This window comes from Anastrepha ludens, chromosome 4 (genome assembly GCF_028408465.1).
Source record: "Anastrepha ludens isolate Willacy chromosome 4, idAnaLude1.1, whole genome shotgun sequence".
Taxonomy (NCBI): domain Eukaryota; kingdom Metazoa; phylum Arthropoda; class Insecta; order Diptera; family Tephritidae; genus Anastrepha; species Anastrepha ludens.
In genome coordinates, this window is record NC_071500.1 from 49042202 (window position 1) to 49103149 (window position 60948).

General features: G+C 36.6%; 2 protein-coding genes across 2 annotated transcripts; one reads left to right on the plus strand and one right to left on the minus strand.

Annotated features, from left to right (window-relative positions):
• Positions 1-19461: 19461 nt before the first annotated feature.
• Positions 19462-43628, minus strand: LOC128861822 (connectin-like). Its single transcript, XM_054100197.1, has 2 exons — positions 43475-43628; positions 19462-20426 (listed from the first exon to the last, which is right to left on the minus strand). Exons 1-2 carry the CDS (start codon positions 43626-43628, stop codon positions 19462-19464), a joined length of 1119 nt encoding a protein of 372 aa, XP_053956172.1.
• LOC128861823 (uncharacterized) lies at positions 43627-48765 on the plus strand. Its single transcript, XM_054100198.1, has one exon. The coding sequence runs from the start codon at positions 43627-43629 to the stop codon at positions 48763-48765; it is 5139 nt and encodes a 1712-aa protein (XP_053956173.1).
• Positions 48766-60948: the final 12183 nt, after the last annotated feature.

A 60948-nucleotide genomic window follows, 5' to 3' on the forward strand; every position in this document is an offset into this window, starting at 1 on the left:
TTAACGCATTGGAAGACAACATTAAAGCATTTATATGTGAGATACCGGCCGAAACATTGGAAAGAGTATGCCAAATTTGACTAAGCAGATGGACCATTTGAACCGCAGTCGCGGCCAACATTTGCATGAGATAATTTTCAAACATTAAATTATATGGACTGTCTTATCGATTTGAATAAAAATTGCATGCATTTTTCTGAATTTTACGTGTGTTTTTTTGAAAAGGAAAGTTTAGCTCTTAAAAAATCACCCTTTACTTGTAAAAAAGCGGTCAGACTCAAAAGTATGGCGCTATGGAAAGACAGGTGGTTTGGTCATGCTTTTATTTTGCACTCTCTGAATAGTCACAAACAAGAAATAGACTACTCTATCCCTAGACTCATCTTTGAAAGGCTCTTCAAGACGAGTATACCGACAAAAAGGGAGTGGCAGAGACCAAGGCCATGGAGAGGGGGGAATTAAAATTTTATACAGATGGATCCAAGCTAGACGATAAGGTTGGTTTTTTTCTCGAAGAAATTAGGACTGGAACTATCCGTGGGACTACCAGACTACTGCAGCGTCTATCAGGCAGAGGTTCTAGCTATAAACGAATTGGCTACATATCTAAATACGCACGCCGTCACAAAAACGACTATACATATATTCTCGGATAACCAGGCGGCCATTAAATCAATGAATGCGGCTATACTAAGACCGAAGGTTGCCCAGGAATGCCAGACGGCCCTAAATGATATTGGTGACGTATTTAAGGTCAGCCTAATAATAAAGAACCACATTATCCAAGAGGCCAATAGGTCATGGAGAAATTGTGTCTAGGAGCTAGGCTACTATGGCCACAAATAAACAAGAAAAGAACAAAGGAATTGCTTAGTCTTGCTTGCTTTAACCGGTCACTGCTAGCTAAAATCAGAGCAGGTGGTCTAGGTAAGTACTTTTTTAATTCTCTTACAGAGTTGTCTGGCGTGGGGTTGGAATCAATACTACGTTTCATAAAAGCCACAAACTGGTTCCATGAAGGAAGATAAATGAGGTTTCCGTGTAGCACAGTGGTATCACAACGGACCTGTAAGGTCTAAGTGAGTTGGTCGTGTGGACCGACTACCACCATAACCTAACCTAACCTAATAAACTTTGTTACAATGAAAAACCCAATAGAAGCTTTTAATTATTTGAAAAAAAAAACTTACAAATTGGCTTGACATATCTGACGCATGGTACCTACTAATGACAGCATTTTTGCTCCAGTTCCTTAGAAACGTGTACGCTTATTGTAAAGTAGCGATGAATAGTTACAAAATTGATTTTTTTTTTCTAATTTCGAATTGAATTTTTATATATTTTGTAACTATGGATTGAAATTTTACTGTACACTAGTTTACAGTTTTTATACAGGGTGCGTCATCTTATATGTATGTATGTAAACGCTGAATAACTTTGTCATTTACCAACCGATCACCTTCAACATACATGTTTTCGATACGCCAATTTCCACAATGGTACGCTTTACACCAAAACAACGCGCTGAAATAGTGACGCTATACATCGAAAATAGTCGTTTTATTGTTCTAATTCAAAGCGCATATCGCAAAAAGTATCGCGGCAAAAAGCACCGTCTGACAACACTATTCGTCGTTTGGTCTCGAATTTGTTGAGCACGGGACAGTAGGAGATCGTCTACATGCCGTTCATCAACGACCAAGACGTTCCAGTGAACTTGTTAAAGCAGTGAGGGAGAGCGTTGCCCAGGAGCCAACAATGTCGTATCGTCGGCCAACAATGTCGTAGTGCGGCTCATTTTAAAGGATGATTTAAATTTGTTTCCGTATAAAGTGCAATTGACACAAAGAATATTGCCAACAGACCATTCACGACGCTTCGAATACGGCCAAACAGTCGCTCGAATGGTTGACACTGAACCCAATATTTCGAAGCAAATTTTAATGTCTGATGAGACACATTTTAACCCCTCTGGCAGCGTGAATAAACAAAATTGCCGCATTTGGGAAACTGATAATCCACACCAGATCCATGAAACGTCATTGCATGACCGGAAAGTAACTGCTTGCGCCGGCATTTGCGCTAAAACCATCATTGGGCCATATTTTTATCGAGAAAATGAAACGGCCGATGGAAACCGATATCGATGAATGTTGGCTCATTATGTCTGCCCGCAAATGCGTGAGAAAGGTTTAGACGATTACTGGTTTCAACGAGATGGTGTGCCTTGCGAATGCAACAATTGAATTTCTGCAACGAAAATTCCCGGAACGTCTAGTGTCAAAAAGAGGCGACATCGACTGGCCCCCCAGATCACCTGACTTAACCCCCCTGACTTCTTTTTGTGGGGTTGAAAAATAAGGTTTACGCCAACAAGCCGCAAACTATTGACCAGCTTAAGGCAAACATTCGTGCCGAAATCGACGCTATAAAACCCGAAATGCTTGACAAGGTGATGACAGAAAAAAGATCTCAGTTTGTGATTGCTAATAAAGGTGGCCACTTGATTGATATTGTATTCAAAATATTGTTTTAATAAATTATAAATAACCAAACTAAATAAAAATACCTCACTTATGCAAATCAGTTGTTTTTTTTTTAAGTTATTCAAGGTTTTCATACCGACATAAAAGATGGCGTACCCTGTTCATTTTATAAATTAATTAATTTAGAGGTATTGGGTTTTAAATTGAAATAAAACAACGAAAATTCAAATTGATTGGAGAATCTTTATTATTTTTGTATACAACCATTCATAGCATTTATTTTTTTAAGATAATCCGTTTTAAATGATGGCCGCAACTGCGCCGTAAATCCAACATCCGTAAATACCAATTCTGAATGACTTGCTTGAGGACTTCGGTCGGTATCTCGTGAATAACTTTAGTAACGTTGGCTTCCAATCCCATAATCGAAGCTGGCTTATCCTAAAAGCATTTACATTTCACATACCCCACAAATAAAAGTTCAAGGATGCTATATCACGCAATCTTCGTGGCCAATTCACTGGTCGGAGACGAGAGACAAATTACTCACCGAAAAGACGAACAGTAAATTCATTGCTTCACGGGCTCTATGGCTCGTAGTGCCATCTTGTTGGAACCAAATTTTGTAGAGATCATTGGCTTCGATTGCGGGCAGCAAAAAGTCGTTTATTATGGGAGGATAGTGTGCGGCATTCACTGCTACATTGGCGCCAGTCTCGCCTTTGAAGAAATATTGGCCAATAATTCCTCTAGCCCATAGGCCGCACCAAATGGTTGTTTACTGTTCTTTAATGGCTTCGGATTGTCCAATTGTGCGATATGTAAATGTTATTGGGGCGTAAGTCTTTTCATAATGAAATGTCAATGAATACTGAAAAAAATTATGTACTTAGTTTGGCAATAGTCAATCGTCATATGTCAAAAAAAAAACTCTTTTGGATCAGATGATCAGGTGATTACCCTTTAGTTATGTATTATGAATTTCGTAATTACTTGTTTTGTCCGGTGTTTTGCAAAATGGTTAGAGTTCCTTCATCTTACACGATTTTTTAAAGTTGTGAGATGGGTCATATGTCGCATGCATTGTTTTACACGATTTTGCTTGCACCCATTTCTATGGAACGTAACCAGCGTGTAAAAAAGCAGTTGGCTGTATTATCAAGGACTAAGCAAAAAATAGGTAAATAATAAAAATTATAAATAAAATAGTAAATAAATAAAAAAATTAGTTATATTACAATACAAGCCCTTAATAAAAAAAGAAAAAAATAGAAAATCCATTTGATGAAAAAAAAATTTGGTAGGAAACAAATAATTAAATAGCTTTTTTATATGCCTTCATGGGAGTACAGGTAATGTAGGTTATGGTTGAGTGCCTACACTGCAGAGTCGCAAATTAACCGCACTCGTATAATCGGCGCCGCTGTGCTAACTGGGTTCTCACGAATAAAATATATAAATGCACGTGAATGTGTAGGCATGAATACACGTGTTCTATTTGAAATAACCAAATACATATATCCGATTTTATTCGATGTAAATCTACAGATCGAAATACATACTTACCAAATTTTCCCATTTTATGGTTGTTATTAGCACACATACATATTTATACGGATATGTAAATGTAGAAGAAAAACGAAATTTTTTACATTAAATATATTCACGTGTATATTGTTTATTTATTTTCGACATTTCATTTCCATCAAATACAATCCGGTACAATTAATTCATATATTGTTTGCATTGTGGTTACCAATACACCCATACTCATGTACTCATGTATGTACGTATTCACGTATTGTTATCCGCATTGAATGGATTTTTCTGTTTTTATTCTTCATTACTCAAAAATTAGAGTATTACTTACTCAATGCCTGAATTCAAATGTGTGAGCAGGCTAAAATTATGTTGTTCTCCTTGTTTAGGTTAAAATAGTTGCAAGTTATAACATCCACACACATTTACGGGAAAATATCTTTTTTATGCTGCTACAAAACTATTGGTAATTCGATTGTGTGGTATATATTTGTTATGGGGATGCTGAATATTTGAAATTATTTCATGTAGTTTGTTTAAAATACATTTTTAGGTATGCACGAGTAGTTCTTGTGTAGGAACAAAATCAATGGTATTCGCGCATGAACAACTGTATCGTGCATTTAATATTATTTCCTATGATTTTTCAGCTTACATAAAGACAGCACGATTTTCTTATGTAAGTATATATGCATGTATATGTATAAATAGGCAAACATGTTTTCTTTACATTCCTTTTATGGCTAAACTATATTTCTAAGGTGTAAGTAATCATACATCATACGAGAGGTATTTAGATGCTGAAGGGAAAATAGTTAATCATATTTGAAATTAGTTTAATTAAAGCGAAAAATTCTACTCTAAATTGACACTAAAACAAATGCCAAAGAAGTGTATATGCCTCCTAAATGCTTTATTATTCTTCGTTTGATAACTCAAATTAAATCATACATAATAAATATTTTATTAAACACCAGCTGCGGTGGCTAGAGGCTTTAAAATTGATAGTGAATCCAAGAAGCATAGCAGTGGTTCAAGAATAAGATTTAAATCCAGATTAAGACAAGGATGATAAGGGTGATAAGGAAGGCAAAGCGAATAGGTAGATGAGTAAAAGGATTAACATAAAAATGAAGATAGTTAAAAATAAAGACAAAATATTTAGAAGGTCCGTTTAAATACTTAATAGAAAGACATAGGCGCAAGTGAGTACGTAGATAAGGGAAATAATAGAAATAAATGACAAAGCATAGGCAAAGAGCGGGATAAAGCGGTAGAGAGGGATAAAGGTAAAACTGCAAAGAATAAAATGCAACACTAGTACGCACATAAGGAGTTTTTTTGCAATTGTGATTTTTACATAAAAAGTAGGATTTTGGAAGTAAATCTTTTAAACATCATTTTGTTTTTATTTACTTTTATATATGTATATTTAAGGCATACAAATGAATGGCTGAATTTTTAAAAAATTTTACTCAAAAGCTATTAACCGAGGTATAAAACAATTATTGCGAAATTGCACGTACCCTATAAGGGGCTTAATATGAAAACATAAACCTTTCTTTTTTGTGAAATTCTTTATTGTTTTTTATTTATTTATTTTTTTTTTTAGTTTTGGAAAGCTTTGCTGCTTTGCATTAAATAGAATTGGGAAGTGAATATTAAGCTGCATTTCGTTTCAATGCTTTTTGCTTTTCTTTTAATAATTTCAAGTTTTTTATAATAAATATCAAAGTTTTCCTTCCTAATTTAATTTGAATACATTTGCTACTTCTGCTAGAAAGCCATATTATCCCCTTACTAAATATTTACTTAAATTAAATTAATTTTCTGCAAATTTTTTTTAAGTCTGTAAATAAATATTTAAAAAAATGTACGAATGCCTATATTTGTAAACAACATTCTTGTTTCTAGCCTTAATACATATCTCAGTAAGATTAATAATAAAAATAAAATTTGAACGCTTCTTAGCTTATAATTTAAGTTCTTGCATCACCCCTATATGGCTGCTCAAGTACGCGCACTTAAACTTAACTTAAATTCTATGTACTATGTATGTGTATATTTATCTCATCATCCATTTTACATTTTTTTTGAAATCAATTTAATTGTAATTGATTTGGTTTTATAGGGAAATGCGGCACAAATCGCAAGATTTTTTCTCCCTATATTTTCTGTTTACCTTTTGTTTTATTTTGGCTTGAATCCATTGAACGTAAATTCGCATACACGACATGCTTATACCTACATATATATGTACGCAAAATATACAAATAGATGTATGCATATATATGTGTATGTGTGTAGATATATATATGTATATATATATATTTTACTCATAACCACTTAAATATACAAAATTTACTTATTTTGTATACCTCAAATGTTTTATTTGACAAGTTTTTATTGATTTTTTGTTTGTTTTATTTTGTTTGCAACACTGCATTGAATTTTGAATGTTTTTTGTGTATGCAAATATTTTGTTAATACATCCATTTATACTCGTATATGTGCATTAAATCAGATTAGTCGATCACCTCCAATGGCGCCCAGTTTGTTGACTTTTAAATATGGTTTATCGATTTATTATTGTACATATAATAAGTGTAAGCATGCAAGGAAGTTTTCGCTGAAGTCACAATACATTCACACTCATCCCCACACTAAACCAGGTTGAAATCCTACCCGCCTTACTATGGCACAATTACGCGTCGGATACTTTAGTAGGTTAACCTCGTACTTATTCAAAATTTGACATATCCCGTATGACACTAACCACCTGTTTACGAGCTGCCTTCAAGGCGCCCATCTAACGCCCCTCTCCTTCTGGGCTCACTCCGTCGAAACAACATTTTTCCTGGGGCTATCGTTAAATAAGATAGACTACAATGACCGATGGCTTCACTGCACTTAACAGGATTTTATAAATGCTACAATAACAACATCTCCTATGCCATGCCTAGTTGTGTATGGTGTTTGTAGGTGGTTAAGCTTCTGTGTGCCTAACTAGCAATTCGTTTTATTTATTTTGTGTAAATTACAATTTTATTAATGCTATCAATCAATTAATGGTTTTCAAATTGGTTGGGAATTTAATTTTTGAGAAGATATTGCCGTGTGCAAAAATGTAATTAAATTTTAAGCTTGTTTTGCAAAGCAAAAATACTAATAAATGCAAAGCAAAAATACTAATATAAATAAATTAAATTTTACGATTTCAAGAAAAAACGCATAAATTTGCATTTGAACGAATATTACATTACATGCACATTAGGCTGGGTCAATTTGTAGTGAATGATTTATCTCGACATCATTCCTAGTCATTTCGAGCTCACCAAAGTTTAAAAGAAGTTAATTTTACGAAATTTCGAAAATTAAAAATTGATTCATTGGCGCCTACACCATTATTTGGAAGTTTGGTCGAGCGTCTTCTCCAATTTGTGGTGTGCGTCTCGATATTTTTCCAGAAATGGAGGGGCCTATAGTTTTAAGCCGACTCCGAATGTCAATTGGATTTTAATCAGAAGATTTTCATAGCAGAAATACTCTCGGAGGTTTGCCATGCCTGCCGAGTAGCGACCGCTATTACAAAAATCTGTTTCTATCCTTTAGTATTTCGTGCCCGGGATTTCGTAGCCGTGCACTTCCGAATGGTAGTCACGCACCAATCTCATCGGCTACGATTGAAAGTAGGAAGAGCACACCTTGTGGAAAGTAAAAAGGAAGCAAAAATTAAATAATTTCAAAAGCGTTGCTAATTTTAAAATTAAAAAAAAATTGTGATTAGAAAAAACTGTTATAAATGAATTAATAAAATAATGTACCTTTTAATGTGTTTTGGTTTTTTTTTGCCAGTTTTATTTGGATTTACATTTAAAAACAAACGTATCTACAGTCACTTGTCCTGCTTCCTTAATAAAAAATTACATATAATTATTTGGGGTTCTGTAAATGACAAATAGGTATCAAAAATAAGTTCTGCGCTCAGAGATAAAAAATAAAATAAATAACAAAAAGATTACCTCTCGCTTTTGTCTCTTTTTTAAACATACTTTCATAGGCTTTGCTTCGGGTAGGCATGAGTAATCGATTTTTCTTTGTTTTTCTAATTATAATCATCATTGATGTTTTCAATAGATTCATTTATCGGCATTGAAGCTCTATCGATGGAAAAAAGTTACTTGGAGTTTTAAATGGAATTGGTTGGGCTTTTATTATTTTACTCGAAATATCTATGCAAACTTAATTTTCGCTTGGTTGTTGTTGTTTAACACAGCTCGATAAGCATTTTAGTTGCACAAAATTAATCACCCTATCGAAAGATTTAGAATTTTTGCAAATGGCGTCATACGTCAACCACATTTGACAATGGTGAACTAGACAGCTGTAGTATAAAACTAGACAAGCAGTGGAGCGTTTAAAGGTCAAAATAAAAATTTCCGTAAGACACATTTTTTTTTAGTAAAAAGGTTATTCGAAACTGTGCTTCACATAAACCTGGCAATTGCGTTGGAACTATTCAGACTAGACAAATTGAAGTTTTGAAATTGAATACCTCTAGTGTAACTGCCACTCTAAGTGGAGCATCTGCTCCGTAGAAAGCTCTTAAATGCAAAGCAAATTTCCTGGTAAAAAAACGTAAAACAGGTAACCAGGTGGTCAAGTGCTCAAGCAAAATAAAGTTCAGGAAACCAGACAATGATACTGAAAGATACATTTTTAAACAAAAACTCTCTTTTGCTTGCTGTTTTGCTTCTACATTCACTTTTTCTTCTGACTGGTTCTTTGATTGTCAACTAAAATTAGCTTATTTTTTAAGATTTTGTTTTTAAAGCGTTTTTTTGTTTTCATCTGCTTTTTATCTGCACTAAGATTTCCCTTATTAAAACATATATATTTATACATATAAAAGAAATATGAATTATCTTTTTCAGCTGCTTGATTTTGTGTTACGTTTACAAATGGTTGCATATTTCGAAAAACCCTCCCTTTGCATTTCACTTACAACGCCATGAAATGATCAATAGATACTTCCTAGTACACACATTTTAATTCTACTTCATTATCATCATCATCATTGTTGGCTGGACAACCTTGGTCGGGTCTTCGCCTACTTTATTATGGCAGGCAACAATTATACAATATCACGAAGAACGCTCATAAAGCACTGCAAATCCTTCGCAAGTTATCTGTATTCATAATCCATAGCTTCTAAATTATTGTACGGCATAAGTGATGATGTGTCCCGCGTAATTTTTTATGCTTTGTCATTCGGTTACTTAAATTACGTAATTCTATACTGAGAACTTATGTAAGTAGCTGCTGCTTGTAGCTTCTCTATTTGTCATACTAGAATTTGTCGCAAATTTTCAATCATTTTATTTTTATTTTTTATTTATAAATAACGTATTGAAATCGTTATCATTGATAGTCCTTTCTCTACTTGAAACATTTTTTGCATAATTTTTCACTCCATGCCTGTGTATTTTGAAAAACCCAAATTCAGCATGTTTTCTGCATAAGTTTTCCCATTACTACATACTATTAAATAGTAATGTTTTTATTTTACATTATCGCTTTATCAGTCTTAGTCTAGAGTTCCTAATCGCTAATGAAATCTAATACAATCAAATATAGTGAAATTATTTGGAAGGGAGAGGGTTTAGAAGTAAGAATTACAGTACACCAATTCAAAAAATAAAGGGTGTCTAAAAATGCAAGCCAGTTTTAATAGAAGTACATAGAAAAACACAGTTGCTGTAGGTAGCAATTCCGCTTCTATTCGGCCCTTCTCTGCTCCACTAACTTGACGAAACATTTGCGTGTGAAAGCAACAACAAAAATATCGAGTAAGATTAGCCGTTAGCGAGTTATTAGTCCATTAGACAGGTATAATTCACATCTTACAAACACTAATTTAGGGCAGTGCTATTCCAGCTTCTTTCTAACACTTGGCGAAAAGAAGAGGCCGACGCATGGAATACACATAATTTTGCCGACGTTTTTCATTACCAACTTGTCTAAATCTCGTTGGTAAAGCGTTGAATTCACTACTTCTGTGCGCATAGACTTTAAATATGTTGAAGCCCCAACAAGAAATCCAGTTAAATCATATGATTTAGAGCGTCAATTCCGTCCGACGAAACACTGTAGTAATTGAATTATTCCACAGGCTGTATGGTCAGTGTGGCATGTTGAGTGGTCTTGTCGACATCGTCATTCTACATCAATTTTATTCAATTTAAGCACAAAGAACTCGATTATAATATCGCTATATCAGACACAACACAGAAACTGTGACTTTTTGACCAGCTCCATCCTCAACGAGGTATGACCCAGTCATGTCTGCAACCTTAAACCCTAACCCTAATACGGCGATTTGATGATTACCGGAGCCCTCAAGGAGCCTAATGGCTTGGAGTAATTTTACTTGATTCTTCTCGAATCAGCCTTTTATTGTTGTTTAATGAACTAGAGTTTGAGTTTGTTACTCTTTTCGCTGTACATGAAAAGAAGTGTCAATTGTTTATTGTACATTATTGCAGTATACTCGCCTCTCTCTTGAGAGAATCAGCTGTTGAACTGACGTATTTGAAAGTTTGGTTTAATTTCTGTTTTCCTGATTACAAACAACTTTTTCTTTCTAACTATTACGCGGTGCTACGAAGTAAAAAGAGCACTAACTTTTTAAGTGATTTAAGTGATGGGAGGTCCTATATCTAGCTGAGTAACGCACGCAAACGTGTTTGAAAATTTTCCAAAACACTGACTTCCTCACTGACAACTTATTCATAAAAAAAAAATTAGCATGACCTCACCTACGAAACACGGTCTAGGTCCATGACTTTTAGCAATTTTGGTTCTTTAGAAAGAAAATAACTATTGCACTATTGAAATTTATACAATTTTATACAAACAATTTTATACTATGCAAATAAAGAATATAAAATATGCATACAAATTCTGGGCTTCGTTGAACCTTGAACAGTCGTTCACCTGTTCTTTGCTGAACTTGAAATATTATATATTTGTATTTTCAGGAAAATGATTAAAATGAGAATAAGTATATGCAATAAATAATTTTCTATTGACATTTTGCACATCATTATTGCAAGAAATTAGCTTAACTTTTCACAAAACTCTTCACCACGTATAATTTGTGGTACGAAGAAAACTCCTAGTAATTAAGAAAATATGCTAAGAATTATGCAATTAGTACTTCCTCATTAGTGCTGCATGCGGTAATATAATATATGTTACCCACTACATTCGAGATTTTGTACAATATTAGAGACTATTTTTGCGAATTACGACGTAACTTGCACGCAAAACATGTTCATGAAATTTCGTGGTGGAAACCAATAGTCATCTAGTACTGTGTTCCAATAAGAGATGGTATATAAGGACTGCAAACAAAATTATTCCTTTGAATCCTTGAAATCTTTTGTTTTTAAGAATCCATTTCAGTAGCATATTTGTTGCTAGAGGTAGAGCTCGATGACCTAACAGAAGTGCACGCGCCAATTATTTTTAATATATTTTGTTTTATAATGATTTAAAAGGGAATTTAAAAAGGTGCTGAAAATATTTTCTTCCTGCAAAAATGGGACTTCATTGCACTGTAAATTTGTTAATTAGAAGATAAACATTTTTTTTATTCTTAATAAATATTGTATTCAAGAAGAAATTACTTCGCTGCATTTTCGCGATTGTTTTTTCAGTTAATGAAATAAAATTCAGCTATCCTTTTCTCCATATTTTTCTTTTTGTGATCTACTAACAGTTAGCTGACAAAATAGGCACTGTTTGTTGAACCTAAAAACTAAAGACTGCTTTCAAAATAGCAGCTAGTCTGAAAATGAGATTTCACCGCTGAAAGTCTACAGATTATTCAGCAGGCAGCAGGGGGCATAAGTCTGGGAAATATTGATTTCGATTATAAAAATATCACACTTTATTTGTGTAGATGTTTGAAGAAATGCATTATATAGGTTTGCAACCTTTGATGACTTTTAAATTTGCCTAATGTTTTCAGACTACACTATTGGTGCGTTGTTAACATTTTTTGGGCATTTGTCTTATTAAATTCACTTATCAGATCAATGGCGCTTATCCACGAATAATACAGAGACAAAACATTGCCGGTTACGTTTATCTCACATTAAGTATTTGTTCTTAACGAAAACTTAATTTTAACTGAAATTATGTGCGATAAATCTTTCATATTTTTTTCAAAGTTTTCAACGAAACACAGAATTTTTATTGCAGTTAAGAATTGTTTTATTTTCTTTATTTGTGTAGAATATCTTAATTTCATAACCATTTGGTTAATTTTACTCAGAAAAAACCGTTACTTACAGAAAATAACTTATATGTAAATGTGAAAATTCTAGAAAAAAACGTACCAAATTTGAGCATATAAAAAAAATTGTATAAATTTCAGACTGATTGCAAATTTGTTCCATTAAAATTATTTTACCAAAAGAAATTATTCTTTTAAGAAATGCTATTATTCTCCTTTGCTACGATTTATTAAGGCCTTATATTGCTACAAAAGTAAAGCAGGCCATGCTAAATTGTTTTTTTTTTGAATAAGTTGAGAAATTCAGTCTGTTGGAAAATTGCCAAACATGTTTTTGTGAACTTTTCGACCAGATCTACGACCTCTACAAGGCCACTTAAAAAGTTCACTTTTACTGTAGTTCCGTGTTATCTTTCTTCCTTGTAATTTTCGTGCATAAAAGCTGTCCATTGTGGCATTATCATTTTAGTTCGGATAGTTACGTCACGCTGAGTTAATTTTTCCACTTCAATCTGGGCAATCCTGAATATGATGTAGAGAGTTTCTTGAAAAGCGAGGTTCTGGTTTAGCACGACGAACAGATTTAATGCATTTTCACTTATTTACAAGTATAACCTCACATTGTGCTCCGATAACAAAAATTGATCGCTTTGTTGTTGGACGGCCAGTATTGTTAGCATTATCTTAGTGGTTCAGTCTTTCAGAATATTTCAATTACTCTCTTTGCAGTTGACGAAATTAAAGCAATATTCCGCTCATGGTTTGTACGAAATTTTTGAAATGTGCCAGTCAAATATTCATTATTAACAAATATTCATTGAATCATTCATAAATATTCATTAAACAATAAAAATTCGTTATTCTTTAGTGCTGCTACTACTCCGTTTTTACCAATCAAAAAACGCTCCAGCTGTAAAAGCATTCGATGTGATACCTGCTGGTGCTAGTAGAAAAAGAGAAAGGCGCCCTTTGATTAGGAAAGATCAGGTAGATATGGGCTTGGGTGTGTCCAACTAGCGACGTTTAGCGCGAGGACGAAACGTCTGCCGCGCTTTGTTAAGCTCAGTGTAAATCGCTTAAGCGGCTATCACGCCAATCAAAAAGCAAGTGAAGCTTGCCAGCCCATTGTCGCAGAAGTGGCGTAAAATTCAAATCTTGCTTGAATTTTTAGTACATTTTTTATAACGGCGGAATTACAGCAATGTACAATTAAGTTAAAAAAACTTATTTACAAGTTTTACCTATTGGCATATTTTAAATGCAATTTTTAATTTTTACAGGTATATTTTTTAAATGAAGATATTTAATATAATTTTTTGTATATAAAATTTTTGCCAATTCACATCAGTATATTAATCAAAGTGTTTCTATATAAAGCATGTTAAAAAGATTTTGTAAACCAGCATGCGCACTTATATTATTATTTTTTTCTCTTTTACAAGTTTCAGGGTCAAGTATTTGATGAGCAAAATTGAGGCAGTTAAGCTAAATTTGGAAATATTTGCAAAGCAATTAAACTAAGATATTCAATAAAAATTCGAAATTTTTTAATTATCCGGAAATTCGGGTCAATTATTTCGAATGCGCTATAAATATTTATTGCAATTAAGCACGGCAAGCTGTATACGTCGAACTCCAAAAATAGATTTTTAAAAATTGAAGCAAAAAAAAAAGACAAAGTTTCTTAATACACTTGGCTAAGCAACTTGCTTACGCGTGCTAAAAACCGTTTTTTATTTATTTAATGTGTTTATAATTTTATTAGTATCCTTTTATAAATTATTGTTTTTTTTTTCCTATACTCGTATGCATTATGGTTGTCCACTAGTTTTAGTAGAGTTGCGTGATTAGAGTATTCCCCTTTCTGCTGCTAATTTCCTACTGAGCTACCACTAACCCTACGAGTCTCTAACTATGTATATCTCTTGGTTGTACTTACTTAAAATTTTTATGTATGTATGTTTGTATATATACTTTACAAGCGCGCCGGTTGTGTGCATATATCTTATGCGTCTACCATAGTTGATTTCGTTAAAGTCAAGGCATAGAGGTTTTGGTTAAGTAAACAATATTTAGAAAAGTTAGATGTTAAAAAAAAACAATCAACAAAAATTATTTCGAAAACATTTTAGGTACTTCCTCATCTACTTCTTGAGTGGTCTTAATACAATACAAAAGAGATTCTTAAAAAGGTCCTTTGTATTAGTGAAAATCTTGTAAACATTTTTTGTCTGAATTTTATTCTTTATCGTACATTGAACAACCTATTTGACGCCTGTAAGGGGTGCAATGTTCATCAATAAGAATAAAATCATGGTTTTTCACTTTTGTTTAGCTTTTGTTTAGAGTATTTAATATATTCCTCTTCTTCTTACACAGTGAATTTATGCTTTTGTGCTTACTTTTATTTGTAGATTTTTCATATTTCATTATTCATTTTATTGTATTTCGTAAATTAAAATGAAACGCCAGTACATCGGAGGTTCTTTGCATTGAATACACCTAAATACATATACATATACGGACATGTGTTTGAAATTTTGCTTTTGTATTCTTTAGTAGTTTTTATACAGATTTAATATAATTTACTTAATTATTTCAATCAAATTGTTTTATTTGTATACTTATACGTGTGCACACTCATATGAACATACAACTACGTACATGTTTAATTTTCTTCAAATCTGGCGGTGAAATTCGCTCATCAGAGCTGAATAAAGTACATATATACATAAATATTTTTAATTAATTTTTTTTTATTTTATTGTGTAAAGAATTTCCTCTTAAATTATTAGTATGCATCCTACATATGATTGTGTGTCTGTACACCCCGAGACAAGGTATAGCACATCAATAAAATGAACAGTCTTGACTGCCCATTTTTTCATTGCCCATTATTCCTTTATGAGAATATAGCACTTTGTCCTACAAAAACCATAAAAATGAAATTTTTGATTTTTTATATAACTGTTAGAAAAATTCTACGACTTTTTCACCCCAATTGCATGGCTTTTAATTGAAATTTTTAGAAAAGGTTTTGGTTCTGAAGCTTTTGTATGAGTTTAAAGTTGCTAAAACGTCCCCTTGAGTTTTATAATTGTTTACTATCAGTCGATTTTTTTTTTTTTCAATTTTTATTAAAATTTTGCAAATTGCGTCTAGACGGTTTTTGTTAGACAACGAGCTACACTCTCAGAAAAAATGTTGTTAACATTATACACAAAAAAAAAAAAACAAAATAAATAAATCAAATGAAATAGTCAAGACAAATAGTCAAAAAGAATCAAAATGTTGATGTTCTTTCGCTTTATTGCGAAGTGTATGAATGCAGTATAGTTTTTATAATGTTTATAAAAAATCTAATTAAATTATGAAAAAAAAGTTTGTATTTGTTTTCTTGATATTGGTTTTTTCTGTTGGCATAAATAATTTTTTCAAGCGCATAGCATACAAAATTCTGATTAAAATAAATTAAAATTGTACGAGACAGAAATTAAAATGAAATCAAATAAATTAAATTAAAATATTGAAATTCTTTTTCACTTAAACTAAAAATAACCATATAATTGTGTCATAATGCCTTTGCGAAGCGTTTATCCGAGCTTCTACTTCAATTTGCGTTGTCCGGTTTTATGCAGCCTCCGAACGGCAAATGGTTCCTATGAAAGGCTCATTGACTTTCACAAAGAAAAAAGTGAACATTTTTATTTATCTTCCTTACATATGTATTTATTTATTTTTTTGGGGCATACCTCGGTTAACAAATAGACAGCATTACGAAATAAGATTCAAACGAAGTCGCATTTATTGCTTATTTGGAGTGTTTTGCTTCGTAAATTTCAAAAAATGTATATTTGAATGAAGGCTATTGGTAGTTGGGCTATTGAGCGTCATTACTCATCTATGAGCGCATTTCAGATCATTTTTCAAGTATTCATATCATATAATGGTACTTCAAATAATTTTGCTGCAGTGGCTTGGTAAGTAAATTTTATATGAAAAGTTTAAAGTCAATTCGAGAGCTGATCACATCATTTTGTGCTAGGGAGTTTGGTTTTCTTAATGTAATGGAATTAAATGAAATGGAAGGAGTTGCGAGCCTAGTTGAGTTCATGGGTACAACAGATGAGCAGCACTAGCTTAATGTGATCTATCGCTCTAAAGATTTCTAACCTTTATTAAAAACTCAGATTTTATGCCTATATTTATGTTTCTTAGCCGAAGATGCAGTAAAAGCCAACATTTGAAAGCATGGAGCAACGATCTCGCCTTCCCAGCATTGCACCTATATAGTCTGATTTTCACTATGTAAGGAGATTTTTTTTTGTCGAAAACAAATGAATCGTCTCAGAAATGAAGAGGAATGGAAGAATTGAAAAAAAAATTAAATGTAATTATGAAGTGCTTAGCCCATCGCACACGGCTCGTATCGTCATCGGCAGGATATATTCTTTGAAGCAGCGACGATGCCGATACGCTTATGCTGCAAACAGTCACCGACGTAAACGCAGTCACCTGTCAGCTGTTACAATCAAACTAATGAGAGCCCCATGTAAATGAAAATTTACTTCCTCTCCGTATCGTAGTATCGTAGATTTTATCGCAGGATTTTTGAAAATTCCCGTAGAACCGTGTCAGCTGATTGCTCTCTCACCACATTGCCAAGCAATATATTTTGAAATCATTTGCGAAATAAACTTGGAAAAATTTTAATTTTTGTTAAAATAACTTAACGACAATGTTGAATAATGTTAATTATACTTAGACTATTTGCATTTGCTGGTTTTTTATTTTGCTTTGGTTTATTAAACAATGAAAAATTGTAACTGATAACGCGGATGTGTGAAAAAGTGTGTAAGCAAAAATATCAATGGCAACATTGTGGCGATACAACCAAACACATACACACACAAACCGATGTATTGTGTAAATATGTAACTACTCTACGGGATGAGTTTTGCTCAATTTTGTGCTCTTTAGGGACTGCAGTAAGGGACTACGATACGTCGGTCACTGTTGGCAGCATAAATGTCCGCACACAATACGACTAGCTACGTCAAAGTACGAATTGTCAATATGTCGAACATTGAAGAAGAATTTATTTTATTTTTTCCATTCAGAGGATAAATAAAAGAAAAAGGAGGGACCGGGTGCATCCGTACATTTGAAATAACCCAAACAACAGATTATCCATTACTGTGAGGGAGCTACAGGAGGATGATTACAAATTTCAGAGATTTTACAGGATGTCTAAAAGTGCTGGTAGAAATTGTGAAGCCGGATATTCAAAAACAAAAAACTAACAAGCTCGAATATTTTAGCACGGAGGAAAGGATTAGGTTTACGTTGAGATGAGTAACATTTAAGATTTTGGTGTAGGGGACGAAGTAGAAGGAGGTGAGGACTTCTCAACTCTATTCCGTAGGAAAATTAATGTCTAAACTGCTGTATAGAACACCGAGGAAACTTTTGTCTGAAAACATTTTTATCTGTAGATAATTATTAGCAGGAAGGTCAACATTTTTGTAAATTGCAAACTTTTTTAGGAATCTAAATAGGAAAAATTTTTTATTGAAGATTTGTAGGCTTTTTAAATAAGATTATTCCACCTTTCCAAAAACAAATTTTCCTTTTGAAAGCAAAATACATGAAAATCAATAACTGAGTACAAGCGTACTATTATTGAACGTGAAATGCTGATGAAAACACTTTTGTCATCAATCTGCTCGAAAACGATTTAAAGTTTTACCAAAACAGATCCGCAAAACAAAACGCAAGAGAATGAGAAGCAGCAGAATTTCGATCGCAGGCGATTTCGTCAGAATACGAATCATTTTTGTAATTATTTCTTCGCAATACAGAATGGAGCTGTTAAGGGCGCATTCGCACTAAAAAAATGAAATTAATACTTGATTTAAAAAATAAATTTACCCACTAGCAAATATAAATGAACGTAGGTTTGTATGGAATTATTTGAAATTAGTAGGTATCGCTTGGTTGGTTTTACATTTATACAGGTTTACTTGTTTTTATTATAACTGTAATTTGAGTGCTTATGCATATTCCTAAAATTACATAAAAAGTTCTGCCAAAAAGGTTTGAGAATATATGTAGTGAAGTTCTTTCCAGGTTTTCGGGTTGCCAGAAAATACTCACACACTTCCACAGAAGTAAGTTTAGTAAGTATGTATTTTATTGTTACACTTAATTACTTCTTGTACAAATACATCTTCCATAAATTTCACCTTATATCTAATTTCTTTATTACACTTTATTATTCGCTGCTATACTACCTCTCAAATGTCTACTGCCAAACAGGCAGGTAAATATTATTTGAGCTTATTAAAGCTGAGTGCTTTACCGTTTGCAGTCCTTTCGGCTTAAATTCTTAATGTATTATAGTAATAATTTTGTTTATATTTTTCAGTAAAATTTCAATAAAAAATAAGCATGCAATTAATTGAAGCTCGTCTTCAAATATTTTTTTTTATAAAATTATTTATAATTTCACAAAGCATTTTAATAGGTTCAATATATTTTTATGTTTCCATGAATTTTACGGATTATTAAAATTTAATTTTTGCTTCTCTCCATTAAATTCTGAATTGTTATATACAATTGTAAGCTATCTACGAATTATATTGGCCTGTTTTAAAATTATTCAGATTCCTTAAGCTTGCCTACATAAGCACCAGGCATTTAATTATAATATTTTCAATTAGATTCAAAGTGTTTATGTACTATTTACAGTGTTGCTGAATGTTTTGAGATTTCAAATTAATTAAAAATGGCAAACATCTTTGAAAAAAAAAATTGCTAATAGTTATGTTTATTTAAAGTATTTGTAAATATAAAAACGTCTAAGAATCGTTGCTTGAATTATCATTACCTTTTTTGTTTTGCTATTTTTACTTTGCCTTAATCTCAAATGTTCAAAAAAAAAAAAAAAAAATTAAAATAAATAATTTTAAACACTAAAATTATTTTAATTATTAATTATTGTAGTTAAATATACACAGCTGCTTACCACGATCTGTAGTGTTAGCCGCCTTTTGAATATCTTGGCAATATCCCCAAATGTACCCATGTTTAAAAATATCTGATACTTACTGTACCCCGCGCTTTTACATCCCCTTAACCGATTCGCCGTCTGCTGCTGAACCGTAAAATTAACGCCACCACACCCCCAAATGTCCGTGTAGCCATTGTCAGGCCATATCCGCCGGATGACATATTGCTCTGCGCCTGATTGCTACGTACATCCATAAGATCGCGCGACAGTGGCAATTCTGTGGGATCGCTTAGCTCATCGTGACACGGCAAATACTCCGGTTTGAGTGTGAAGAGGCGTACCTTAATGCCCAAAGGCTGTGGCTTAATACTGGCTGTATGTTCGGTGTTTGAGCTGGTCATGCCGATGACATCATTGGTTTGCTGATTGTACAAGGCGTTTTGTTTAAATGCATCCAAACCGTCGCCTAGTTCTACTTGCTGCGCAGGATTACCACCAACGCCGGTGGTTTCGTCATAGTAATCATCTCGTAGATTGACCGATGATATTGATTTCTTTTTCTTTTCACCAATTATATTGGCGGTAGCGACGATTGGTATGTCGGATGCGGCTAAGATTGCATCGTTATACATTTCCGACTGGCTACTGGCAGCTGCAACTACTTCTTCTTTGGCGGCAATCGACCGTTTGCTTAGCGTCAAAATGTGAGCGCTATTTTCGGGTATGCTGGCAATAGCAGCCGCATTGCTTTCACCAGCCTCCACATTATCGGCTGTTAGTTGCATTTGTTCGAAATGTTGTCCATTGCTGCCACTACCGCTCACTTTTCGCTGGGTGCCACTTTGACGGGACTTGGAGAATCGCTTGCGCCCGATGTTGCTGCCACCTAAGTTTTCACCATTGTAGCTAGAACCGATATTCAATAAATCTAAAATGTGGTTTGGTATGGGCTCAATAAAGTTGGAAATTTTTGGATCATGCAATGTGCAAACGAAATCCTCGAGCATGTCACGCAGCTGCATGAACCGTGTGCGATTTTTCAATTCAAATATCCATCGGAGACGGCAATCACAAACGAAATTATTTTCTGTAATAAAGAAGAAAGCGGTGCGGTGTAAGTTATATGCGTGCTACAAAAATGTATGTAAATATCTTATGAAACTAGCCATTTATGTGAGAGAAATAAGAAAGTCTATTAATAGATTTACAGCTAAGAATTACCGATTGGTGGGCTTGCTTCAAAGCGCTGTATGTGCACTTACATATCCTTATACACATGAACATGTTAACAAGTATATGAGAAAAGTACAAAATTCAACAATTCTTAAGAAATTTTAGCCCTTAATGAACCAAGACCGCGATATAAGCGACATGACTATGTTACTTACTAGACCCAATACCGCCCATATGGCGGGAAAAATAATTTTATTATTTTTATAACTCTTATATTGTCACACTATATTTGCAAATATGCCTCAAGTATTATTCTCCATCTGTCTCTGCCATTTCTTGGAGTTTTGTGTACCTCAAGAAAGCGCAAATGCTGAACAAAGTATGCAACGACGAGACAGGCCCTATGCGAGGCGATCAGGTAGGTATGTAAATATGTAAGTAAGATATAAACTTCCACATCATTCGCAGTGGAACTTAAAAATACTCTAATAGAAGGGTTTCGCGGGGAATACGTCCCACAAATTTTTATTGCGCTATTTCCCATTGAAAACTAAGGTTAGGGAAGTGCTTCGGAGGGTAACACATCCTAAAATAATGTAAAATTTAAATGATCTCTTTACTCTATTACCATAAATATATGTATGTAAAAGTATTTTAAATAATATTAATTTAATAAGGTATAAATATTTTATTTTCCAATTTTCAAAAATAGTTTGGATCAGGTGGTAAGTAAGCTAATAATACTTCCGGATTGTTAAAGCAATAATTTTCAGGTACAAACAACATTTCTTACAATTTTAGTTATCAAAAGCCTAGAAATAAAAAAAAAATAATATGTACGAATATATTTTAGTTCACAATCCTTAAACTCAGTTAACCTCGGTGAGGACTGATTACATCGACCTGACGGTAACATGCCATAGGCATTTTGCCACTCTCTTCCCATCTAAGGAAGAATGGAATAAGGGATTATCTCTAAACAACTTCGACACAATAGTCTATACAGATGGCAGTAAAATGGATTGTGGTACTGGAGCTGGTATATATTCTCACAGACGTAAAGAGAAATCTGTGCATCTCCCTAATACCGGACCATTTATTTATCAGATTATGTACTACATCACAGTTATATTATGTAAATTGCAATCACTCAAGCTAAAGGGTGATTTTTTAAGAGCTATAGGAAAGCTTTTCAAAAAAACACATACAGAAATCAGAAAAATGCATGTAATTTTTAAATCGATAGTACAGTACATATAATTTAATGTTTGAAGATTATTTCATGCAAATGTTGACCGCGACTGCGCTTCAAATGGTCCATCCGCTTAGTCCAATTTTGGCATACTCTTTCCAATGTTTCGGCCGGTATCTCACATATAAATGCTTTAATGTTGTCTTCCAATGCGTTAATTGAAGCAGGCTTGTCTGAATAGACATGAGCTTTAACATAGCCCCACAAAAAATAATCTAAAGGCGTTATATCGCACGAACTGGGTGGCCAATTGACAGATTGACAGGTCCCGAACGTGAAATAAAATGTTCACCGAACTCGCCTCTCAACAAGTTCATTGTTACGTGTGCTGTGTGGAATGTGGCACCGTCTTGCTGAAACCACATGTCATGCAAGTCAAGCTCTTGCATTTTGGGCAAAAAAATTTGGATATCATTTCACCCTAGCGCTCACCATTCACAGTTACGTTACGATTCGCAGCATCTTTGAAGAAGTACAGTCCAATGATACCTCCAGCCCATAAACCGCACCAAACTGTGACCTTTTCTGGATACATTGGTAGCGCTTGCAATTCTTCTGGCTGATCTTCACTCCAAAATCGACAATTCCGTTTATTTACGTACCCATTGGTCCAAAAATGAGCATCGTCGCTGAACACAATTTTTCGATAAAAAAGTGGATCGTGGATCGTCAACTTTCCAAGAGCCCATTCACCAAAAAATCTGCGTTGCCGTAGGTCGTTCGGCTTCACTTCTTGCACCAGCTGTATTTTAAAGGTTGCACACCTAAGTCCTTTCGCAAAATGTTCTACGGCCCAATTGCTGCGAACAGTGACTAATCGATAATTGATGGTCATCATTAACACTGGCCGATACAGCTGCGATATTTTCTTCAGTTCGCACTCTTTGTAAGCGTGTTGGTGGTTTGATGCCCAATAATGTAAATTTGGTTCTAAATTTAGTCACAATAGTTCGAATAGCCGCTTCAGTGGGTCGATTAAACTGACCATAAAATGGAAGAAGCGCGCGATAAACTTTCTTAAAAGAACACGCATTTTTATAATAAAATTAAACGCTTTGCAAGCGTTGTTCGTTTGTAAGTCGACTCGTAATAAAGTATAGACCAAACTAAAGATATTTGACAGTGAAACATAATAAGAAACGTGCGTCAGCTGTTTAAACCAACTGTTTAAAAAGATAATAGCTAAAAAATCACCCTTTATATATTAAGGGCATCTATCTACAAGTACATTGCTTATAGGTACCACTATATTTAGCTAAATCCATGTACAAATACATCACTTAGAGTTCAATGCGTTCAACCTGTAGGCTTTACAATTCCACACATAGTGCCCCATTATGTTCTTGTTCAACTTCTTGTTCGTCAACGTCTACTGACCGATGACTTTGCTCCTGTTTTACTTTTCTTTAGTGCGTTCCAGTGCTGTCAAGCGTTTCGGTTACGTGATCAATTATTAGCCTTCACGCCCCGGCGGAGAACGAGTGGCCAATTTGCACACTTCTGAACAAGTTAGTACAATGGTTCCTTTCCTCATCGAATCTAGTTACACAGTTGCATGTATTGCTCGCTTCCTCAATCGCTCGTAAAATGTTTGGCTTAGCCTTACCGTCTACCTTCCAATTTAGTATATGAGCACAGATACATGAGTAGAAATGTATGTACATTCAATGTCCATACAAGAGGACAATTGTCTTTTCCGTTACCAGAAGCCGGTCGTCCATTTATTCAGCAATCTGTCATCCACACAATCTTCGTAAGGCTTGCCATATCCTGTTTTGAATAGAAATTCGTAGTCTGACTAGCTCCATGCACATTTTTTCTGCTCTGTATCATATTGTCTTCTTTTTTTCTTGCTCTGTTGGCTCTTGATGTCACTATTCCGTTTCGTTCGAATTGGCATCCAATTGAGATGTCGCTGTCATTTTATTTTGCTGCTACCGTCAAAATCTTGGCTATATTGTGATTTGATGTTAAATTTCCAAATTCCTGTGTTGCTTTTGTTACACCATCAGCTCAGTCACCTTTCGTGCTGCATTTAATTTTAGTGCGATATGCATACAGGCATATAAATATATACTCGTATGTGTCCATCTGTCCGTGCGCTGATACCTCAATGAAATTCGGGGAAAAGTAGAAAAATAGGCGGCACGACGCGCACTTTTTGGTAAATGCGTATATCTCGATAATGACATTATGAAACTCGTGCGTATTTGGTACACATATTGCTCCCCACCCCATTTAGATCTGACATAATTATTACTGAGATTAACTTAGAAAAAGCACTTCTACTTTTTTATGTTAAGATTAATTTTCATTCGTCCGCCTGATGTAATAAACAATAGCTCTCATTGTCTATGACTTTGGATGCTTCTAACAGCCAGCCCAAGCAAAATTTTACTAAAATGAGCACTGATATAAGAAGTTCAGTTCGGTCTGAATTTAACTTTTTTTACTTTTTATATGCTTGCGCCATAAAGTCTGTGTACACCTTACAAATAATTTTAAACTGATTAATTATTTATATATATTTTTTATTTATTTATTCTTCCATTACATTCTTAAGTTACAAAACTAGAAGGAAAACACGAGATTCCTCATTATTTACATAAAGATAGGTAATTGCCGCATCATTTAAAAATTTCAAGCAGAAAGTCCGTGTACAGTTATAAAACATATGGAGAAGCTTTATAAATAATAAACAAAACCGGACTTCACTCAATCTATCAGGTCAGTCCATAAGTTCGTGCGTTTTTTAAAGGCGGTTTTAAAATTAATAAAAAAGATGTTTAAAGCATTTATTAATCAATAATATATTTTCCTTCATTATTTACAATGTCTTCCCAACGTTTAGGCAAATTTTTAATTCCCTACTCAAAAAATTTTTTGCCCTTGGAGCCAAAATACGCTTCGATATCCCTTTTTTAGTTCTTGTTACTCATATGGAATTGAAGTCCAGGGAAAAGGTGATAATCAGAAGGTGCAATATCCGGAGAGTATGGTGGATGCGGCATTAGCTCCCATCCGAGCTCGTTCAGCTTGCCTAATGTTTCCCTTGCGGTATGAGGTCTTGCGTTGTCGTGGTGAAACAAAACTTTGCGTCTATTCACTAAAGACGATCGATTATTGTTAAGTGCCTCATTCGGGTTTGATAGCTGATGGAAATAATAATCAACAGTTATCGTCTGGTTTGGTTCCAGAAGTTCATAATAAACAATACCGGCCATATCCCACCAAATAGACAGGAGATTCTTCTTGGGGTGGAGGCCATCTCTAGGATTCAAGCCGTTGCAGCAGCTGAGAACACACATTCACTCCCTGCTGAAGGTTGGCGACGGAAAGTCTAAGCGGAACCCATTTTTCCAGCTTTGAAACCTTTGTTTAAAAAGATAATATGTGAACTGTTCCTGTGAACTGTTCCATGCGATGAATTTAACTTCTGAGCTATAATATCGACTGTCAAATTTGGATCAGCTTTCATCAGTTCGAGCAAGGTGTCGGAGTTAAAGGACGACCAGCACGCGGGGCATCCTCCACGTCGCAGTTACCGCTTCGGAATTTTGAAAACCACTTTTGCGCAGTCCCTACACTCACGGTATCCTCTCCGTGAACAGTGTTTGTTTCTGCAGCAGCAGTTGTTGCATTTTTACCACTTTTATAAAAAAAATTCAAAATATGCCTCTTATACGCGTTCGAAGATTCCATTTTATTTTTCAACAACACGTGCTTCTATCCGCGATTAAAATCACTTGTTGAATGCACAATATATCACAGAAAATATAAGAGTCAAACCACGTCAAGTGGGCCCGGAATTTTCCATCAAATTCCCGATTTTAAAATCAAATGCATTTTTGGATAGGGAATTTGTCACATAATAATTGCTGTGAATAGTTTTTTTTTTATTTCGCTTTTTGTTTATGTTATTAACAATTGAATTTTTTTGCATGATATTCTTGTAAAATCAATATCTCAGAAACTACAATTGATAATTTGATGAAATTTATTTCGGTTACCGAAAAATGTTTACTCTACCGATTTAACGTCCAAAGACTGTGTATTTGTTGAAACAATAATTTTTAACAATAATTTTTATGAAAAATCGCAATTATTTTTGCGTTCTTCATGCTCTAAATGGACAATATTACAGTCAGATTAAGCGCATAATGCTCACCTTTAATAATCTGTAAAAAAAACTTTGTTCATCCAATCCGTTCTGAAGATATCGAATTTTTTGTCAGTCGAGGCACTACGTACGAAAACGAACTTACATGAACATGGCTTTGCAGAGTCGTACAGTCGCCGCAACTTCTAGTGTCAGTGTGCTGTGATTCCTAGTATGCTGTCTATGCTTTGAGGTTAGAAAAAAATTATTATGTATTGTTATGAAAATGGTTCGACCTGATGAGTGTTGCAGTCCGTTGGGTAGAAAAGGTCATAATTGCGTACGTCATTATTTATTCCAAATAACCGCTCACTGGGATGTAAAATTCAAACAATATATCGGTAAATACGTTTGCAAATCATGTCGTATGAAGATATATAGAGATGGAAGTGTTACTGAAAGTGCAGCGTATATACGTCCAAGTCCACAGTGGGTATAATCTTCATATTTATATACATATATTGTGCATTGAATAGTTATTATTTAGGCAAATAAAGTCAATTAGTTCTCAAAATTTGTGACAGAAAATTTTGATTAATTTATTCTAGTGCTGACCAAGGAGCAGAAAACGATGAGTCTGAAGTTTCTTCTGATGCAGAAGAATGTTCGGATAGTGAAGCTAATTTTGAAAACCAGGAAATTCAGAATGACCTAAAATTAGAAAAGGTGAACAATATTTTACAGGAACTTGGTGAGCCGCCAATCAAAAAACGATATCAAAATTAAGTGATATGAATGTCAAAGAGATAATAGCAGAAATCATCAACGAAAAAACAGGTGCGTTTAAATCGATAGATGTTGTTTTTTCTTTGCAAAAAGATCATGATGCACATGAAAAAAAAAAATTCCAAACGCTTCAATGAGGCAATAGCTATAAAAAAAAACGCGGCAATTTCATCACTTCGAACCTGCAAGTAACAAAAAGATTCGAAGTAAAATCTTCTCCGAGGACACATCTTGTTTCGAGATTATTATTACTAATTAAATTTTGTATGTTTTCATGTAGATATGGATGTATGTAATAGGACTATGAATAAGTTCGTGCGGTTTTTTTTCGAAATTTGAAACTTTATTGACGTAAAATGGTTACAAATTTAATATTCAAAATATTGTCCATCGCTTACTACTACTTTTTCCCATCTTTCTGGCAATTCACGGATTCCCTTTGTGAAAAATTCGGTCGGTTTTGCCGCAATCCACGAATCGATCCATTTTTTGACTTCATCGTAATTACGGAAGTGCCGGTCAGCCAGGCCATGTTGCATCGATCGGAAGAGATAGTAATCGGATGGCGCAAGGTCTGGACTATACGGCGGGTGGGGTAGGACATCCCATTTGAGCGTTTCTAAGTATGTTTTGACCACTTGTGCAACATGTGGCCGAGCATTGTCATGTTGCAAAATAACTTTGTCGTGTCTATCGGCGTATTGCGGCCGTTTTTCTCGCAGTGCTCGGCTCAAACGCATCAATTGTCGTCGGTAGACATCCCCCGTAATCGTTTCATTCGGTTTCAGTAGCTCATAATACACAACACCCAGCTGGTCCCACCAGATACACAGCATAACCTTCAGGCCATGAATATTCTGCGCCGACGTCGATGTTGAAGCATGGCCAGGGTATCCATACGTTGCCCGACGTTTTGGATTGTCGTAATGGACCCACTTTTCATCGCCAGTCACAATTCGATGCAAAAAACCCTTTCTTTTGTGCCGTTGAAGCAGTTGTTCGCATGCCATAAAACGGCGTTCAACGTCTCTTGGCTTCAATTCATACGGCACCCAATGGCCTACCTTTCGGATCATTCCCATGGCTTTTAAACGTTTGGAAATGGTTGATTGATCAACTCCCAAAGTTTTTGCAACCTCTTCTTGCGTTTGAGCCGGATCTTGATCGAGCAATTCCTCCAATTCGGTATCCATGAACTTTGGCGGCGCACCCTCGCGTTCTTCGTCTTCCAAGCCAAAATCACCACTTTTAAAGCGTGCAAACCACTTCTGGCACGTTCGCTCAGATAGAGCATGCTCACCATAAACTTCCACCAAGATACGATGACTTTCGGCTGCTTTTTTCTTCATATTAAAATAATGAAGAAGAATTCCCCGCAAAAACACATTATTTGGCACGAAATTCGACATTTTCAAGTGTGGTAAAAATATTGTTGTTTACGCTTCAAATAAAAAACTTATACTGACGTTTGTGCCTTACGACAGTAGCTCTCCAATGAATGTTTGGAAATGTGGATCGATGGAATAATAATCAAGTTACGCCATCTGTTGTAAAACCGCACGAACTTATAAATAGACCTATTAATAAAAATTCTAGTAATGAAACACCTCATTTTTGAATCCTTAATCTTTTTGTATGTCTTTTTTTAATTGCTACACGTTTAACGTATGATCCCATGGGACAATGCAAGGCCAACTGCGAAGCTCGTCGCGTTACACCAAACTATACTGCGCATCAAAACTTTACACAGTTTGACAAAAAATTCGATATCTCCAGAACGGATTGGATGAACAAAGTTTTTTTTACAGATTATTAAAGGTGAGCATTATGCGCTTAATCTGACTGTAATATTGTCCATTTAGAGCGTGAAGAACGCAAAAATAATTGCGATTTTTCATAAAAATTATTGTTAAAAATTATTGTTTCAACAAATACACAGTCTTTGGACGTTAAATCGGTAGAGTAAACATTTTTCGGTAACCGAAATAAATTTCATCAAATTATCAATTGTAGTTTCTGAGATATTGATTTTACAAGAATATCATGCAAAAAAATTCAATTGTTAATAACATAAACAAAAAGCGAAATAAAAAAAAACTATTCACAGCAATTATTATGTGACAAATTCCCTATCCAAAAATGCATTTGATTTTAAAATCGGCAATTTGATGGAAAATTCGGGGCCCACTTGACGTGTTTTGACTCATAAATAGTTCCGTTATATTCCGCGAATAATTTTTTGTATGCAAAAATCGTACAAAAGTGAAATTATGGGTAAAATACGCACGAACTTATGGACTGACCTGATATTTGACATTGAGTTTACTAATTTCTCTGTTTCCTCAGTTGTAATTTTCGCCCATTCCTATTCCTACGCATAACCCTTCGCAAAGCCTACTTGCTTGTTATTACACGCTGTCGACTTCGTTTTTCTCACAAATTCCCCACATACTCAATAGGATTGAGATCGAGCGACTCTGTAGGTGTTTTGAGCTGTTTTGGAGGGTTATACAAGGCTAATCACCCACCCTGCCAGAAAGCAAAATATATTTACGCAACCAACGCACGACTGAGTCTTGTCGAGGCCCTATGCTCCGGAGTGGAGTGAACAAGGACAAAAAACAAAAAAAAACTTGACGTTTAGGTGTGGTTCACATTCAACATCGGTCCTTAAAATTTAACCACCCTTTACAATTACAATTTACTTTAGCCTAAAAAATAGTTGTTTCCAAAACTCGGGAGGCTTATTTATATAAATATAAGCAAATTCAATGCGCTCTCTTTTGTTCACAAGTGAAATAAATACTAGCTTACTTCGAGCGACTCTACCTTGATATCCAGCTTTTTTGCTTTTCTAGCAGTCTCCGCACAAATACTTTGTTAAATGTTTGGTTTACGTTTTCAACAATGTGCAATTCGATTATGCTGCGTCCTCCTAGGACCGATAGTGTTTTTGGACGCCCTGGGCTCAGATATTAAAATCCCAGTCTACTTTGAATTGTTTACTGCGCCTTGAACAGAGGAAAACGTTGTCCCCTTAGCTTTGCCTTTACTTTCCAGAATTTTAGAACTATTTTTCTTTCTGATGCACTCAGTTGTTTTCCTTTCGCTTCCATGTTTTCACATTATTACCACTTTTTAAATTTATATTGTGTTTTGAAACAATTTAAAAATATTGTAAGGTATAAACAGACTTTACTGGGTATGTGTATGTTAGATTAAGCTCGTCCGTTCGTCTTTGGTCAATATTATTTACACAAAGCTTAAATTGTTACACTATTTATAAGAAGACATTTGTTTGTGGTTTTTAAACTACTGTATTGAAAAATATTGTCGTTTTTGAAATCTTTAGACTATGTAAAGATAAATAGTGCAAGTTCGAAGAAAACAACAGCATATTTGACACTAAAGCACGCGCTTGATTTTATGCCTCTGGCCGTCCTAAGTATTGTGATAAAGTGTGGTTGCTGTCGTGGTAGTGCGAAAATTATTTTTTCTAAAAATTCAATTATTAAAATTACTACTATATTAATAAAGCAATGGAGCCCAGCACTGAGAGTCGAGCGGAAGTCGTTACCAAAATTTACGAATGTTATTTCGGTCCAAATTTGGCAAAATCTTGTGCAACACGGGGACAGGCGTTGTCGTGAAGGAGTATAGTTTGACCATGCCGATCAGGTCTTTTCAGTCGAATAGTCTCATTCATCCGATATAGCTGGGCAACGGAGAGCTCCTTTTTAACCATGGCATTATTTTCGAGCATTTCTCAGTGCACCAGGCTCACCCAGTCCCACCAAATACATATCCTGATCTTCTTTGGATGAAGATCCGGCTTGACTTTCATCTTCGACGTATCTCCTGGAGCAAACCACTCCTTTCTTTGCTTCATATTGATGTATAGGCACCATTTCTCATCTCCCGTGATGATCTGCTGAAAAAAGCTCTGTTCGTGACCGCGTGTTGTTCGAAGGCGTTCGAGATGCTGAGACGCAAGTTGAAGGCAACTCTCTTTGTTTTTTTCGTTGAGCTCGTGGGGCACCAAGGCTCCCAATTTTTCGGTAAATCCCATTGAATGAAGGTGATTCAGAATTGTTTTATGATCATAGTTCATTTTTCCGTCAATCCACGACCAACGACCGTTCTTCTTCAAAAGTAATTTGCGTAGCTCTTCATCGAATTCAGAAGACCCGCAGCGGGACTTGTCATCGACGTAAAACTCGCGCTGTAGACTCGCCTTGGACAGCTTCTCCATAAACGCCGCAAATGTCCCGGGCTGCTTGGGCAACTTTTTGACCTCGATGAAAAGCAAGTGCCGAAAAAGTTGATTTTTGCCTCCTGGATATTCCATTTCTAGGCCTCAAAACTAATAAAAAATTAAATAACTCAAAAATATTATTAAAATAATTTTTTGGGGCAGAAAGAGTTCTATCGAATGAGTACTTACCCTTTGCCAAACAGTCAACAAATCGTTGTAAAATAAAAGAAAATATGAAAGGGCTATGAACTTATTCCACAACCCAATAGCATTTAATTACACAATCAAATTACTTTTTCATGCTTTGCAAATGCTTTGAACGGCCGTCATTTTCTTCGAAATTGCACTATTTTTTAAGTACTTTTGCATACTCTAAAGATTTCAACATCATTTTTCAACACAGTTTTTTAACAACAATAAACAAAGACCCTCTAATAAAAAGTGTGACAATTTCAGCTTTGTGGAAATACTTTTGACAAAGGGTGTATATATATAATTGGCCCTTTACTGGGTATTTAGCCGAGCTCCTCTTATTTGTGGAGTGCGTCTTGATGCTGTTCCACAAATGAAGCGACGTACAGTTTCAAGCCGACTCCCAACGGGAAATGGGTTTTTATAAAAACCTTTTGCATACCTGAAATACTCTCAGAGGTTTGCCATTGCCTACTGATAGGCGACCGCTATTAGAAAACACTTTTCTATCACTTAGTGTTTCATGTATGGAGATTCGAACCTGTGCACTTGCGAATGGTAGTCACGCAGCAATTCATTCAGCTGAGGCAGGCTTCATATATAACCTTCATATATTTTTAACCTAACTAATTAAATTGTAATAGTTTTATAGTGTTAATTATGGCCACACTCAATTCCCTATCTAAATTTAATATAACTTTGTAATTGCCACTTTCTGAGATCAACTGTAAACTTCAATTGAACTGCATGCCTGTTGATTATGTTACATACCACTTTGGGTATATTTATGTATGTGTAAGAGAACATACTATAATATACACTCTCATATTACTGTACAAAAGTCAATTTGCAATTTAGCAAGTAAGTGCACTTACATACATATCAAGCAAAGTTCAGACCACACTTATAAACCACTAACCGACTGAGTAGGAAGCAAAGTGACTGGTTGCAGAAATAGTTAACCTTGGCATGTCTTGTGACATTTCCACACATATCCAAAGTTTCCTGCAAAGTTCAGATGTTGCAAATATAGAGGGTCGCCGTCCGTGAAAATACCAGTGAAAATATTCTTAAATATAATTTTATATATTGTACACGTATTCTGGCGGCCGCCATAGCCGAATGGTGCACGACTACCATTCGGTAGTGCCCTGGTTTGAAAACTCGGAAATGAAACACCAAATTATTGAAAACGTTTTTTCTAAAAACGGAAGAGCGACCGCAAGCAATTGCGCACACCCAGTATATTTCTGCAATGAAAAAACTCCGCATAAGAAAAGAAACCATCTGCGTAGTGTGCCCATTGCCCGCCACTTCGACCTAAATGATATTTTGCGTCCTACTACATGTTTTAGAAGAAGTTAATACTAGTCGCATTGAATAGTACTATTATTAAATGTATTTCATTAGATTCTATTTTACCTAAATATTTCCAGCCTCAAGCTAGGAATTGATTGAAAACCAAATTCTTTGAGTAAATACTTTCATTGTTGATTTCATTCAGCTCCATTTGTTCTCGATGAGGAATGTGCAGCCTTGTCTTTGCCGAGGCAATACAGTTGCACAAGATATTCTCTGTAGTTTTATCATCCTTCAAACAGAGTATACAGTTTGTCTCATTCCCAGTGTGAATTTTTGGCAGCTGGTAATTTAAATAATAGTGACCTACAATTTTTCTGAAATCTAATATACTTTACGCATGTTTGGCAGTACCCTATAGGCAATGGCCTGTAGGTAGGTAAAAGAACTTTTCGTCTTGACGGAGTTCTTGTGTGACTTCTTAATGGATCATTCTTTGAGTATTCTCCCAACTCCCAACTCTGAATTTAGCTTCTGCCGAATTGATATCACAGTACGGTTTTGGATAGTGAACATCTATGATACTATCGACGAGCTCATCAGAAGTTTCATTACCTTTTATTACAGAGTGACCCAAAACCCAACAAAGTACAATTTTATTAGTTGAACTAAGTTGGGTTAAGTTGCTAAGGCAACCGTACACTTGTTTCTAGTGAAGCGAGCGATTTTAATGCAGCTTAAGGAGAGAAATTTCAAAAAATCGATTTTTGTTTTTTTTTCGATATTTCGAAAGTATAGCATCTAAAGAATATACAGGTATCCCTTGTATAACGCGGTCTTATACAACGCGGTTTCGATATAACGCGATTTGGAAAAATTAGGTTTCAGTACAACGCGAAATTTAGGCTTATATAACGCGAAGGGGAAAATACATAATTATAAAATCTGGTAACACTAATTTGCGTACCACATATTTATAATATGTAATGTATTTTTAATGTAAACCGGGAATTACCCTTTTTTGCCTTAGATAGATAGAATAGATATTAATCTAGTACCTTATTACGAAATTGAAAAGGAGCTTAAAAAAACCACCCACCAAAAACTGATAACAGATTTTGCAATTATTGTATAAAACCAGTAGAAGAACCACAAGGTCCCACAACTAGTTTCTTATCCAATAGCAAAAACTATGTTGAAGAAATATCTTCTGATGAAGCTATTGCTCCCCCAAAACGCCCACGTGCAAAGATCTTTGAAGACAGTGAAACAGATTAATTACACTGCCCTGCAAATTTCAATTTTTCTGATGCGAATAAGATGTAACCTAGTATTCCTGAAGGGAATTTTCGCGCTGAGCACGAATCCGAGTTCAAAAATTTTCCATCACGTCAGGTTTTCAAAAAAAAGGGGGTTGAAACCCCTAAAAATAGCGTATTGGGCCATTTTTCAAAAATTGTGGAGCAGAACCCTGACGTGCTACGATCTTCGTTATTGTCAGTAATTGAAGGTTGAACTTTGCTCTTTGAAATAAGCCCAAACCCAAATTGTTCGCATGCACCCTTAGAGTAGGGGGTGTACTTATGTCTAAGGGGGTAGAGAAAAAAATGAACATAGGAACTTATCTACACCCAAGATAAGATATAATGAAAAGTGCAGTGTTCCTAAGGTATTTAGTGTCGCTGATTACAAATCTGAAGTCAAACATTCCATTTAACCCTACAGTAGTCGCGCCCCTGAAACTGACGTAATTGGTCGCGCGGTCTACATATGTAATCCATTTTAAAATTAAAAATACAAAAGATAAATATTTAATTCTTCCATTGCTTTTGATTTAAGTATTCCTGTTATTGTTTAATTTATTAATATTAATCAAAAATAACATAAATAAACTTTCTGTTCTTACATAAAATAAATAAAAAGCAAAACTTCATTTTTTAACAAAAAATTAAGATACTTCACAAAAGTATAAAATATATATAAAATAACCAGAAGATAATTGAGATGTTTTAACTGTTTTCGAAATATGACGAACATACAGTCTTGGAATGATCAGGACAATTGAATTTATTGCAAGCGTTACACACTTTACGGGTGCTTTTATAACGGGCCCTTCCACAATCGTAGCAACGACCGACGTAGTTATTGTGCGTTGGACCTTGATGAGTTACAACTTGTGGAAGATCCAAAAAGTCTTTTATTTTAAATGTCAGTGTTCTAGGTAGCGTGGTAAGTGTTAATCTTTGGTGAGCCAGTGCTTTCATCCAAGACAAGGCTAAGTCTATGAGAAAATCACGCCTTTTGACAGATTCATAGTTACTGTTTGCAGTGTAAATGCATAATGCGTTGAGAGCATTGAGGTTTACAAGATTATAGAACTTAGTCAGCGGCCACCTTCTCGAATTCCTAGATACGTCATAAAGAGAACACATCTTGTCAACCAGATCAACGCCATTTTTAGTGCGATTATAGTATGTTATTATTTCCGGCTTTCGCTGATTTCCGGTGTCAGAATCAATCGCTGTATAGTTGTGCATTGTAGACATGGCTATTACCACTTTGTTGGCTTTTGGTACATAAGAAGGCAGAGTATATGGAGGGTGAAATCCAAATTTTGAGGAGCATATTGGATTGCTTCTAGCTATTCTAAATTCCCGGGGAACTTCTCTTTTATCTTTTCGAACGGTAGCAACCATTGTAATTCCATTATCAAATCATTGCTTTGCTATTTTCAGAGAGGAAAACTAATTGTCCATAGTAATATTGATATGTTTATTCAAAATTGGTTGCACCATTCTCATCACGATATCAAATCTCTCGTTGCTTAACCGAAATGGACCTTCGGGTTGTTGGCCGGCGTAAATTTCTAAGTTATAGGTGTATGGGTAATAAACATCTACAAGGGCAAAAACTCTCAGTCCATACTTAGCAGGTTTATTTGGAATATTCTGCCGAAAAGAACAACGCCCTCTGAAGGCCAAGAGTTGTTCGTCCAAAGTCATTTCAGCGGAGTAGCATACGTATGTAAATATTATCAGAAAAGTTCCACAAAATTGTAAAATGAAAAAGTATGCCAAAAGTCCACTTTTATTTACAAAGTATAACTAGCTATTAGCATAAAGCCTTATTTAAAATACTTACGTAATCGGTCGCGCGGCATACATACGTAGACCATGAATTTCACGAACCTCTAGCGACACTACTGCATGCGACAATTAACAGCGGAACACTGAGAGTGACTCTCTATTTGTTAGTTACAAGTAGCAAAAATCTCCAATGAAATCGATGCATGATTTTCAAGAAATTTAAAATTTAATAATGGTGGATTACATATGTAGACCGCGCGACTACTGCAGGGTTAAAAAGAAATAAAAAAATAAAAATAAGTAGATAAGTTCCTATGTTCATTTTTTTCTCTACCCCCTTAGACATAAGTACACCCCCTACTCTAAGGGTGCATACGAACAATTTGGGTTTGGGCTTATTTCAAAGAGCAAAGTTCAACCTTCAATTACTGACAATAACGAAGATCGTAGCACGTCAGGGTTCTGCTCCACAATTTTTGAAAAATGGCCAAATACGCTATTTTTAAGGGTTTCAACCCCCTTTTTCTCGAAAGCCTGACGTGATGGAAAATTTTTGAACTCGGATTCGTGCTTAGCGCGAAAATTCCCTTCGGGATCACTAGGTCCCATCTTATTCGCAAAACCGATGCAGGGCAGTGTTACCATATGAAGTTTGAAGAACAACAATAAAGTTTTTAATAAACCTTTAATTAGTTTTAGTTTGTTTTTAAATTTTTTGTTTTGTGTTTTTAATTGTATAAGAAAGTCTGAACTTTAGTATTGAGTTGAAATATATGTGCATCTGTTATTTTTTATGTATTTTATTTAAAAAAAAAACCTATTGGAACATAACCCCCAAATTTATATGAAAACTATGTTTTAGATAACGCGGAATTACATAACGCGCAATTCTTCTGGAACGTAACTATCGCGTTATACGAGCGATACCTGTACTGTGAAATTTTTATGCGGAAATACCCTATATTATAGGATCTAACGCCCATTAACTAGGGAGAGAGCGGTCCGCGCTCCTGTAGCTCAAACTTTAAACTCATTCACATATCTCGAAACTACTTTCTTCGGTCTGGAGTTGTCAAAAAAATAAAATTATTCAACCGAATCGCCTGAAATTTTAATATGTTGTGCACAACATTAATGACTATCGCCCGTACGAGAATCATATTATTATTGCAATTTTTAGAGTGTTAAATTCAAAACTGCGCCTTTTTTCAAAAAAATGTTTTTTCTATTTTAGTACGGCACATAGCTGGAGTCATACTGGTTAAAGTTTTTCTGGGTTTTTGTGTTTCAGATAAATAGAAGAACCAAAAGGATCAAATTCAGCGCAATTTTTAAAATTATTTAAATTAAAAAATTTTCATTTTTGTATGTAAAAGAAATAAAGCCTAAAAAATTTAAATAAAAAGCCAAAAAAATTTAAATATCGTTTTTCATTTTTTTATTGTGTAAACAAAAATTCCAGAAAGTACCCCCTAGACCACCGGGACCCCTTAGCTGTATAGAGTATATAGTTACGTGTGTACCCTTATTGCCTTTCACAAGATTTATTCTCGCACAGCTTAAAATTGCTTGAATTTCAACCTAAAAGACAATAGGCTATTTGCCCATTGGTTCGGAGATGTTCGTGTCTGGACCATAGACCCCCATTTCGGCTCTAGTATTTGCTTTCGAACTTTCTGTGAACTATTCGCGCCTTCTGGGATCGGCACAAGGTTCTCCCAGTTCCCATTCGTCGCGGGCTGAGATTATGAATTCAGACCTAGGGTTAAATATAGATTTTGGATTAATGGGGGAGGCTTAGCTGATGATCTGTCTAATCATCATGGCACATATCCAATGTATCATTTTGGAGTCAAGAGCCCATGTGAAAATATGGCATCTATAACAAAGCTGATCTTAAAAAGGCGATATTTGAAGAATGGAACCAAAATTAGTCAGGAATTCACAAAAAAAATATATATATATGTGTGTGTGTATAATTGACCTGTATTGCCTATTGGGCCAAGCTCCTGCTCCTATTTGTGTTGTGCGTCTTCGTGTTTTTACAGAAATGGCGGACTCACAATTTTACGCTATACGCATCTCGGAACGGCAGATGGTTTTTTAATGAGAAGCTTTATCATGGCAGAAATGCACTCGGAGGTTTACCGTTATTTGGTAAATAAAAATACTTAAATATGATACAAAAAAATGTTCAGACATTAACCTAATCACGGCAGAAGTATTAAAACAACGGTCAAGGCGATTTCTACCAAAGCTACGGTATCGTTTTAATTAATTTTAAGTAATTGATACGTCTCAAATTTCTTCTAAATGTATGGGCTGCTGGGTGACAATATTACCTAAGCCAGATAAAAATCTACACATCGGGGCCTCATATCAAACAATCTCTTTAATTTCAGATTTTAAAGCATTTAAAAAAACCTATTTTACAATTCGATAAAAGTAGTACCGTGATACAGTTCCGTTTCGGGCATAACAATTCGGCACAAGTACAAGTATATAGGACGACATAGAAAATAAAATAAAAGGTGTATGTAAAGCGTTTTTCAGTAAGAGCGCTTCAACTTTTTTTTTGAATAAAACAAAAACGGTTCGACTTTTTAACTAATTTTTTTTATTATCGAGTTTGAACATATACATTTAAGTATGAAATTCGATTTCTTTTGCATGACCACCGCGTGCACGTTTTACGAAGTCCAATCGTTGAATCCAATTTTCGACCACTCTTTTGCATAAATCGGCCGAAATTCGAGAAATTTCGCGTTCAATATTGGCTCTGAGCTCACAAATCGTCCCCGGCTTGTTACTGTAGACCAATGACTTCACATAACCCCAAAGAAAATAGTCTAGAGGCGTCAAATCACACGAGCGCGGCGGCCATTCGACCGGTCCATTTCTGGAAATAATGCGCTCATCGAACTTACTCTTCAACAAACCAATTGTAGCGTGTGCTGTGTGGCTTGTGGCCCCGCCCTGTTGAAACCACATGTCGTCTAAGTCCATACCATTCAATTGCGGCCAAAAATAATCGTTTATCATGTCGCGGTATCGATTTCCATTCACAGTAACGTGGCGATCGTTCTCGTCAACGAAAAAATATGGGCCAATTACGCCGCCGGCATGTAAACCGCACCAAACATTCACTCTTTGTGGGTACATTGGTTTTTCGGCAATCTCTCTTGGATTATCTTTCGCCCAAATGCGGAAATTCTGCTTATTGACGAATTCACTGAGGTGAAAATGTGCGTCCTAACTGAAGATGAAGTGCGCGATATGCATTTTGAATTGAACGCCCGTTTTCATAATAAGCCTGAATAACTTTTACGCGTTGCTTAAGTGTGTAGCGTTCCATGATGAAATGTATACTAATGAAGTTTACAAATGACAAGCGAAAAATAAAAAATATTGCGTCGTTCGCCCTCTCTATCAGAAAAAAGTTGAAGCGCACCTATTGAAAAACGCCTTAGAAAAAAAGTTGTGCTTAGCGGTATTCGCCGATAACGTCCTCATGTCACAAGCACAATCTAAAATAAAATATTACAAATAAAAGATTAAGAGTTTAACTAGTTTGGAAAATGAAATAAGAAAACGGAACAATGCCCACTGGACTACTAAAGCATTCACACTTTCCGAGCGTGTTACAACAACATTTCAAGCTAATTTGTCGACTTGTCATTCATGCTAGCTGGGTGTACACAATAGGGACACATTTTGACTTTAGCAACAACCACCCGCTCTGTGATGCGCTCAACACCAGCTTTTTTTGCCATTGCCAAGTTGGACACTTTGAAAGGCAGCAAATGGTAAATGTTTCACTAAAAAGAATGAAAAAACTGTCATAATCGCCTATCGGCTCATTGTAGAAACGTATTTTCAAAGCGTTCCGAAATTCTACTCTACCCCAGCACATTACAGTACCGTGGCCATTGAAATGCCACCCCAGTTATCTTGTTACAAAATTTTATTTGCATGCTGCTGTAGTTGTCTATTTATATGGCCAGCGGCAATAACCAACATTGGCCTTTGGGATGTATTCAACAATGTCGACATGAATATTATTTTTATCTTTGAAAAGCCTCGCAAAGATAACTGTTTTTAGGGTTTGCTGTTCACTTCTGGTCAACTAACAAGCAGAATATTATATGCATACCTGCCACATAGATATGGATATGGACACATTTATGTATATACCTATACACATATGTATGGATGTGGTATATAGTTTTACTACATATATGATTGATGCTAGTTTATATCGTAGTACTTTACTTGTTGTGCCCGCCTCCCCAGGGTGCACTCTTGTTCATATTTTAGTAGTTTATTACGGGAAATATGAATGTAGTAAAGAGAACCATAAACACAACTTTCGAATTTAAAAATAAATGTTTGATGCAGTTTTCGGTGTCAGCCTTTGGAGCTACACGGACGCATCGCAAATAAGGCTGCTTGTATGCATGTACCTGTATGAGCATGAAGTGCATGCAACAGTTATAACGAAAGTTTGTAGCTTACTGAAAGGATTTTAGCCAAAATCACTCTCTGAATTTCCATTAATAAACATTATATATGCATCAGAGAGTGATACCAGTATTCAATGAAACTGCAAAAAAAGTAAATAACAAAAATGCATCAAAATATATCGATAAACATTTTCTGATATATCAAAGGCTTCCATTCAATACCCTCAAGGTGTAGTTTTGACGAAAATCTTCAAATTTTACTTTAAAAGTATACATGCAAAATGAATAGCAATAACATTTATTACGAGAGTAAAAACCTCTATTAACACAATTGCAACATGGCAAATAAAGGCTGTGTAAGTTACAGGTGCAAGTATGTATGTACATCTGTATATAATATATATGCACCGAATGATTGTGTACAAATGTTAACCCCTTCCGGTATGATTTAATAATGAAAAAAAAGTGCATGAAATAACCATTTTAAAAAATTTGTTTTATTTTAAAATTCTTACGTATTCTTAATTAATATACAGTTTTACATATTGTTAAATGACATTAAAAACGGTAAAAATAAGAAATACTCAGAGCAAAACTTTAATAAGATATATGTATATAGTTAATACAAGCGTTTTTCCTTTACAGAAATATATATTGACCGATACGAGCCAGACTCGTCATTTTACCGGAAGGGGTTAATAATGTTAAGATAGGGTATTCAATATAAGCTCTCGAAATAGTTCAAAGTGGGTACTATTTATTAAATACTAAGGAGTAGAATTTTGGAAACCCCATCGAAAGCTTAAACTAACAGGTTACAGCTTAACTGGAAAAAGCTATGATATCTACTATAAACGGATTGAAGGTAATCCAGAACATGTAAAAAACTAGACTAAAAATAGTTCACAGGATGTGACGGCTGTTGAGGTGGAAGCCACTGACGGAGTCGGCATAACTTTTGCCTCTATATATATTACATGGCACATGATAGACCAGCACCACCTGAGGAGGCTCGTAAATTTGTGCATGAATACTCAAAAAAACCTCTGCTTCTTGGATGCGATGTCAATGCGAGGCACGCGTTATGGGGAATCTCCGAAACAAACGAACGAAGTGAGTCTCTTTATGATTTCATAATTAATACTAACTTGTCCGTATGTAACACCCCCACTTTCACCTTTCCCAGTAGGGAATAGTTCAGGGGATGAGGGGAAGTGATCGATGTTACTCTATTGTCTGAAAACAGCTCTGTAAGATTAGACAATTGGAGCGTCTCCACCGTTACCGCATTGAAATTCACTAAGAACCAACTGGAAGAGGTTCAAAAACGTAGTAAATAAAAGGATAGGAGGGCCAACAAAACGACATGCCCCATAAAGTTTAGCAAAAAAAACTCACCCTCCTTGATGGAGCAGTGAGCTTTTAAAACTAAATCTAGATCAACGGTTAACCTCAGCTATTCGACAGGAAATTGGGAATTGTACAGAGAGAGAGTCGGAGACAGTATAATAAGGCAATTAGGGTCGCCAAGAAAGAGAGCTAGAGGGAACTTTGTTCGTCAATCGAATCCACCAGGGATTCTGTTCAGCTTAGCTTAATTTCTTCTTCGGTCAAGAAGCCTGATGGTACTTGGACTGATACGACAGAAGAATCGATAGAACTTCTGCTAAACACGCATTTTCCGGGGTGCAGCACTCACGAAACTAGGGGGAAATATCAGGCGGAGTCAATAGAATCCTCAGCATCATGCAAAAGAAATAATCACAAAGCAGAAAGTTGCATGGGCAATTAAATTTTTTCACCTTTTAAATCTCCGGGGCGAGATGGGATCTTTCCAAAGATATTACAGGAAACCTTGGACTGTATTCTACCATGGTTAAAGGAAATTTTTAAATCGTGTATAATCTTAGGTTATATGCCAGATAGTTGAAAACTATTCAAGGTTGTATTCATTCCAAAAATAGGTAGGAGGGGATATGAATCAGCGACGGACTATAGGCCAATCAGTCTTTCGCCTTTCCTGTTAAAATCCTTTGAAAGGCTTTGGGATATACATCTCAGAAGCTCTTTCGACAGCTCTGGTATAACAACTGCTCAACATGCGTACCTTAAAGGCAAATCTACGGAGACAGCCCTTCACGAGGTAATCCGAACAATAGAGGGCTCTCTAGAGAACAAACCTTACATCATGGCGGCTGTTGGATCACCCTTTATGCTTAAATAACTTAACACTCAATATGTACAAATAAACATCCACTCATTGTAAATTTGCATACGTACACACACACACACACAGTCAATATTACTTATTATTGCTCTCTAATGCTCTTTTAGTCTGATGAATCTTTCGCTTGTAAATAATTAGCATGAATTTCAATAAATCATTCTTGACTTATCGCTCACATCAAGCAGTTCACTACTGTCCTTTTAGTTCGCCAGTGATTTCGCAAGTTTTGCATAGACACATACATTTCGGATTTCGTTACTCTTTTTGTTTTTTACTGCGCAAGATATACACCCCCAATTTTCTCGGTTTTTTCGTCATCCAAGAAAAAGGCTTCTTGGAACAAACATTTTGGCGCCCAACGTGGGGCACGTGTATATCCTGCATAAAGTGAATCGCCTGATTCTTCATCATCTAACGGCTGGACCAATAACAGCAATCAACCAATCCGCTAGAGCAACAACAACGTTCAACTAATTCACGTTGTTGCTGCATTGTAACCTCTTGCTAGCAGTCAATTCGTATCGTGGATTTTTTCTGTTGTGCATATTTTTGGCAAGCACACAATACATTTCGTCACTCCAAAAGGTCGAATTCACCGTTCGTTGGAGACGTATACCTCTGCGCTGCTAAGCAAGCCGTTAACATCGCGTCGCTCTGCCATCACCACTTTCGCTGCTCTCGCACATTGAAGCTGCGCTGTTTGTGCATTTCTTCGTATTTTCGTTTGCTGTCGCTTGCTCCAACATTTGACCAGCACAGCAGTCAGCTACCCAGCAGGAATCAATCAACCAATTCGCGTTGTTGCTGCATTGTAACCTCTTGCTAGCAGTTAATTCCTATCGGGGATTTTTTCTGTTGTGCATATTTTTGGTAAGTACACAATACATTTCGTCACTCCAAAAGGTCGAATTCACCGTTCGTTGGAGACGTATACCGCTGCGCTGCTAAACAAGCCGTTAACATCGCGTCGCTCTGCCATCACTACTTTCGCTGCTCTCGCACATTGAAGCTGCGTTGTTTGTGCATTTCTTCGTATTTTGTTTTGCTGTCGCTTGCTCCAACATTTGACCGCCAGCACAGCAGTCAGTTACCCAGCAGGAAAAAATCAACTAATTCGCGTTGTTGCTGCATTGTAACCTCTTGCTAGCAGTTAATTCCTATCGTGGATTTTTTCTGTTGTGCATATTTTTGGCAAGCACACAATACATTTCGCCACTCCAAAGGGTCGAATTCACCGTTCGTTGGAGACGTATACCGCTGCGCTGCTAAACAAGCCGTTAACATCGCGTCGCTCTGCCATCACCACTTTCGCTGCTCTCGCACATTGAAGCTGCGTTGTTTGTGCATTTTTTCGTATTTGGTTTTGCTGTCGCTTGCTCCAACATTTGACCGCCAGCACAGCAGTCAGTTACCCAGCAGGAATATTTTCGCAACATCACATCGTGTTTAGCAACCATGTCTCTTGAAGAAGGCAAGCGTAAGCGCTCCAACATAAAGCGCAACATTTCGCGTATTAAATCGATCGTCGAAGCGGCAAGGGAGTCAGATGATAAACTTACCAATGCTGAGCTTCAATGCCGACTAGGAATACTGGAATCTTACTTCAAGCAGGCCTTATCCGTCCAAGCTGACATTGAGGATTTAGATCCACTTGACAACGGCCGCGCAGATCTGGAAGATAGCTACGTAGCAGTTAAGCTAAATATTCAAGCGCAACTGGGAGAAGATGCTAACGGTACAGTGCACTTTCCCGAAACGTCAACACCAGCAGTTGTTAAGCCCTCGTCGCATCTGCCAAGACTAACATTGCCAACATTTAGTGGCGATTATGCAGACTACAACAATTTTATTACGTCATTTACCCAGATCATTGCTCGCGAACCAAGGCTGTCGAACATAGAAAAATTTAACTACCTGTTGACTTGTTTAAAGGGTCCCGCGCTAGAAACGGTTCATGCATTCCAAGTCACTAGCGAAAACTATCCGAAGGCTTTGGATAGGCTCAAGCAACGGTTCGACAACCCAACGTTAATTTTTTTGGAAGGTATTGCCTCACTGTTCGCATTACCGGCACTGGAAAGGTCGAACGCTCAACAGCTGCGCAGTTTAATAGACAAGGCATCGGCAATTTTTAGCTCCTTGGAGTCAGTAGGAACGTTTGCAAACATCGCACATGCATTGCTAATTAACATTGTGATGGGCAAATGTGATCAGCAAACCAGGAGCAAATGGAACGAGTCTCTGGACTACAAGTCGCTTCCAACTTGGTCACAGTGCACTCAAGTCGTGGAACGACATTGTCAGTTCTTGCACTCATGCGAGGCATCGTCACAACGAAAACCCGAGTCTGGCAAGCAAAATCGCGCAAGCAATCGCATGCAAAATTCGTCATTTGCTATCACTAACTCTAATTGTGTTCTTTGTTCCAGTTCCAACCATAAACTCGTCAGTTGTTTGAGGTTTAAGGAGATGAACACAAATCAACGCTTTGATCTCATCAAGAAGCATGATCTATGCATCAACTGCTTAGGCAATGGTCATAGAATGATCCAATGTCCATCCAAGAATCGCTGCCGCTCTTGCAATCGAGCACACCACACGTTGTTGCATCATGAGAATGCATCTCAACCCACTCAAACAACTCCAGTGGCAGGTCCCGCATTCCAGCCTTCGGGGTCTACTCGACCTGCATGGCAAACTTCATCTCAAGAATCGACAGCAACCCACTCGCACATGGGTGCATCGGAAGGTGGACAGGTGATTCTTGCAACGGCTATGATCCTGGTCAAGGACGCTACGGGTACGTATAAGTTGGGCAGAGCCCTCCTAGATTCATGCTCTCAACTCAATTTCATCACTGAGGATTTCGCGCAAAAACTACGCCTTCGACGTGAGAAACATAATGTGGGCGTTCGAAGCATTGGAGACTCGCTAACCAGCCTTAAGGCGCGTACGACCACGACCATCAAATCGCGCACTTCAGCCTTTCAACTGTCACTTCAATTCGGAATCACCTCGCACATAGCATACCAGCCAGATGCCGAGATCGACACGTCCGGTTGGAGCTTGCCAGCCAATACCAAATTAGCAGACGAGATGTTTTTTAAGCCCCGGCGCATAGACCTGTTGTTAGGAACAGAGGCCTTCTTTGATGCTCTTGCTGTTGGCCAAATTCGACTGGGTCCAAATTTACCGACGCTTCAGAAGACGTTGTTTGGTTGGGTCGTCTCTGGTAGGTTTCGAGGTGACTATAACGTGACGTCATCATCTTGTCTGCTGTCAAATGAAACCTCAATCGACGAGAATTTGCAACGCCTATGGCAACTGGAAGCCATCGACACGTCACCAAAACCAACTCAGCCAGACCATCGAATTTGTGAAGAGCATTTCACAAAAACAACTCATCAAGACCACACTGGTCGAATTACTGTAAATCTGCCATTTAAAGACAACCCAATTTGTCTCGGAGATTCCTTCGATATCGCTCGTCGGCGATTCCTTGCGCTTGAGAGACGTCTTCTACGTTCGTCCGAAATCCGTCCGCAGTACATTGCCTTCATGGAAGAGTACGAAAGTCTTGGCCACATGTCAGTAGTAGCACACCCCAACTTGAAAGAGCCACACTACTATATGCCACATCACTGCGTGCTTAAACCTAGCAGCACGTCAACCAAATTGCGAGTAGTGTTTGATGCCTCGTGCCGCACCTCAACACAAACATCATTGAACGATCATTTGTTAGTGGGGCCCACAATTCAACAAGATTTATACATGCTTCTATTACGTTTTCGTCTGTATCGTTTCGCCATCACCGCAGATATCACTAAAATGTACAGGCAAGTACTCGTAGAAAATAATTGTCGACAATTTCAATACATACTTTGGCGAGCTTCCCCAGACTCAGATCTCCGCACGTACCAGCTCAACACTGTAACATACGGAACAGCTTCGGCCCCATACCTTGCGGTACGCAGCCTACACTACCTGGCAGACCAACATATGGCAGAGTTTCCGATCGGCGCTTCAGCAATAAAATCATCCTTTTATGTCGACGACATGTTATGTGGTGCCGACGATATAACCACGTTACACACACTCAGGCATGAAGTTGTTGAAGTACTCCGTCGTGGACAGTTTCCAATATCGAAATGGCACTCAAATCACCCAGACTTCAAGGAAGGTCAAGCAACAAAGGAGCTTCATATCAACGACGATTTTGTGACCAGTGCATTAGGAGTAACATGGCATCAACGAAGCGACGTATTTTCGTTCGGCTTTAGCCCGAAACAGCAATACAATTCGGTTACAAAGCGGACAATATTGTCTATTGCCTCATCGCTGTTTGATCCACTTGGCTTGTTGTCACCATTGATAATCACTGCCAAGATTATCCTCCAAGAGCTATGGTTATTGAAGCTCGATTGGGACGAGTCTGTACCTCAGCACCTACAACAAGCTTGGACAAACTGCTTAGCATCATTAAACTCGATTTCGTCACTCATCGGGCCTCGTTATTGCTTGCAACCAACCGTACGGAACATACAAATACACGGGTTTTGCGACGCATCAATTCGAGCATACGGTTGCTCTGTATACATACGTACGGAAGACCTGGATGGACATGTTGAAGTTCAGTTATTTACATCAAGGTCAAGAGTCGCTCCAGTCAAAAGGCAGTCGCTTCCCAAACTTGAACTTTGTAGTGCGCACCTTCTTGCATCTCTCTACGCAAAAATAAAAGATGTTTTTACTGATCAACCTCTAAGCAGTTACTTTTGGACCGATTCACAACTAGTACTGCATTGGCTTCAACAGCATTCAATAACGCTTTCAACTTTTGTAGGGAACAGAGTATCGGATATACAAGAGTTGACTGTAGGTGGACACTGGAGATACGTACCAACGCGCGAGAATCCTGCGGATCTTGTATCTCGAGGCTGCCCTACTGCAGAACTTAAACAATCGACTTGGTTTTCCGGTCCAGCTTTTTTGTTTCAAGATCAGACTAAATGGCCAAATCAAAAACCACCAGTTAACCTCGACGGAGACGTCATCAATTCGGAAAAACGCAAAACGACACTTACCACAATGATGGAGACAAACTACATTCTCAACATCATCAATGGCATTAGCTCGTACCCCCATTGCTTACGTCTAGTCGCCTGGTTATTCCGGTTTTTTGATTCGTCCAGAAAGAAATCAAGGTTCACTACCGCTTCACCATCGCCTGACGAATTGCGACGCGCTTCACATTGCTTAATATGGAACGTTCAACAGCATCACTTCTCTGTCGACTTTCAGTTACTAAAGAAAAATCGATCATTAAAAAGTAATTTAAAATTTTTGACTCCATTTATAGACACTTCGACTGGATACGAGCTTATCAAGGTTGGTGGCCGTCTGGACTACACCGAATTACCAGACAGCCAAAAACACCCATTGCTGTTGCCCAGTAATTCACAATTTATTTTGACGTATGTACGCCATTTACATCTTCGCAATTACCATGCAGGCCCAAAAGCCTTAGTCGCCTTGATCCGCCTTGAATATTGGATTGTGAACGCCAGAGATTTGGCCCGTCGCGTCGTTCGTTCGTGTGTGCATTGCGTTCGATACAAGCCCACCTTGCTGCAGCAAGTAATGGGACCCCTACCAAGAGAGCGTGTCCAACCAACACGTCCATTTGAACGCTGCGGAATCGACTTTTGCGGACCAATAAGCACTTACCTGCGAGTCCGAGGAAAGACACCTACCAAATCATACTTGGCGATATTTGTTTGTCTTGTCACTAAGGCGGTTCATATTGAGGTGGTCTCGGACTTGTCTACAAAAGCATTCCTGAACGCTCTAAAACGTATGGGTGGTCGGCGAAAGATGCCGTGCCACATTTTCTGCGACAACGCCACGAATTTTGTAGGAGCATCCAACCATTTGCAAGAGGTCAAACAATTTTTGTTCAAGCACGAAACCCAGAACGAAATTAACAAATATTGCTCTTCCGATTTTATTAATTTCCATTTTATCCCACCTAGGGCACCCCATTTTGGCGGCCTCTGGGAAGCAGCAGTTAAAAGCGCAAAGGGACTGCTCTATCGCACATTGGCTAATACAAGATTAACATATGAAGAACTGAGCACTGTAGCTGTGGAAATAGAGGCCATACTAAACTCGCGTCCGCTCTCACCGCTATCATCAGATCCCAATGACTTTGAAGCAGTCACTGCTGGACATTTTTTGGTCGGGTCATCGCTACGTGCCCTACCCGAAAGCTCACTCGAAGAGAGAAATATCTCGAATTTGGATCGATACGATATGATTACGGCCATCAAGCAGCGCTTTTGGCGCCGCTGGTCTTCAGACTATGTCAATGAACTACGCTCACGAGTCAAGTGGACGACACCTATACCCAATCTTGCAGAAGGTACGCTAGTGATCATCCACGACGATAACCTCCCACCACAACGCTGGAAGCTTGGTCGCGTTGAGTCGACCGTACGTGGACGAGATGGTCATGTTCGAGTTGTGCGCCTCCGCACTACTAATGGGAGCTGTTGCCGGCCTGTTCACAAACTTGCCATCCTGCCAGTGTCTTGAAAGTGCATCCTTTCAACGGGGCCGGGATGTTGGATCACCCTTTATGCTTAAATAACTTAACACTCAATATGTACAAATAAACATCCACTCATTGTAAATTTGCATACGTACACACACACACACACAGTCAATATTACTTATTATTGCTCTCTAATGCTCTTTTAGTCTGATGAATCTTTCGCTTGTAAATAATTAGCATGAATTTCAATAAATCATTCTTGACTTATCGCTCACATCAAGCAGTTCACTACTGTCCTTTTAGTTCGCCAGTGATTTCGCAAGTTTTGCATAGACACATACATTTCGGATTTCGTTACTCTTTTTGTTTTTTACTGCGCAAGATATACACCCCCAATTTTCTCGGTTTTTTCGTCATCCAAGAAAAAGGCTTCTTGGAACAAACAGCGGCATTCTTGGATATAGAAGACGCATTTAACAATGTAAGTACAGATTACAGACTTAGAGGTGGATAATTGCATTAGTAATTCGGTCATCTCTATGTTAGAAACCAGGATCATCAAAGCTAATAGGGGTAATATCAACATAACTCCTGGAGACCTTCTATTATCTCCACTTCTCTAGTTATGCGTTATTAGCAAAATCTTAACAAAACTTAATAGAGGTGGGGTAAAAGCGGTTGCGTACGCTGATGATGTGGTGCTAATGGTGTCAGGACTGTGTTCCAATACGATCAGTGGGATCATCTAAAGGGCATTAGGCGAGTTTATCTCTTGAGCTCCAGGATGTGGCCTATGTTTAAACGCGCGAAAAAAAGAACTTTTTCTTTTTACCACCAGATACAAGGTACGAACTTTTACCCTACCAAATATTAACGGACAAACTCTTTCACTTTCACCCAGTGCAACGTACTTAGGAGTAATTCTGGACTTCAAACTTAGCTGGAAATTAAACCTCGAAGAACGGGTAAGGAAAGCAGAACTTACTTTGTATGCCTGTAAACGTATGCTTGGAAGAAGTTCTTCAACCTAAGCATACATTATGGTGGTATAAGGCAGTTATACGATCAATATTATTGTATGGTTCGGTAGTTTGGTGCAAAGCTCGATGGAGAGATTACAATACCAAATTAGTAGACAGAATACAAAGATCAGCCTGTGCAATAACTATCGGTGCAAACAGAGCATGTTACACACACGTTATTCCAATAGACCTACATATAAAGAAGACGGCAACCATCAGGGCATTCAGTCTAAGTGAAGCGGGTCGCTGGAAAGAAAAAACGTATGATCACTCAAGTCTATTATTGCGACAAACTCAGTTAACCGCGGAGAGGACTGACTACATCGCCCTGACGGTAACATTCAATACGAATTTCGCCACTCTCTTTCCATCTAAGGAGGAAAGGAATAAAGGATTCTTACTAGACAACTTCAACACAACAGTCTATACAGACGGCTCTAAAATGGATTGTGGTGGGCAGCTAATATATATTCTCGTAGACTTAAAATTGAAAAATATGTGCGTCTCCTAGTAACAGCAGTGTCTTCCAGGCAGAAGTACTTGCGATTGAGGAAGCTTGTAGGCTACTAATCGCAGATTTCTCTTTTAAGGGCAATATCGCTATTCTCTCGGATAGCCAAACTATAATCCAGGCACAGGATTCGGCTTCAACCACCGCTAAAGTGGTGGGACAATGTAGGAATAGCCTTACCACCTTGAGTGAAAACCATAAAGTTACTTTAATCTGGATCCCGGGACATTAGAACATTCAAAGTAACGAAAAAGCAGATGAACTGGTGCAGAATCGGTATTCGGTACTGCAGTCCAGAATATAATATCCCTAAAATACCTCAGAATCGCGGACTGTAGATGGAAATACTAGATGAAATGCAAAAATAGCATAACGTTATGGCCCACCTACAACCTCAAGCAATCGTCGACATTGTTAAACAAGAAACGACGGGACCCCTGGAGCCTAACGGCAGTCATAACTGGCTTTTGGTCTATCCGAGAACAAGCAGTCAAAATGGGTATCCCTCACAATACATATTATCACAGTTGTAAACAACCGGAGAAAAAGAAAGCAAACTTCCATTTCTTCTGAGAACGCCCAGCACTATGGAAGGGCAGAATGTTAACCCTGGGCCAATCGCTGTTCGAAAATAACTGGTAAACAAGTTGACAACGAGGATGTGGCAACAAAATTATGATGACGGAAGCGCTAGTGGGATTCTGGAAGAATCACCACATTAACCAGCCAACCAACCAACCATCCAAACACAATAACAACTTACGACATACGTACATACTATAATATTTTGCTTGCTTGCTGGATTAATATTTTTTCTTCGGTATCATCCATAGTAGTATGCGCCATATGAAATTCGTTTACTAATCGCTTAATTAATCTTAACCTTCAGTAGGCACACCAGGGGGTAAGTCACACCACAATATGTTTGATGAGTGGCAGTTTGTTTATCTCTAAACTCTGGAAATATACATTTAGCTGTATTTTAGCTACGCCGATTTTACTCTTCGCGTGCATCCAGTAAGTCCTCAGTAGTTGGTGCGCACCGAGTTTATGCAGATCAAAAAAAAGTGATTGGGTGAAACTTACCTCAGTATGAAGTTCGCATTATTTTTTTTGTAATATATATACAGTCAAAGTCAAAAGAAAGTGTAAACCATATATTGGCAAGCTTAGGACACTCTCATCGTCATAAAAATTTATTATTTCACCATCTAAATCAGATAAACATTTGCCACCACGCTTTTTTTTATAAGCCGTGTTCTAGACCACCACATATTGATAAGTATTGACTATTTATTTGTTTATTTATTAATTTTGATTATTTTATACTGCAACTAGCTAACTAACTAATTTTTATGAATTTGCTGTTTTTTCGTATTCCTACTATTTTATTTTTAATTTATATACTTAGTCTTACCATAAATTCTTTGACAGAAGAAGAAGGCAGATGAAAGAAGTTCCGTCATTTTTGCTTTTGTTCGTATGCATTGTCTACTCATAAATTACACTCAGTTTCGAGGCAAATTTCGCTTGCTAAGGAAAATAGCATTTCATTTCATTTCTGTGAAAAAGTGTTTAAGACCGGGCAAAAGTGTACCAGGAGGATGTGTTAGAAGGCGCGGTGCAGCTGTTAAACAGTACTCTCTTCAATGGAGAGCGTTGGATCTTTCAGCAAGATTCCGCACCAACCCACCCAGCTGAGGCGAAAATACAACATTCTTGGTTCATAGCCGCAGAAGATTGACCGTCTGGAAGTCCAAATCTGAATCAAATGGACTGCAGTTTGTGGTGAGAATTGGAGAACGCGGCGTGCCGAAGATGTCACAGAAAGTTGGAGAGTTTCAAACAATCTTTGGTTCAAGGAGCGCCGTCAATATCCATGGAAACCATGCGTGGTGCAGTAGCTGAATCGCCTAATCGTTTGAAGGTTTGAGTAAAATCATTTCGAAGGAAAATTAAATTTTAATTTAAAATTCAAAATTATTATAATTTCATGTAAATAACGGGCTTAACTCGAAATAGAACTTATGGCAGGACTAAGTAGTTTTCTGAAGCTCAAGATAGTTTTGCGATATATTTTTATTTGTTTAAAACGCAAAGCGTATTTCTGATAAAAATTTTCTTTATGCAAATAAAATCCAATATTTTACTGTATTGCCTGATATCCTTGAATAAGTTAAGGAAAACAATTCATTTTTAATTTACAATATTATGTGGAAATACTTGCAAAAAACTCAAAAAAAAAATTTTTATGAAAACTTTAACTCAGTATGTGGAAAAAAGTTTATGAATTGGGATGAAACTTACCCCAGTGTGTCGTTTACGTCAAAAAAATAGGTGGACCTACCAAAACTTAAACAACTATAAAGTATAAGTAGAAGATCGATTTTGTCGCTTCCTTTTTTGTTCAATATTATCGACGCCGCTATTGCTCGCTCGCTCGCTTGTTAGAAGTAATATTTCGAACTGAACTAGGTACATAATCGCATATGTTAGTTTAATACTTACTGCACTTAATTCTTATTGCGTGAAAACCCAAACAAAGAAATTTCGAAGTTACTCTCAATTATTCCATTTAACAAATTGCATAGTAATCACTACATATTATAAAACAAAGTCGCTTTTTCTGTCCCTATGTCCCCTTATACGCTTAAATCTTTAAAACTACGCAACGGATTTTGATGCGGTGTTTTTTTAAAGATAGATTGATTGAAGAGGAAGGTTTATATCTATATAATGTGAAGAAATATATAAAGGGGGCGTGGCAATCGGTCAAAATGTGGCAAAAAAACATAATTTTTTTGTTTTCACGGCCATAAATCATAAACGAATCAACCAATTAAAATGAAACTTTCTTGAAGTTTTACTTTGAAATATTTACTTTCGTTCTGCATCAAAAAAAATAATTGATTTATTTGTTATTTAACCAAAATTGTTTAAACAAAAGCAGCTCTTTTTCCAAAAAAAGCTGTTTGTGTGTGTGTTCGCTGTCAACCGAATGAAGCAACAAGCGTTAAGCGATAATCTCACCACACCTCATTAATGTTGAATTACATCGTATGGTGACGTATGTATGTATGTATGTATTTACGAATCGCTCGCATTATTTCATTTCGGACATATGTACATATGTATCTATGTATGTACTGAATTCCATGTAATTATATGTACATACAATTTTACAGCGAAATAAAACGCTATTTTCAGGTTCTATATTAGTAAATCGCACATAATTAAAATACAGTTTTTGAATAGTTTTTATTGATTCGGAGCGCGTTTAGTTTGCTATCAATTCCATACAATAACATTTTTTGTCATTTACTTTTTACGACAACTAATAGCTTATTTTCGAAGCGATTTCAACAAATGGGTACAACATTAATCCTTATCCAATTAAATACCTTAAATACATTGTTGTTTTCATATAGATCTATGTATATGGCTCTTTACAGCATATAATTAAAAACAATATTTTTCAAGATATTACAACAGTAATTAGTAATTGAGATCTACCGGAAAAATTGCGTTAGCTGTTGCGTCATCCGGCATTGCCGCTACTCTTTTGGAAAGCACTCTACAATGAAGCACCCGCTGAAAATCGCCACCGATGATGATAACAGCGTCTGTAGTGTTTCTAGACAGAGCAATACAGGAAAATTGATGCGTGACTGCTCATTAATAGTCTGGGACGAAGCTACCATGTCAAACAAGACGTCTGTGGAAGCACTGGATAGGACAATGCGCGATTTGCGCAACAAAAATGCACCTATGGGTGGATGTACAATTCTGTTCTCAGGAGATTTCCGTCAAATCCTACCAGTTGTGATTCGAGGAACACGTGCTGACGAAATAAATGCTTCGCTAAAAAGATCCCACCTTTAGTCGTATGTCAATAAATTAGAGCTTAAAACTAGTATGAGAATTTCGTCATCTTCACGTGAGAACAGGCTATTTCCAGAGATGCTGCTAAAAGTTGGCAATGGAGAATTAACACAAAGTGAGGGAAGGATTAACCTAGAAAACCTTTGTGTTTTGATAGACAACATCCAAGAGTTAGTCAACAATGTCTATCCAGACATTGATAACATAAGTTATAAGACAATATCTTGGTTTAAAGAAAGAGCTATTCTGTCACCAACTAACGAACAAGTAGATAAAGTAAATAACTTGATTATTTCAATGATTGATGCGCCGACGAAAATATACTAGACTCGGTCGATACTGTTCTCGATTTGGAAGAAGCTGTTCAATTTCCTACAGAATTTCTAAATTCTTTGAAACCGTCTGGACTCCCTCCTCACAAAATGGAGCTGAAAATAGGTTGTCCTGTTATTTTATTAAGAAACCTAAGTCCACCTAAACTTTGCAATGGCACGCGTTTGATGGTAAAATCACTGAAAACTTTCATAATAGAGTGCACAATACTCACAGGATGTGGTACCGGAGAAGATGTATTGATTCCCCGAATCCCTCTGATACCATCGGATCTACCATTCCAATTTAAACGCTTACAATTTCCGGTAAAGACATCTTTTGCAATGACCATTAATAAATCTCAGGGTCAAACCTTCAACGTTGCAGGCTTAGATTTGAGTGTTGACTGTTTTTCACATGGCCAACTGTATGTCGCTCTTTCAAGAGTAACCTCTAGAGAAAACATGTTTGTATTGTCTAATGACAAGAAGGCTATGAACGTTGTATATAAAGACATTCTGTAATATAGTAATTGTTGTAAAAATAAAATAAATACATATGTAAAAATGCAAAAAGTTAATATGCAAAAATGTAGGGTATGAATTTAGATATCCCAAAGATAGCAGGAAATCTTCATGCTATAAAGAAAGGGGAATTGTTTTACTCCAAATTTAACGCGTGCGGGCCACGGGCAATAATGAATAAGCCAAAACTACTGGATCGATTTTAATCATTTTTTCAGTGAGTGACATAGGGTATATATTTTATACCCGTGCGAAGCTGGGCGGGTTGCTAGTATTTTATAAACCTCAAAAACTTAATTTTTTTTTTTAATTGAAAAATTGTATACTAAGACAAACTTAGTACACTTCCTCGCAAGTTTTCCTCTCTTTGATATTCAATTATAGGTTTCCATTCCAAGCAGGAAGTAATCAGCAAACTGTTTGTTTCATTGCACCTTTTAGAAACCCATTAAAATGTCATAACAAACACACAAAAGTCAAACCACAAATTGCAAGTTAAAATGTTTCTAAATTGAATTACAGTGGCGAAGCATTCTAATTAAAAAGCAAATACATTTTCTAACAATGCCGAAAGAAGAAGCATGTGCAGTTAGTAAGTGAAGTACAGAAGAACATATGTTGAGCATTTGTTTGTCGTTGGTTATAAGTTGCTGTGGAATTCCTTCGTATACCGATATAAATCTAAAGCAATTCAATGAGTTGTGGCTTCAATGTTTTGTGACAACCATATGGATAATAAATAATTATATAGCATTCAGTCTTTATAGTTTCAAAAATGTGCATACATAAAGACATACAATAAAATGTATAAATGGCTACAAGTAAATTAAGATTTGAATACCTGTTACTTACATACATAGGTAATGCTCGGATGATTAGTTGGTTTAATTGTTTATCTAAATGTATCGGGTGTTTTTTCAGCTGCCTGAGAACTTTCGATAACTATAGTTTGATAACTGCGAATGGCAAACTGGAAGAAATGTTTAACGCCAATACAAAATTTCAAAATTGTAGAAATTAACTTTGAAAAAAACACAAAAAAAATCTGTTCGAGAAGTTCATTGATCACTTGCCATACAGCGCGCTTAACAATCGATTTATTGCAAAATCAATTTGATTACAACTTTCTTTGAAGAAGTGATCTCGTTCAAAGACTCCCTCGTTGGTGCAATTTAACACCTCTGGACTACTTTTTATCGGGCTATGTTAAGTCACAAGTTTATGCCGATAAACCAGCAACTCTAAAAGCATTGGAAGTCAATATTCAAGCCACCATTGATGCCATACGGCCAGATTTATTGGGAAAAGTAGTCAAAAATTGGACTGACCGAATGGACAACGTAACTCGTAGCCGCGATAGAAATATGCCGGATACCATATTCCACAAATAAATGCCATGAACCTATCTACCAGGTTATAATAAAAAAAATGCATTCTAACAAGATTTTTGTTTGTATTATCATTTTAAGCTCTAAGGCTCTTAGAAAAACACCCGATACATACATGTATATGTATGTTTAACGAAAATTGGTTGTGATAGTAGCCGGTTAGGAGGATATGACACTTGTTTTAGGGTTTGGCAAATTTATCAAACCACATGTAAAATACTTTTTATTACTTTACTTCACATTTATGTACCTATGTATTAATTCCATAATACATATTTGCACACATGGGCTAAATAACAAACAAATATTTTAATCACTGCCTATTTGTGGTTGCATATATGCAAAGTGATCAATTAAACTTTCAAATGTGCACACAAACATATATAAAGAGTCTTACAAAAGTGACGCCTAGAAGTCAGTAATGACATTTGTCAAGTAGACGGATGTACAACTAAAATTATTGTATTTACTACATTTTACATGTTTTATTTTGAAACAACATCTAGGCGCGTCTTTTGAAATACCCTTTATTAAAAGACCGCCTTACTAACCCACTGAGTAGTTATGTACATAATTATCCGAATATTCCAAATAATAATGGACTATGAATAAGTTCGTGCGGTTTTTTTTCGAAATTTGAAACTTTATTGACGTAAAATGGTTACAAATTTAATATTCAAAATATTGTCCATCGCTTACTACTACTTTTTCCCATCTTTCTGGCAATTCACGGATTCCCTTTGTGAAAAATTCGGTCGGTTTTGCCGCAATCCACGAATCGATCCATTTTTTGACTTCATCGTAATTACGGAAGTGCTGGTCAGCCAGGCCATGTTGCATCGATCGGAAGAGATAGTAATCGGATGGCGCAAGGTCTGGACTATACGGCGGGTGGGGTAGGACATCCCATTTGAGCGTTTCTAAGTATGTTTTGACCACTTGTGCAACATGTGGCCGAGCATTGTCATGTTGCAAAATAACTTTGTCGTGTCTATCGGCGTATTGCGGCCGTTTTTCTCGCAGTGCTCGGCTCAAACGCATCAATTGTCGTCGGTAGACATCCCCCGTAATCGTTTCATTCGGTTTCAGTAGCTCATAATACACAACACCCAGCTGGTCCCACCAGATACACAGCATAACCTTCAGGCCATGAATATTCTGCGCCGACGTCGATGTTGAAGCATGGCCAGGGTATCCATACGTTGCCCGACGTTTTGGATTGTCGTAATGGACCCACTTTTCATCGCCAGTCACAATTCGATGCAAAAAACCCTTTCTTTTGTGCCGTTGAAGCAGTTGTTCGCATGCCATAAAACGGCGTTCAACGTCTCTTGGCTTCAATTCATACGGCACCCAATGGCCTACCTTTCGGATCATTCCCATGGCTTTTAAACGTTTGGAAATGGTTGATTGATCAACTCCCAAAGTTTTTGCAACCTCTTCTTGCGTTTGAGCCGGATCTTGATCGAGCAATTCCTCCAATTCGGTATCCATGAACTTTGGCGGCGCACCCTCGCGTTCTTCGTCTTCCAAGCCAAAATCACCACTTTTAAAGCGTGCAAACCACTTCTGGCACGTTCGCTCAGATAGAGCATGCTCACCATAAACTTCCACCAAGATACGATGACTTTCGGCTGCTTTTTTCTTCATATTAAAATAATGAAGAAGAATTCCCCGCAAAAACACATTATTTGGCACGAAATTCGACATTTTCAAGTGTGGTAAAAATATTGTTGTTTACGCTTCAAATAAAAAACTTATACTGACGTTTGTGCCTTACGACAGTAGCTCTCCAATGAATGTTTGGAAATGTGGATCGATGTAATAATAATCAAGTTACGCCATCTGTTGTAAAACCGAAACGAACTTATTCATAGTCCTATTATATTTATTCGTTGCTTTGGAATTAAGTGTTCGAAGGAGTATTTAGTGCATGATTGCATTTACTTATATATATGTACATATGAATGTACATACGCTTGAAATGGTTTTCCTACTAGTGGATTCAAACAAATTCCGTTTTCAACTAGATGCAATAAACAATGCACTAACGCACTCATACGAAAAGGTACGAATTCTTTACAAAATTTAGCATAATAGGAGCCTTAAACAGATATTTTTTACTAGTATTATATAATCACTTACTAAGCTAGGATGCTTTAACTCAAGGACAAAGTATTTATTTCACACACCCGTAACCAACTGAATTGAAGTGTGACTATCATTGGGAAGTGCACAGATTCGAATCTGCGTACGTGAAACATCACATGACAGAAAAAGTTTCGAAGTGTGTGTCTACTATGAAAAAGCTCCTCATAAAAAATTATTTGCCTTTTGGAGTCGGCTTAAATTTGTAAACTCTTCAATTTGTTGAAAAATATCAAGACGCACAGCACAAATCGGAGGAGGAACTCGGTTAAATACCAAGTAATATAGGAAGTAAGTGCCAATTATATATATATATATATAAGTATATACCTACATGTGTATATAAAGTTTTGGAAAACAAAATTTTTTTGGACATATATAAAAATATTCTCCTTCATATTTTTTTTCTTGCTATGTATTTTCCTCTTTTTCAATGCCCTTTAAGACAATCCCTTCTTTAGCTTAAGTGAGCAAAATATACTTTTAGTTTAGTTCTGTCCGGTACTGCCCCGCAATTGTTTGACTAGAGGTATTGCTAGTGGGGAACATTTTCGAGAAGTGTGTGTTAACTTTTATTTGGTTGGGGAATAAGTTTGTGGCGTTTTTATATTTTTTTTTATCTTACAGCGATTTGTTTGCTGTTTAGCAAAGGGTAAGTATTCACACATATTCGATAGAACTCTTCAAGCTCTACAAAACTGTGTTAATTGTATTTTTGAGTTATTTAATTTTTTATTTATTTTGAGGTTTGGAAAGGGACCACTCATATCATCATATTCGACTTTTGCTCCTCTTTGCTTTTCATCGAGGTCAAAAAGCTGCCGCAGCAGCCGAACAGCCTGGAACATTTGCGACGTGTATAGTGAAAGTGTCGTAGGCAAGTCTGCACGAGAATGGTTTGCAAAGTTCAAAAATGATGACTTTGATGTCGATGACACGTCCGATAGTGGAAGGTCTTCTGAACTCGATGAAGAACGTCTCAAATATGTATCTTTTGAAAGAGAACTGTCGTCAAACTATCGTAGGTCTTGAATTCGTGAAAAAAATGAAATGCGATCATAAAACGATTTTCAAACAACTTAATCCAATGGGATCTACTGAAAAATTGGGAGACTGGGTGCCTCACGAGCTCAACGAAAAAAACAAATAAAGTCGCCTTCAAATTTCTTCTAAGCTGTTCAGCATCTTGCCCGCCGTTGAGCAATAAGCGGTCATAAACAGTCCTCTTTGTACCGAATCGTCACGGAAGATGACAATGGTGGCTATACATCAGTATAAAGCAAAGAAAGGAGTGGGCGGCTTCAGGAGATACAGGGTGGCTGATGAAAGCCGCTACCAAAAAAAAATTGAATAACTTTTTTTCTTTTTAAGTTATCTGTTCCATTTTTGTTTTAATTTGCAGATTGATCTTTAAAATTTATTAAAATGGATAACTGGGACACGCAAACAAGAATTTGGATAGTCCGCCGCTATCACGCACTGGAGTCCGTAGTTTTGGTACAGAGAGAGTACAGGCGGATGTTTGGCGGCGATCCCCCGAGCAGATGGACCATAATGAGACTGGTGAATAATTTTGCTGAGCAAGGAACAGTCGCAAGAAGGCCTTATCATCGAAACCCACCAGTTCGGACGGAGGAAACGATCGCTGCTGTAGCTGCAGCTATACAAAGCAATCCAAGGGTTTCAACAAGAAGCTTATCTGCTCAACTTGGTGTCAGCTGACAGTCTTTGCAAACAATAATGCACAAAGATTTAGACTTATTTCCCTACAAAATTCAAATGGTTAACAAACTGAATGCAGCAGACTTGCCGATTCGCTTGGAATTTTGCCAGAAGATCCTGCAAATGGTGGAAGAAGACCAAAACATGTTAAACTGCCTTTTCATGTCTGATGAGGCCCATTTCGATTTAAACGGCAATGTGAACAAACAAAATTGTCGAATATGGAGTACTTCTAACCCACAGATACTCCACGAGACGGAATTGCATCCTCTTCGCGTGACAGTGTGGTGTGCGGTTTCTTCACGCTGTATTGTCGGGCCTTATTTTTTTGAAGAAAATGGTCACACCGTTACGGTTACTGGAGACCGTTATTTGAAAATGCTGGAAGAATTTTTCTATTCAGAACTACGCCGAAAGATAATTCCTTTCAACTCTGTGTGGTTTCAACAAGATGGGGCAACGTCTCACATAGCCCAGACTGTTATGACAGAGTTGCGACGAAAATTTCCCAATAAACTGATTTCAAGAAACTCCGAATTTCGTTGGCCCCCCAGGTCGCCTGACCTTACTGCATCTGACTTTTTCTTGTGGGGTTTATGTAAACAAGAAGTTTATAAAACAAAGCCAACAAATTTGGATGAACTAAAACAATCCATTCGGGCAACAATTGCGGCTATTCCTGTCGCAACTCTCAAAGCAGCAATGAACAACTTTT

Coding starts and splice junctions, on each gene's coding strand:
- LOC128861823 (XM_054100198.1), top strand. CDS start 43,627: ATGTCTCTTGAAGAAGGCAAGCGTAAGCGCTCCAACATAAAGCGCAAC.
- LOC128861822 (XM_054100197.1), bottom strand. CDS start 43,628: ATGGTTGCTAAACACGATGTGATGTTGCGAAAATATTCCTGCTGGGTA. Junction 20,427..43,474: donor GTGCGAGAGCAGCGAAAGTG/GTGATGGCAGAG, acceptor TCTTTATTACAG/AAAATAATTTCGTTTGTGAT.